We start from the raw sequence: 72,089 nt of genomic DNA on the forward strand, positions 1-72,089 counted from the left end.
GCTGTAACAGGCAAGGACATTGCATAGCCATAACTGTGTTCTCTCATGGTCTTAATTATCTCAAGGTAATGATGTGGAGACAGGGGATAACGTATTTCAAAAACGTATTTCAAAAATGCTGTTATAGGTATTTATTCTGAAATTTCTTTCAAACAAAAGCATCTTATTTGGTTTTAACTCCTTTGATTACTAAGGAATGTACTGCTCATGACAGATGCACAAGGTTGCAGATGAAGGTGTGCGTGCACCTAGGCCTGTGTACCATGGTGTAGGGTTACGGCGTTCCCTTGCCCAGGTCCAGGAAGAGCTGAGCATCTGAAATGCTGAAGTCCACACCTGCAGTCTGGCTCAGGGCCAGCTGACTCCAGCACACCAGACTAACCTCCTCCTTGGACCTTTGGCACCAAGGCTGACAGTGTCACTCATGCACTGGGCTGCACTGGGTTTATGCCTCTCACTCAAGGCAGTTTGGGTCCTTTCAGATCACTCTGGTACTTGTTTCCGGAGCACGGCTAACAAACTGACAAGCCTGAGTGGCTCAGGAATTGCAGCTATGGGAAGGAGGAGAGGACGGCATCTAGCTTTTATATAGAACTCTGGTTCGAGCACTCAGAGGTGGGTACTGGAAAATGGGATGGAGTGGCCTCCAGTGCCTTCTGTGATATCTCACTCCCATTTTCCACTGTCTGGGATGTGGCTGAGTGAAAGATGGACCCGTCTCGGTCTCCTCTCAAAGCCCCCCTCTCCGCGCTGCACCCCCAACACCCAAAATTCCCGGGAGCAGAGGGAATGCCACCCTGCATTGGGACCCCAGCGTCCCAAGGACAAATTCATCTGGGACGGCGTCCCACGGCGACCTTCCCCGGTTTCACCCCACGCGAAGAAATCGGGCACTTTCGCGCAAGAGCCAGCGCAGAGGCGCGGCGCGGGGGAAGCGGAGCCTCATAAGCGTCTTCCGCGAAGCCGCGCTTCCCTCCCCGGCCCGCCCCGCTGGGGCAGCCCGGCCCCTGCGGCCGCCCGCGGCCATGTGCGCGGGGGCGGAGCGGCGCCGCCGGCCAAAGGCAGCCGCAGTCCGCGCCAGCGCGGCGGCCGCGGAGATGCTGCGCTACAGCTCGGGGCTGACGGTCACCGCCACCACCTCTCGGAGGCCGCCCGGCGACGGCGGCCGTACCCGGCGGAAGGTGCGCGGGGGGGCGGCGGGGAGGGAGGTCCCGCGGGCGGTGTCGTGGGGCGAAGCGGCAGTTTGACACCCCCCCCTAGGTTACTTGTGGGGCTTTTTCTTGCATATTTTCGGTGCTTTCAGGTGAAACTTGCGGTGTGTGAGAACAGCTTCGTGCGCGTTCGTAGTAGGTGCTGCTGGGGTGTCCCGCAAGGCTTTTTGTAGTGCTAGTCCTTGGCCGTTCTTCTGGAAACCTGCGAGGAAGGGGTGCTTGTGCTGGAGACTTTGTCCCCCACCTTGAAATGTACTTTGATGTTTACAACTGAGAACTTTCTTGTCGAGGTGCGATCTATCATGAGGAAGCTTATTGTAATATTGTAATTACTTCGATGGCAATAGTAATTTATTTTTATAATCATTTCCTCAAATACAGAAATATGACTTACTGATGTATTTTTTGTAACTTTCATAAATGTGATAAATAATAATGATGTATTAATCTGTTAGGAAATGCTTCTAAAAAGTTATTAAAACACTGGCAGATACGACATGAGCATCTCTACAGCCACCCTTCTTTAAACAGCCCTTTTTTGCTACTGTAACCACACTGCTGCCATTCTGAGTGCGCATTCCACGTGTGAAGAATTAAATCAAAAGAAGTGATAAGCTAGTCCTTACAAAGAAAGACAATTATGTGTTACTTCTTGAATTACTTAGTGATTGTTTGCACACTCCAAAAACGTGAGTTTATAATTGAAACAATGAAGAATGTTATGTCGTCGTGTTTTGCATGATAAGGCGAGGGTCAGTTTCTTCCACAGAAAAAGTCCCTAGCCTTCATAAAAATGAAATTGCTCACGTACCTGGAAAAATTAAGATGGTTTGGAAATCATAGTTATATTCCCTACATGTCTTTTGCATTCTCATTGAGTTTTCCTGGTTTAATATTTCTTTAAGAAGTTAAAGCTGAGAGAGTTTGTGTTTAAGTGATAATTTCCTTATTTTCATGCCCGTGATATACTTGCTAGGGATGATGTAAAATGAACTGTATTTGATACATTCTCTTAAGGAAATCAGTAAAAACCTAACTTGCAAATAAAACCAACTGGGAAGCTGCTGGTTTTTTGTTGTTTTTTGGGGGGTGGTTGTTGTTTGTTTTTTGTTCTTGTTCTTTTTTGTTTTGTTTTGTGAAAAGTGGCTCTCTTACTATGAGTTGTCAGAAGAGGAGAGGAAGACAGTTAGAATGACCGCTGAATAAATGAAATATGTGTGTCACATTCCTGTGTGCCTGTGGTCACAGGAAAAGTGCCCTTTAATTGTGTGGGGAATCTCACAGCAGAGATTTCATAAATGGAGCAGACGAATCAACAGATAAATGACCAAAGTACTTTCTTCTTTGCTTTTTAGGACCAAATGAAATTAAACAGCAGTTCTTTTCTGTTTTCACCTTCAAACATCTAAAACTGGCATTGGGGCTTAGGCAATGAGTGTTATTTTTGGCCATTGAATTGGTAGGTTAGCAGATAGTTACTCAACAAATGTGTTATCCCCAAACCATTTTATTATCAGATATTAGAAAGACCAGCAATGTTAAATTCTGGTGACGTTAACTCTAAAGTTGATTTGAAACTAGATCAATATTGAACCACATCTTCCCTGTGGGGTACTGTAAAAATCTTGGAATGGGGCTGGTTGCTAGAACAGCTTGTATTTTTCTATTGCTGTACTAGTAGCTTTGATTGTTCTGTGGAATCATTGTTTGCTATTTTAATGCTAGCTCTGCAATTATTTCAGTACATAAATAACTGTGATCAATGCCTTTCGGAGTGCTTTGATATTTAGAAGAGAGGAAGAAGAGGCTGAAGAACATCACTCAAACCGAATCTATCGTCTGTATTTAAGTTGCACCCTAGTGATTTGAGTAGGATGGTAAACATGAATGTGGATTGTGGATCTGGGCCATGAATTCTTAACATTTTTAACTAACCTAGATTGTTTTTTTTTTTCTTAACTGCCATATTGCAGTAGCTCTCATCTATGCTGTCCCACTAACCTCTTAGAAATTCGATAATAGAGGATGTCTTCATCTGTTAATTTCCATTGCGGTCAGCAGACTTTTGCTGTCCACTGTTGTGCTGGCCTGAACTTGTCAGTCTTTGTTTTCCTGTCTGCATATGTGTTTCACAAATGATGTCAGATGAGCTTTGGAAATACTGCTCATGGGTTGTTGGTGTCAAAAAGCCAGGAGCAAATGTAAAATGTTGGCACTTAGATTGTTGGCTTATCAAAGCTACAGATACTGCAAATCAGACTGAAATCTGATAGTCAAGAAAACCTGATACCTGGTTCTTCTTCTACACAGTCTTTCTTTGTAAAAATTATGCTCACAAAGTTACAGTGTCAATGACATAAAAGTAGGGTGGAAGACATGTCCATCCCTGTTTTTCCTCACTTGTTCTTACTGTCAGTAAGCAGTTGAAGGAAATTGAATCACAGCATTTTCCCTGCAAAGAGAGCTCTCTTTCATTCTCCTTCTCGCTTTCTCTCTGCATAACCCTCTTTGTTTCTGGAAATTACTCCTTCATCCTCAATTGCACATTATTCTGCCACTGTTTGGCACTAAGTTGAGGCTTTTCCTGTCATGATTTCATTTCCATTTTAAGGCATCACTGCAGCAGTGTTTTGCCGCTGGGGGAGGGCTTGCTGCGACTCCCATGTGAGTCTGCCCATTCATTTGGTCAAGTAAACTTGCCGACAAATGTACAGTGTGTTGTTTTTTCAGGAAACATTGCACAGCAAGAACAGTACAGGTACAGCACCCATAATTGCTTCTGAAGGTTAGATGAAAAAGCAGTGCCTGTTATTTTTCCCTTCCAATCTCAACAGTTTATTGAATTTTAACAAATTGGTCTGTAGTCCTGTCCTTAAGCGGAGTGCATCATCTGTGGCCCAGGAGGAGCAGGAGTGAACGGCTACTTTATACATTTACTGTTGTTTCTCCAGAGTGCTGAGGAAGTCTTGTTGTTGTAAACAATAGCAAGAGTACAGCCTGTATAAGTTTGTCCTAGTGAGGAATTGGGTGGTGCCTTGCTGCTGCCATACAAGCCTCCATGGGCATGACTTCAAGGCTGGAATCCTTAGATGATTGCCAGTGCCACCCTCTGTTTGGCATTCACATGCAACAGGCTGCAAAGTAAAGCATTAAAACTTATTTTGTATCAGAAATACTGCCAAAAATATGATACTGATTTGAGGTGTTATTAAAGTAAGGAGCTAGTGTGGAAATAAGGAAGTGGGGAAAAAAAAGTGATTTGGGGAGTAATAGAGAAGGCAATATGAAAAGGGCAAGGAAAACAGCTTAAACTATAGTAGACCTTTGATTGTGCAGTGAGTTTAGGCTCAACGAATTCCTGTCATTGATTTATATTTCCAATCTAGTAATTAGGATTTGACTGCCATCTGTACTGGGCTTCTGTGACTTTCTTCATAGGAACCATGTAACATATCAGTTGCTGTAATGTGACAGGCAGTCACGAATCACTAACTGGGATACAGGTACAGGGATAAGTACTTGTTTACAATCACTGCACTGTAAATCTATAAGTATGTTGGCTATAATTAGTCCCATACTGACTAACAGGCAAGCCATTTGCCAGCTTCAGACAATCATACACAACTTCTTTTCCTCCTAACTTTGAGTTGCCAGTCATTTTCTGTTTCTGTTTATTTGAGCTATTTTTCATGTTGTCTCCTAACAATTCTTTCATTCCTTTTAGTCCGGTTTTCCTTCATTTGAAATCACTATAAGAAAAATTTGGCCTCACCTATCACTTCCCACATAGCACAAATTCAGTTTTATTTCCTATTTATGGGTCTGGTCTTTCTTTGTTTGCCTACATGGAGGAATGCCAGACTCCATTTCCCTTCTTGTTTAAAAAGGGCATGTTTTAAGAGGATAGAGCCTTGCTAAGTTAATAGGAAGAAAGAGCAGAGGGAAATGGAAATTAAATAGATGAGAAAAGGTGGTATTAATTACCTTAAAAATCAACAAGCTCCAAAGTTGAGGTTATTAGTAATATATCTTGATAACTAACTTGTAAGCAGGAGGTACCTCCAGCTTCTGCAGTGTGTGGGAAGGGTCTGGTGTTCTCAGAACAAACATAGCTGGCACGCAGTGTCAAAAGCCAATGTGCAAGGATTCATCATTTTTAAGTGCATTTAATTGTTTCAGAATACTTAGCAAATACTGCTTTTATACTAAGTTTTGGGTGTTTTGTGTCATGTTCTCTGTGGCTTGTTGTTCTAGATTTGCTAGTATATGGCTGAGTGAGGAATTAGCGGTGAGGAGCCCACTGCACAAAAAGTAGCCTTCACAGATGTATCTTAAGAGTAGGTTATATTTCACCTTGATCTTACTATAGATGTTGTTTGGTTGGTTGGTTGGTTTTTTTTAATTTCTTTATAATATAGACACAGCTCATGTATTTTATAGGAACTTTATCTCAGGAGGCGTTCCTTATTGGTAGAAGGCCTTACAGACCTTAAAGACCAAACTAAGAGAGGAAGATGTAAGGCAATACAAAGTAGCATTTTTTAATATAGTAAACAGCATACTAGTAGTCTAAACACTGTTGATTTGTTAGCTCAGCAGGTTTAAAGAAAGGCTGGAAGAAAAATAGAGAAGTTGCTGCAGCTATTTGCAGATAGTTCTTTCCATTGCTTTTGCTTGAGAAGAAGAGGGACTTAAGACCTATTTGAAAAGTTGAAAAAGGTCCATTGTTTGGAAACAAGGAAAATGAGAATCCTTGTTATGATGCTGAATAGTGGTGCTCTGAGGAGGCTTTACTGTAAAGACCCTTGAAAATGAAGTCAAGTTAGCTTAACTGGTATGAGAGGCAGTTGGAAGGAGTGAATTATAAAATGATAACGTTTGAGGTTATGAAAAAGACTTTGTTGCTGTGCTCTGAATGCCTGGGAGCAGAATGTGGTTGCCATTTTCAAGGCAAAAGGAAGTGCTGTAATGACCAAGACATGAACTGTGAACCTGGGCAGGTGTAATGGAAAGGTGGATTTCAGAGAGCATGGCTGGAGGCAAGTGTTATAGTTAAGAGAAACTAGAGAGATCTAGATCAGCTGAGATGCTGGGCTATAGAACAGTGGTGATGGCCCACAATAATCATGAAAGAAATATTTTAGACATTTTGAGTGAGAGCTTTAAGAGCCCTGTTTTTTGTAAATAGACAGCTGGGATTTCACGGGAAGGTATTGTGCAGCTTCAAATTTGGACACACAGGTTTCTCATTTCATTATTTGTGATGCTCTGTTTAGGACTTACAGCTGTTTCTCACAAAATTGTTGCTTTAAAAATATCATAAGGCCAAAGATCTCTCAGCCAAAACCAAGGCAAGCTGCAATTTTGAATAGAAAGGTATCCACCTTATTGGCCTGTTTCCTCAGAAAGAGAATGGTTATTCTGAAACCAGATAGGAAACAATATCTCTTAAATTGTCTCTGAAGCATTTTGAAGCTTACTTCTTAAGAACAACTGGTATGTATCGGATTTCAATAATATTTCTGTTCACATTCAGTGGAACTGCAGTACTTGGGCATCCTTGAATCAAATACTTGAATATATACTGAACAGAAAAGAGGCATTCACTCCAGAATACATTTTGTTTCTAAATAATCTCTTTTGAAGATTAAAAGTATGCCAAATCTGCAAACAAAACTGGGTTCTGTTCACTGTTCTGTTATCTTAGCTCTCAATGTCATTTATGAGTACATAAGAACATGTTGTTGATTGAAATGGATTTTTGCTATTTCAGGTATGTAATTATGGGGATGCCCTTGAATTATTTCATGCCAGTTAAAAACCCCTCCAACCTTTAAAAAATTATCTTCTGTCAGCTGAAGGCAGAAGAGGGTAAATTAAAACTTGAGTATAAGAACTAGTATAGTTCATTCCATAAAGCAAGTCATTAAAGTAATTTTTTGTAACAGTTAAATCTAAAAGCAAACCTTTGTTTTTCTTTCAGATGAATGTCTGTAGGTTACGCTTAACAGTACCACCTGATGAAGCCTCACAGCCAGAACAGGGAGCAAAGGAACTTGAAAGAAAGAAAAACGTAAGTTTTAAGAAACAAAACTAAATTCTGTATAAACATTGAGTAAATGTTGCTGTCCACAGAAGCTGATATTAGTTGTTTTGGGAGTCCAACGCCCAGTCATCTGGGAAGAACAAATTAGGAACCTGAGCAAATCAGCTGTGAGCTTTGAGCCTGAGCCTTGGAGTGGGGGATAGTAAAACTGCATGTAAAAAAGGGCAGTAGTAGAGGAACAGCACAGAGATTGTAGGTGATTTGTGATTAGAGTTACCTCTAAAACTTGATTATTTAATATTTATTTATTTAATATTTATGTGTTAAAGAGCAGGAAACTGCTATCAAGAGCAGAGTCTTGCATTAAACAGGATCTTGATCCTCACGTGAATGTGCCTTAATGTGTATGGGAGCTGGCTAACCTGAGACTTAGATGTTTCACTGCATTGGCTAATTTTCGGAAAGCAGGATGTACTAATAAGAAATAGAAAATAAAGAATTCAAGGTTGTTCTGGAGTGAAAGTGATTTGAAGGTCATGTGTGTGAAGGGTTCAGAAAGGAGATTTTTTTGTCGAACCAAGTAGTGCGTACACCAAAAAAATCTTACAGCTGCTCTGGTGGAGAACTTGTTCTTTAAGAGCTGTTTCAGAGCGATAGATGATGTTTAATTTGTCTTAAGGATGGAAACTAAAAAGGGAACCTGGACAACATTACCACATTTACACTTTGATAAACCAAAATCAAACAAGAAGTTGGCTCAGTTTACCAGACCAAATGGCTGAATAGCAATAGGACATACATACTCAGCTTTTCATACGTTTCTCTGGCAGAGTAATAGGTCCTTGAGGATCCATAAATATTGCTTACAGAATGGATTAAAGAGGCCTTAATGCAAACTAAATTTGGGCCACCATTCCGTAGTATTAATTCATTTTGTACAGAGGTGTTCAGCCATAGCACTTAGAGTAGCTTCCCCCACCACTGACTCAGTCTCTGTCAGTTTGTATTTGCCTGCAGAAACCCTCAGACTGGCCTAAGCATTGCCCTAAGAGTAATGTCAGTTTATTTTTGAGGAGGATAGATATTGACTCATGGCTTACTCACTTTGCTGAGTAGTGTAATAATAAGAACGAAGTGTGAATGATTAGGGCTTGGGAAATCTGTAGTGACTTTCTTATGTGACCAGTTTTTTTCTCTGAGAGACCTTGTATTTAATGAGAGCTATATTTCCCCCATAATGCAAGCAAAGGCATGTGGGTTTTATATCAGAGAACATTAAGTAGAGGATATGAAAGATAATAAATATATTATTGGGCTCACCCTCTATTACAGTATATTGCACAGTGATTTTTAAGAGATGGGTCCTGCTTAGTTGAGACAAAAAAAAACGTATGTAATCTAATTATTGTGTATTTTAAGTACTTTTCTAAAAGTTCAGTGCTTGTACATGATGTAAGGAGTTTTAGAAAGCATACAGGTGGCCTTCAGAGCTAGGTGGGATCTAATTAGTCAATTTTATAGCAATTAAAAACATTGAGTAATCATGCCATCTTCTTGTGTTTATGGTCATTGTGTAATTTAAAAAATATCCCTACAGATTGTATAGTCAGTGTACGGAAGCAGCTACAAAAAAATCACTGATTATAAACTTCTTTTTCCTCATGTCTCTAAAACAATGTATTACTTGTACATTTTTATTGTCTGTGTAACGTATTGCTTTCTGTATTTGATTTAGTTACATAGTAACTTACAGTGAACACAGGGCTTTTGACTCTTCATGTTCTGATACTTGCATCTAACTGCAAATTTAATTAAAAAAAAAAAAAGGGCATCTCCTAAAAGCAGCGATCAGATATCTCTGCTGATCCACACATGTTCAACTGACTTAATGAAATTGCTTAAAGCAAATATTAGATAATCCACACACAGTCCTATGAGAACTGTGCCCTCTTCTTGGAAATAGGGAGGACAGAAATTAGGGAGCTGCTCGGTTTTCTGCCTTGCACGTTATAATTTAAGGTCAAAAAACACAGCTTCACCAAGAACCAAATTTGACAGCAGGTCTCTTGTTAGAATCCGGAGTTCTGTGTTGTTTTTAAATGCTGAGAAAATGGGAACATGGAAAATGTTTTTGGTATTTAATATATATTAGTGTGACTTACAGAAACTAGCTGCAGGGGCGATGTGTGCGACTGTCCATTTCTTGCCGGCGTGCAGATGGGCAGTGTGAGCCTGGCTGCCAGGCACTCTCCTGTTGGGGCAGCACAAGTGCTGAAGAGAGACAGACGTCCCTGCGCTGCCTGCTGCTGCTGAGGGACAAGAGCCGAGACCTTGCTGTGTCACAGGCAATGCCAGAAAACTAAAAATACACCATGGCGTGACATTTGGTTGTAATCTCCTCTCTCGAATCTTTCATTAGAAGGAGCTGCTTTTGAGCTGCCCCAATGTGACACAGTGATGGCTTACTGACTATTTGTTACATTTCTGTGTCTTTCTGGGGCTCAGTACCATTAAGAAATGTTTCAGTTGTAAAATCAGCCAGGGAACTGCACAGAAGCTCTTGCTAATACCGATCCTCCCAACAACTTCTTTTGGAGCATGATGCCTGATCAGAACTGATTCTTTGTTGGTTATGTTAGTAGCTGCTAGCTTAGCCTTTTCCATTGTAGTCCAAGTTCATCAGAAAATATACGCTGTATTTTATTAAGTATGTATCAGTGCACTAAATTTCTAGATTGACTTTTTTATTGGTATACATCCATGAAAGAAAAATGAGGCAGTGTAAGAGATTAAAACAAAGTGATGGGTCTGGGCAGTTTTGTTGCAACAAAATTGCTGCAGGCATTACTGTACTAGGATGGCCTCTCCCCATTTTTTTGTGAAAGGCTGGCAGATGGTCCACAGTTAGAAGTTGATCTCAGAACTGAAGAGGGATTGAGCTTGTGTTCTAGTGCATTAGGCTAGATTTTTATATTCATATATAGGCTATGATACCTTGAAAGAAGTAACTGAGACCTGAAGTCAAAAGCAGAGGCTAGCTGATTTGATTGTTCGCTTTTTACAGGCTAAAAGCCTACTGCTAAATGTCTCTGAATTGTAAGCACGTGAGGTAGAGAGAATCTGAAACTACCCGGTTTTTGTTCCATTACTTCTGTTAATGATAGACAATGGATGACAGTAGTGTGAGGCTGTTTACTTCACCATGAAGTACAAAGGAATATTGTGCTTGTCAGATTGTATGCAAAATCTGCATGTCCTGAAGCCTGCCTTGTCTTGCATAATAAAGGGCTACCAGACAATTGTATTGTCCCTATTTGGGACTGGGCTTATTTTTATCTATTGGTCTCTTTCTTCACTGTCATGGCTAAATTTGGAAGTGTCATTGGAAGCTGCAGCTAGGCATTTGAGGCAGAATATGGAGATATGTATAGGCAGATTTTTGATTTTCATTTAGACACATGGACAAGAGAATGAAAATGAGATAACACTGTAGAAATTTGTGTTACGTTCTTGTCTTTGTGGCTTTCAACAGATTTTAAGCAGTGTTTGGTCTTAAACTCCAGTTGGTACTTTGGTGGTGCATATCCTCAAACTCTTTAATTTTGTTGTGTTTTGAAAGCAACACAGCCAAGAGGTTAAATGCGTTTTTGCTTCCTAAGCAGGAATACAGAAGGAAACTTTTTTCCTCAGCAAAGAAGTAGGCTGTAAAGAAGCCAGAAGGGGAATTTACTCCTGTATGTGATGGAGAGAATCAAGCAGAAACTTGCGTCAGGGCTGGATCAAAGAATAGGAGTGCAAGGATCATGGGGCTGTTGTGCACACTGAATCTAGGACAGTGCCTGTTTTCTCTGCTGACCTGCTGCTGCCAGCCCACTCCCATCAGCATAGCAGAAGTCGTGTCATTACGAATGTGGTTCACCTGCTACAGGTGGCTGATGTTACTGTTTCTCAGCCTCTCCAGCACTGATTACTTGATTTTTTGATGTGTACGAATTAAGCAACATCTTCATTTAAAACAGCACTGCATCAAAACCACAGAAAGGATCCCACTGACTTCTGTGGTTACTGCTGGTTTTGTTATGTCTTATTCTCTTAGTGTATAAATATTGGTATTCTGGGTATGGATTTCATTGATTAGATAGGACTTCGTATAATGCCTGTCACTTCTGTTTTTTGAGGTAAGCACCTAAATTCTACAGTTCAAGGAGCTTAAAAGATGGAATGTGTTAAATGATGCTTCTTATTTAGCTTCATGAATTTAAGAGCACTCATGTCTATGTTTTGGGATATTTTCCCTATTTTAATACTATTTGTATGTGAAGCATCCCTAAATGTAACATGAGTTTAATGGGCTGTAGAAGAATATGAAAAAACATAAAACCACAGATACCTGTTGTCAGAGCACGGTAACTGTCCTTGGTGAGATCAATATTATAAATTTGTCATTTTACTGAACAGAAAATAGGTAACCTAAGTAGCAATATGAATGTTCTTGTTCTTTGTATAACTAGCGAACAAGCAAAAGATAACTGGATATTTCAGAAACCTCTGGAATGTGGCAGTTGAGGAACAGATAAAGCCTTGCTTAACTTATATAGTTTTGGTTAAAGGAAGAGTTTATAGATGGTGTAGGTAAATACAAGATCACGATTTAGCAAAATTTTATGGCCATATGAGTACTAAACACAGAATTGTGCTAATTGTTACATTTATTTATTTTTTTTCCTCAAAATAAGATACCTCTTTTGTTCTTCTGCTTCCAGTTTTGGGGCAGGGAGAAAGTATAAAGTGTGGGGTATCTGGCTTTCAAAAACTGATGGAGATAGACTAGGAAGCAAATAATCCCACATAATGCCAATGGGCAATGCAAAAAGAAGCCAACAACTCATATTTAGGTGTTGTTTTCATAGTGTCTTTGCTTCACCTGTTTCATACTACTTGTGCTACTTCCTTGGACAGAGACATAAACAGGATGCATGGCAATTATCAAGGCTTTTGCAACCTTGGGGTATAGGCTTCTGTTTTAAATGTTTATTAATTAAGTAAACACAGTCTGTGTTTCTTTAGTACATGCTGTGTGATCACACCAAGTGCAACATGACTGTTGCTGCAATTTAGACAAAGCATGTTCCTGGAGGCTGATGTTGTATTTGTGTGCATCACCATGATACTTTCTTGCTGTTAACATTGGGCTGTCATATAACTGGCTGTAGATAAAAAGAAACATTCACAAATTGCTTAAGCTAGGTTTACTTTTTCAAATCAGCAGCTCACATTAGAAAGGATTTTGAGGTCAATTTGGGCAACAACTGTACTGGTTCCAGCAAGTGCATAGGCAGGTAGGGAGCTCGCTGATATTTTGACCTTAAACAGCAATGCTTAACTAATCTAACGAAACCTTCATCTTCAAGTGCTTTTCTGGTTAGTTTTAAAGTATTTACTTGCTCCTAAATACTTGCATGTATTTACTTATTCTGTTATCGTCACTGACTTACCTCACTGCGGATCAGAGTGGAGACAGGCAAGGACCTTCTCAGAAATCTGAGTTCTGAGAATGGATACATATGAGACATTGAAGAAAACAGTGAGAAGTATGTGACTTTATAATCATTCTGTAGTCCTTGGGGATGTGGAAAATCCAGAATTTGTGGAAGAGGAAACATGGGAGAGAGGGGATGTGATAGAGGAAGAACAGAGGACAAGGCCGAAGGATTAAAAAAAACGCTGAAGGGAGAAAAATAAACAAGGGTGGGTGGAAGTAGTTTAAGAGAGGAGACGAACTGGCAGAAAGTCTACTCAATGCATGCTTAGCAATGCAATTCTGTGGAGCAGTTTGAGAACTGAGTAAGTTCAGCAAGGCCTCCTTTGGAGGCAAAAGTGTATTAAGAAAAGTCAATAACCCATCCACCTCTCAGCCCTGCACTGAACAAATTTTTGCTTATTGTAACCCTTCCCTTAAAAGGAGACCACATCAGGTTTAGCCCTTTTTTGTCAGAGCATATGCTGCACCCTGAAACACGTGGTCATTGAGTAGAAATTAAGATTTACCAACCAGAGAAAAGGGAGAGTATAAGATAAGCATAACTGGAACAGAAAGCAAGGTAAAAGACTAAAGAAATGTGAGAGTAGTTGTTTGTATAGCTGTTGTTCACACACGTTTAAATAAAGCAAGAACCATAGTGAAATTTTAACAGGTGCTTGCCTGGGGATTGTGATACGAAGGAGGAATAAGAAAGGGGTAAAAGCAATATCGTGCATTTTAAGTAGAACATAGTAGAACTGGAGCACTCAACAGATGATGGAGATTCTTTTAATCTTCTGAAAGAGAAGTGGCAAAGGCATCTTGGGAGGCTTCTGCAAATGTAGACAACAAGCAAGTTTGGCATTGTTGCAGGAGACATGTATCCAGTCTAGCAGTGTGCGTACTTAATCTTGCATGTACTCCCCATTATAATGTGAATTTGAGTCTGTTCACCTGTGAAATATGTAAGTGCTGTGGGTGATTCTCCAGCTGCAAACCCATTGGTCTGAATTTACAGGCCTTTCTTAGAGGGGAAAAATAAATCCTTCAAAACATTACTTAGGAATGTGTTTATAATATTGTAAAAATCATAATTTTCATACAGAACTCTGAAAACAGCACTTTAAACAATTCAGCTAATGTTGTGGAGGCACAAAGGATCTTGGTAGTTGCTGGTATTCAGCTGTTTGTCTCATAGAGAATGAGTGATCATGGGTAAAGGGTTTGGATTTATGAATTCAGTGTCTGGTGCCTTAGTAATCTTTAGACAATCAAAATGATGATTCATTTGGTTGTCAGGAAGATGGAAACTTGTATGTAATCCCTTTATCCAGATGCAGGGGAGGAGCTGCAATGAAACTGTCAAAGAAACTGTACAACCCTGGAAGCAAACAAACACGAAAAAGCTTTGAGTGCTGTCCCCATCTAGTTTCTGTATTTGCTCTTCAGTAAATCATGTGGGGGGGTTTTTGTTTGTATACATCCAAACAGCAAAACAAACAACCCAATAATATATAATTATGAAACTTCTTATTATCAGGATATGAAGCTTTGCTTATAGTGTTTTCAAAGTGCAAAATTATTTCATTGGTTGCCCAATGTTTTTCCATTAGGGGGTTTTAAGGCTTTCTTTTGAATGACTGCCTATAGCTTTGTTGTTTGTTGCCTCAAATATTGCTTATCAGATGTCTGCTCTGCGACGTTTCCCTTCCAACCTTGCACACCCAGAGTTTCAGCAAAATGGTTAAGCCGTTATTGATACGGCAAAGGAAAATGTGTAGGATTTACAACGTTGAGAAAGTTTGTCAGTGCCGTGAGGGAGGGACACAATATAAAACAAATGTCTATCTTTATCTATTCTTCTTAATGCAAGTAGATTATCCAGTTCTTTTTTCCCTTACCCGAAGAAGTATTTATTCTTACATTGCCACCACAGTTAAGTTAGTTTGGCTGCTGAAAGTGCTACTGGAAGTGCTACCGCTCTAGAGTGCAGATGCTATTGTCACTGTCTGTCATGGTGAGGACTGGAGGCTCTCTAGGGTGCAGCTGCAGATGGATATAAGATGCTGAGCATCTCTTCAAGCCTCTGTTTGGTGTTAAAGAGAGTATTTAGACACTGCTTAGACTCTTAATTTAGTAAAGAATCTCCAAGTTTGTCAGTTTTCATACAGCGTCAGTACTGAAGAACAAGACAAAACCAGACAAGGTCTAAGGTCAGTGCAGTAAAAATTCTCAAATTTACCCATAGCCTGGTATATTTAACATGAGAAAGTTCAGTAAAATTATCTATAACTGATTTGTCCCCAGGACTGACCTTTCAAAGACACAGTGCAAAGCTAAGCAATAACAGCTGTGTTTCCAAGGTTGTGTTTAACTTTCTATTCAGAAATAATCACTAACTTTAGGTTCCTAGTCTGCAAATATTCAAAGTTAGGTAAGAATATTCTCCCCTTCTTTTTAAAAGCCATATTGTGGATATCTTAATCTAAGCTAGTTGTTTAGATTCTTTGTAATCAAGAAGATGCTAAATTATTAATGATACTTCTGGGGAGTGACTCATTTCAGGTGATTGCTGTGGAGGGCTGTTTCTCTGGGTTGGTGAGAAGGGAAGCTAGGTGACTAGTCAGGTCAAATGGTTACATCTGACCTTGCAGATATTTATTTACATGCTAAGGGAAATGATTTCTACTGTTTGCATTAGTATTTTTATTAATGAGATGAATAAGAGGAATCTTGCAAATAGTGCCTTAAAGTAAGACATACAATTATTACTTTATAAAATCTTTTATTAAGCTTGTGAATTTTTATATTTCCCGCAGCAGGGAGTTTGAGGAAGCAAAGGTGATTCTGTGGTTGCAAGAGTTTAAAGGGAACTGTGAGAACTGACATGCTCTGGAAGAATGCAGAAAAGTAGCGGATGTTGGTGAATGAAAATAAGGCAGGATAACTTTTTCCTCTCACGTGCCTCTACCTCTCCTTGCACAAATCCCATCTATTGTGTCTAGTTGCACCTATATCACTTCCATTAAAGTCAGTGGAAATTAGACATCTCTGTCATCTCTATCAATTATAAATCAGTCGCTGATCTTCCCAAAAACATGAAGGATGACAGTTTGACCCCAAAACATTTGGGAACTAGTGTTCTTATCTACTGTTGTGCTTTCCCTGTGGTTGGCTTTTTCTCCTGAGAGAGTTACTATATTTTTGTTTGTTATTTTTTTAAATTCTAGTACTGATTTTAAAATAACATTTACCTTTTTACTTTTAAGGACCTCTGCCACGTACCAAATGGCATGCCTCCAGGGAAGCTCTCTCATGGGATGGTATATGGCGTCGTACACCGAACTGACAACAACCATAAGAGAGAAATGGTGGTTTATGGCTGGTCAGCTGACCAGCTGAAAGAGGAGATGAATTACATTAAAGAAGTGAGTTACGCTTTCAGCTTCAAAATTTGTCAAATATCCTTTCTATATATTCGTGTAGAGCTGTTGGTTTATGTGGGATGGCTGATGTCTAACCCAGAACCTTAATTTGAAGTGAGAACCTACTCTGAAGCTAAGGGCTTGTCTTGTTAGTATTCAAGCTGGACAAAAAAGCATGCTGTGTACCTGGGAACTGTGCAGTCCAGACTCAAGGCCTCTGTGCCAGTTGATGCTTGTTAATACTTGCTAACTGAGCTATGGCTGGGCAAGCAAACTACTACAGATCTTGGGGTTTCTGTCCTGAAGCCTTCATAACTTCAAATGTGATACAGAAGAAACTATGTAAGCAAACACCTGAAAGGATAAACTCTCCTCTCTTCCTCTGCTTCCCTGTCCCCAAACCCCCAGTTTTTGAAAAGGCTCCTAAATTAGGTGACATAGTAAAATCACTTGGGTATATTCCGGGGCAGCCTTTAAATAGTCACCCTAATAAGAATGACTTTGTACTACTTTCTCTGTGCATGTTCATTTATCATAATTGGCAGAAGCTGTCCTAAAAGAAAAAAAAATGCATTTCTGCTGCTGCTGCTTGAAACTCAGCATCTCTTTGCCTGTCAGCCCTTGGCTCTCTGGCTTTGGCAATAACCACCTAAATAGCCCAGGGCAAATAATTTGACCTTCTCTTCCTATCCACCTTCACCACCCAGGGAGCTATTGGTCAACGGTTATCATGTTATGCTGATTCAAGTGCAAACTGAGTTGATATAAAAGGGAGGAACACTGAGTCAAGCCAGCAGTGCAAAAGACTGTAATTATATGTGGTTTGAGCATCTGCCTGGTCTCTAGCTATCAGCACTTGCTTCTCTCCTGTATTACTCCCAGTTAGTTAGCTCCCAGCATTCACCACCGTCACCTGTGCTCACAGTCAGGGTTTGTCACTGCTGCAGCAGGAGAGGCACAGGAGCTGCCCTGGCTGCTGATTTCCTGCCTGGGTGGTGTACCTGCCCTCCTGAGGGGTGTCTGGGGATGAGTGAGCTGCCACACTGCAGGTCCAGCTCCCCCGGCTGCACTGTTCTGGTGCCTGGTGCAGATTGCTGGGACTGGGACCATTTCCCTGCTCTTTCCAGCTCACAGCTGGCTTGTGGCTTGGAAGGATGTGTCAGTTGAACTGCATATCTTGCGTGTGTGTGTGTGTGTGTGTGTGTGTTCAGGATAATTAACCTTTCAGCAAAAAGTGGAAAGGACACGGGAAAAGACATGCTGGCCCTTGCTCTCCTGTCTTCTGGAAGCTGTGTTCAGCTATGCAAATTTGTGAACTTTGGTCTGCCAGATAAGTTCTGTCTTTAACAGTAGAGTCCCAAAGGGAGCACGTAGTTTGGAGTAGGCTTGTACCTACTCCTTGCATGGATTTGATGGCCAATGCCCCTCTTTCTGGGAGGGAGTGGGCCTACTGCAGAGCTGCTGGAAACATCCCCTCTTGTGTAAGGTCTTACTAAAGTTTTCCTCTTGCTCCTGCCCCAAGCCTATGCGGAGAGGAGGTAAGCTCACTGCCCTAGATTATCTGCAGTCAGTCGGTCTTTGATAGAGGTGAAGGGGAGAGGCAGGAAAGGAGGTCGAATCAAGTAGCTGGAAGGTAGACTGTAGGCAAACATTTAACTAGTGTTTACAATATGTGCTCTTGGTTCTGTGCATGATCGCAATGGCATTTGAAGCCAAGCTGACTTCCAGCATGCTTTCTTTTTCTTTGCAAGGTATAATTCACATCCATAGTTCTTAAATAAAATCAAATTGACTACTCTGTTCTTCAGATTTGAAATTACATTAGTAAATTTATGCTAGTATATTGTTTAGCTCGCCTAAAAGTCTGAAATTAAAGGGTTTATCTTCAAAGGATACTTAGGGAAAACTAATTAACCACTTTAAAAAGTATGCAAGTGTATTAAATCCATGTGGGGATGCTTTTTTCAGAAAGAAAACATTATATGCTCAAATTAGTTTTAATTCCTTCAGTAATCAGGTTAGAAGGAGTTATGGATAATTAAACTGAAATAATGATCTAAATTATTAATTTACAAGTGTTAAGTGTGTACAGAGAAGTTTAGAATTACTTGGAGACATTTATTCCTATTATCCTTACGTAGACAAGTCTTGAGATGTAAGTTTTTGTCTTATTCTTAAGAGTAAATTGTTGTTGATGGAAAGTAACGATGAAGGATGTAGGGAAAAAAACAATTAAGTCCTACTATAAACAGTATCATCAATAAGTTTGAAAAAGGCATTTGATTTTTCTGACACCAGGTGAGAGCAACTCTGGAAAAAGTAAGAAAGAAGATGTATGGTGAATATGATGAAATGAAACGAAAAATACAGCAGCTTACAAATGAACTGAAAGTAAGTATACGTTCATTTGTAGGGAAAGCATATGAAAATAACTGCCCCAGTGTTATCCAGAAACGTTTTTTTTTTTCCTTCAGTAGAACAGAAATAATTTCTCAAACCACTCCATTGTTTTATGTGATATCTGTACTTCTCTTTATTCATTTATTTTTCCCTCCAGGAAGGTAAAGTAAAACAGTAATGCTTTTGTGTATGGAATTACTAATTGCCTGATTCTTGGAAATAAAAGAATAGCATTGTCTGTGTATATTGTTATTTAGTGGAGATGTTGGTACCAGTAAGCTGCCAGGTGAATTGCATAAATAACTTACATAATTAGGAGTAACATGCGACTTGGTGTCATTTCAACAGACTTCGCTCTGTTTTACTGACTGTATTGTTTAAACACTGTAGTCAAAGAAGCAGAAGTATTCTTTAGTATTAAAGTACATGACAGTTCTAAAAGGTACTTACTTTTTGGTTCTTTACTGAACCTTTCGGTGGTCATTTGATGACCTCTTTCTTCTGACATGCTGCTTTAGCAATAAAAGTTGCTGCAGTCTGTAGAAGTATCCTTCATACTAAACTGCTGAGGTCTTTGGTCCACAAAATCTCCCTGAAAACTTGCTGTGGATTTTATATTCAACATTGATTTTTACAGCCCTAGTTCAAATGAATCTTTGGCAATTAAACATATGCTGACTTGAAGGGACTGGGACCCTGGTTTGTGCCCTTCTGCCATCCTCATTTGGAGACTGTCAGTTCTCTGCGTGCTATGTTATGTATAAAGATCAGAACTTGCTGTTAAACTGCTATTTTTATTCTCCAGCAATTAGTCCCTCTCTCTGAAAAAAAAATCACCCTGACTTGAGAGGAGGAGGGAGAGGAAACTGAATTTCTGTAAACTGTGTTAAATAGTCTTAATGATGCCAACGAGGTGAGTTCTCCACCCAGTATGCATGCAGGCAAATGCTGATTCAGATGCAGTTTTGCTGTCTTTGCTGCTGATACTGAGTAGCAGTGGTGATACTCCGCACTTCCAGACCTTCAGTGGAAATCCTGCATGAGTCTGAACATCTCAATTAAGGATTTCTGACTGGCTCTGACAGAATCTCTAGTTCTGAAGCAAATTAACACTCCTTCTGACATAAATGGCACGTTATGAGACACCGTCCCCTCTTTTTCAGTAGGTAGCCTGAAGGAAAGCACAAATGTTGTTCTACCTAATAATATATGCTTGGTTGGTTGGTTTTGGTTTTACATGACTGCATCTTTCATGCTATTTGGGGATTCCATTTTAAATCCTTTATATGCTCTTTGCTTCAGCTTTGAATCACTATGCTTTTTCCCCATCAGTTTCCAGGACTACTTTTTGTTTATGAAGTTTGTACTTCCAGTATCCTGCCCTGGGCAGTGTGCTTCTTCACACGAGTTCTTATCTTGTAACTTAATCTTTCCAAAGCATTTCTGCTTTTGTTCTTTTCTTTCTTTGTTTTCACATGAGCACACCTTTATATAGGGTTCACAATAACTACTTGGCTCCTGCACCCTATGCTGACCTAATCTGTGTCTGATTCTGTTACTAAATACTAACTGTTCACCATATCAGTCCCTAGTGTTGTCATGTTTTTATAAAGAAACAAATCTGGTCAATGTAAGAATGTGAGTTGGGCTGGCCTCCCTTTGTAACATTTTTTTTTCCTTTTATTATTGGATGGCTCATCATAATTTACACTGTTTGGGTTTTGGTCTCTTCTTAACCGATGCCATTTTGTGCCTTTTCATTTTTTTTCCCCATCCAGTTTTTAAGCATGTGTGTGTCCATAACAGAAGATGACAAATTTTTGCACTAGAAGGCTCTCTACTGACTTTGCCTACTTGCTTTGTATTGTTTCATCCTTAAATCTTCTTGATGCTGCTTCTTTACATACCTGAGTAGTCAGTTCCTTTCTAAGTAAGGCTATTCCAGAGTTCACCCAGACCTTTCTCGATTTCCTCATTTCTTGCATTCTTCTGCTTTTCGCTCTGACTTTTTACAGTCTGCCTGCTCTGTGTATATAAACTTTATGAACAGACATCTGCCAAAGGTCCTCTTGTCCTTTCAGAAAGAACAGCTTTTACAGTGATTACAGACTAGCAATAAATGTAGATACTTGTGCCTTATTTCTCTTAGCATATTTGGATTCTAAGTTCTGTTTGTTTGTCTCTGAGGTGCAAGAAATGATTTGAGGCCTATGTATTTTAAGCATCCTAGCACCGTGAAAGTTAAACATGGGGTCTTTTTCTTCTGTAGCTCCCATTGAAAGAATAGCTGAACTTGATCATTATTCTATATAAAACTTCTTTTTTTTTGTTTTTTTTTTTCTGCTCAGGTGACAAATGCTCATCAGGAATCCTTAGAGAATCATGTGCGAGTGCAGGCTGCAGCCTTAGATAGCTTTAGTGAAATGAACAGCTCCTTGACATCAGCATCAATAGACTTGCAGGTACATTTTAATAGCTGTTTAACAGCTGACAGTTGCCTTTCTGACATGGATTTGAAAGCATACATAAGACATGGATAACAAATATAGATTCTAACACTAAACAAGCCCATAAAATACTGTCTTGGATATCTAAGGCAGCTAATTTAGGAAACTAATTTTAAAAAAATCTCCTACACCTCTGTTTTCTAAAAACCTGTTAAAAATAGTGTACAATAAAGAGGAACTGATGTGCAGCAAACTAATGCCACTAGTCATGTCTCTATGAAATATCTAAGCTGAAATGTGATTTGTTCTGTATTGTGCAAAACAGTACATCTCCTGGCTTATTCCTGCCTTTGCTGGTCAACGGAAGTGGAAGTGGCATGTTTGGATGCTAAACACTTGTGGGAATTTACATACCTGTGAAATGTGGGGGGAAGGAGAAGGTGGGAATTAATTTTGTTTTAACGACTTCCCACATATCTGATGTGAACAACTTACCTTCCCTGCTTTATCGTATGTCACAATTTAATATGTATAGCATGACCCTTGGAGAGAAGCAAGGAGGATTGTTGGGAGTAGCATTCATATTGAAATGTATCCATGTTCCTTTCTTTTTTTTGTAGTGTTCCAGGACTTGATTTCACTGAGCAAGTTCCTCATGGAAATACTGGGTAGCAAACTAAGTACATCAAAAGCGATAATTTAAAGTGTTACATCTTGCAAAACTGTTCACGCTGCATTGACACTTCAGGAAACTCTTAAATTTTGTGTCTGTTCCATAATCTGTTGATCATATTCGTTCACCAAATTATTTGTGCTTTTAAAATGTGGTTTGCCTCTTTCTTCTAGAAAACTCTAGTGGACGTTACATTGGAGAACACTGATATAAGGGAACAGATAAGGAATTTAAAACATACACATGAGCAGTCTATGGAAAAGCTGAGAGAGAAGCAAAAGCAACTGGAAACAGCACAAATTGAAAATCAGTTACTGAAATTAAAGGTGCAGTATATAAACTCTCCTAACAATATAGCCCAGTAAGAGCATTACGAGTATGTTAAATGAGTTCTTTGGTCTTATTTGTGAAGGGTTCTTCATTATTCATGCATTCATCATTCCCTAGAACTGACATATTTTTGTGAATCAATACTGTTTTAATAACAAAGAATCTCAGCTGGCAGCGGTCAGTCTTTCTGTAACATGGGATTACCATTCAGGAATGCTGGCAAGTGTAAATTCAAACCATAAAATGGTGTCCATTGCTGTAAGTAAAGGAATATTATAGCTCTACACTGTGCTGTAAGGATTTCTTTATGTTGAATTTGTTTATTTGATATTGCACAATTTTTTAATAGGTAATCTATTAAGTCTTATAAGGATATGGTCAGCAGATACATACTGTAACAGCAGGTATCTTGGAAAGAGAATTATGCTATTTCTTACAGAAAAATGCAAGGGAATAAAATGTGGACTGGAAGGTTTTATAAACCAGAAAGCTTGACTGTTTTCTTCCTTCATCTGCCAAATATATTCCTTTAATTTAAAACCAAAGAACACCACCATCTTCTGGAAACCTTTGTCTTTCTTAAAATTGCTCAAAACAGAAAAATTTGTGTAGAGTACTGTATTAGAATTTATGAAATTAAGGTGTCTGCTGGTTTATTAATGTTGATTTTTGTCAGACGATGTTTCTTTTTGGCTCTCTCGTGATTTGCATTCATGCTTAATGATGAATAGTTACAAAAGAACAGTAGCATAAGTGCATTTTACTTGGAACTCACGTTGTAGTTTCCTCTCATAGTGAAGATTTACAGGCTGTAAAAGTATCTGTATTTTGTACCTGCTATTGTCAGCAGGAAATAAAAAAAGGGAAAAAACAGTTAAGAAAGCAAAGCTGATGCAATTAAGATTTCAAAACAGAAATTTGGACTTTACTGTAATCTTAAGGACATACACCAAGAAGCCCAGGAAAGGTGCAGAGAATCCCAGGTTAAGTCTCAGTTCAACAGGACGCTTAAGGATTTGTTTATCTTCAGCCTTCTCAAGGTCTGCAGAATACATGCTCTGATTTAACTAGGAAAAAAATATAAATCTTGCCCTCAAAGCTGCAGCTTTGTTACAAAGCTAATGGATAAAATACCTCATTGCTCTCTTCGATAGTTAAACATAAAATTGTGTATCAAAGAAGCAAAGCCATCTGGGATTTAATTCCAGGGGGGAATGTAAGAGCATGGTGTGGAATCTGCGAGGTAATTGATTGAAAAGCAGTAACTGCAGCATGCCATGGTTATTTTCTGGGTAGGGGAACACACCCATGTAGTTTATTAGGTAGGTTTGGTTTATTTATATAGTCATAACAATAACTGAGGTTGGAAACCTTGCTTAAGAGTACTCTAACAGATACCCTGATGAGTCCACCTTTTTATGCTTGTTTTTACTTCCCTCATTGCTCAAGCCATAAGCAAAGGAATGATGGAGAGACAGTGCCAGAGATCATATTCCTGTTTGGTGTATCTTAAGGACTCTGGGGTTTGAATATTGTTCTTTTCTGAATGATATGATTCTTTCAGGCTTCCTGAAATGTGCAAGGTTTTCTGTTGCACTGAAACTGAATTTAACTCCAGTGCATCTCTCAAAGTGCAGGTTACTGCTCCTGCCTCAGTGTTGGTCTAGCTGAGATGCCAAAGGGGGAAATTGCAGTACAAGTGAAGTCCTTCAGAGCTCAGTCCCTTTTCAGAGGAGGAAATACTTTGTTATCCTATAGGGTAGTGAAACAGCTTGTTCCCACCATGCAAGATAAACATAAGGTTTTAATAAATCCTTCAGCCCTTGGGGGGCGGAGGGGGAAACAACAACAACAATAAAAGCAACCAAACCCACACACAAACACCCTAATAATCTGAACCGGGGATTTTGTAGCTGTGTGAACTGTAGTGATCAGCAGGGAACACTCTATTCTTCTCCCAGATGACAGTATGTTCCTCTTCTTCCTGACATTTTTGTAGCACCCACAGTATTTCATTATAACTTTATAGCATCTCTAGTAAGAGAACCAAGTCCTGGACTACGTATTTTGCTTTGCTTGTATTGTGGTTTTTTACAGCGTAGATGGCTTTAAGCTGTGTATATCCTATCTGGTGTGTAATCACTAAGGGTGTGGTTCAGTCAGTGTTTTTAGCCAACATAAGGGGGAAATCCTGTCTTTGAATTACCATTCCTGCCCTTTTCCCTGTAGCAATAGCAAAGTTTCTGGTCCTGTGGTTAAAAATTAACCCTTCCATGCCCTGAGCATATTAATTTGAAGTCTGATTGTTCTGTGATCTGCTTTGCTTCATGGTCACTCCAGTTCTTGTGCCTACACAAAGAGCAAGAGTGAGGAAGGAGGGTATAGCTGTGTCTTCTAGTTAATAACACAGAAGTCCAGCTTAAAGTAATTATTGCTTTCAGTGCTCATGGTCATTTAGGAGCAGGAGATCAATCTAGACCATCTCTATGCTTCCGTAAAATGGGGGGAGACAATATATTTTCAATAGAGAAACAAACCAAGTGACTCAGAGGCTGTTATGGAAGGGTTCATTGAAGATGCGTAGCTTGGCCTTGGATACGCGATGACTAGTAAAATTCAGACAACATAAAACTTGCTGAAGTGGTAGCTTCTACAAGTTGAATGACTTGTACACTGGCAGAGTGTTGTAACTGGTCTTGATACAAATGACAATCTGCTTCAGCACTGTCAAATTTATAACAAGGTGGAGATGAAGTTCAAAGTAAACTCCATTTCTCTTGCTGCCAGCAGTGTTGTACTGACTGATGGGTCAACTTTCCCCTCTCACAGGTGGAATCGTCGCAGGAAGCCAATGCTGAAGTCATGAGGGAAATGACAAGAAAACTCTATAGTCAATATGAGGAAAAAATGCGAGAAGAGGAGCAGAAACATAAAGCTGAGAAAGAAATCCTCCTAGTATGTATAGTCAGTCTGTAAGCGCGTTGCTTAACTTTGGAGTCATTTCTCAATCACTTAATACCCCAGAGTTGACACAGGTTCCTTCAGTCCTGCCTCTGTGACTAATCGTGCCACAGTTACTAAGCTTTCCAAGCTTTTGGGGCTGTACGGCTTCCTCAGAAGGGAAAATAAGTATCTAAGAAATGGGTAAAAGGTTTTCTCAGATTTTCATAATGATGCTTTACAAATACCTATGCAGTCCAAAGTGCCTCAAATCTTTTGTTCTGTATAATTCATGTTTAGACTCACAAGTCTTCCTGACTTCTGGGTTGGTATAGTGAAAAGCTTTGAGCTCTGCTTAAAAGCAATTAGCCTGGCTCCATGGCCTAAACAAACAAACGAAAAATCCTCATTAATATATTGTATATTAATGCAACTGTAAATGTTTTTTGAAGGAGGAAACGAATCGGCTTCTGAAGGCTATTGAGGAGGCAAATAAGAAGATGCAGATTACAGAAACAAGTATACAGGAAAAAGACCAGAGAATTGGTGAGCTGGACCGGCTGATTGAGCGCATGGAAGAGGTATGAGAGTGAGTTGACTACCGTTTTTAAAGGAAATGCAGAAGTGCATGGAGGAAACTTGATTTTCTTTTTTATCTTTCTGTCTGCTGCTCAGCACCTGCTCAATGACAGGACATTGCTGCTTTGCTGTTCACATCTTACTTAGCTATTGTATCCACATAAGGTAATGGACCTGCACTACCGTAGAGACACTGTAATTAAGTGGTTCTCCTATCTTTCTAGTGGTCTTCACAGTCAGAGTTGCCTAAGGTGTCAACATTTATTTAGTGGATTAACCATTATTTTAAAGAAGGAGTTTTAAAAGACCAATCAGTCTTCCTTCAGCGTGCAAGATCTCCTAAGCCTAAGGAAGCAGTAATCACAAATGATCGAAAGTAATCACCAATGCTGTTAGTAGGTCCATTAAAATGTGTTTTAGCTAGAAACTTAATATTAGCTGTCATTACTATTTAGCTATTTATAGTCCTGATTGGAATTGTATCTCCAAATTTTTACGTGTGTGGATGAAATGCTGAACTGAAAGCTTCAGACTAAAATGTTTTGAGGGTTTTTGTGGGTGTGTAGCAGCCACTTAATCTTCTGTACAGATACCTATCTTATTTAGATTATGGCTCAAAATACTTTGTGAGAGGAAAAAAATCACTTTTACTGCGTTTTAATCCAAAACTTAGGTTCTTCCTTCTGTGCTAGCATTAAAAAACTTTTAATTGTTCCTCTCCTGGCTAAATGTTCCCTACCAAACTGTAATTGAGAGCAGGTTTTTGACAATTTACTTTTAAAGCTCTGAAAGCAGAAATGCTTTGAAACATTTACCTCTTGTGACACTGGCACCACTACTGTAAAACTAATTGTAGCAGGTTTTGCATTACTTTATTTCCTGCTTTTCCTTCTCTTTTATGGACTTTGCTCCAGGGCAAAACTCAGATTAGTAGTCAGATTATGATTGTTTTAATGTGTTATTGCATCTAAGAGTATCATCATAGTACCTCTCCTTGCATATTACACTTCATCTGAATCTCGTTTGTTGGACCTTTTCAGGTATCTGAAAAAGCTTTGTATCTTCTGTCCTGAACAGTTACAGTGAAATTTCCTCTTCATTTTCTGGTATCATTCACCTTAGAATGGATGTTATTGTTAAGTCTTGAGACTGAATAGAGTCACTCTAAATGGTACAAGAGCAGCCCTTCCAAAAGACTCCAGTGCTCTTGGATGTGCTTTGGCATTTCTCATTTCATTCAATAGCAGGCATCTCATTATCTTTAAAAATCTGTGCCTTGCTATCCAAAATACAGAAGAAAGCATTCCAGTAAGTAGAGGGAATACGATCTTCTGTTCTTACAAATGAAGTGTTTTTTCATCAACTTTAGTATAGTATATATTTGTTACTGAAAAAGAGACTTTTATAAGCCGGTCTTGTTGGCTTGACTGGTTAGTCTAATGTGCATTTGTATTGAGCCCCTTTTGTCTGATGCTTGCAAGCCTATTAGTAAAATTAGTGATTACACTGACAACTCATTCACCTTTATATGCCCCTTTAGTAGCTCAATTAACTTCATCTGGGCTTCAGCCTACAACTTGTAAGAAAAATGCAGTAAATAAAGGATTGAAATGTAGTTCTTAAGTACGGATGAGTTTCTTCATATCACTTATTTAGTTTGCTTTTGTTTGGCTGATACTTGCAGGGTAAACTGAATGCCTCTGTTAAATTCCCATTAAAGTGGATAGCAGACTTGCATGTTAATTTGTGTTTACTCAGTCCCCAAGTCCTCATAGATCTTCATGAGCACTGTGCTGGAGGACACCTGAAAAACAAACAGGAATATTTTGGGGAAGAAAATAGAGCAATACCTTTTATCTCAGTCTTGGATTGAGAGATTGTTTTGGAAGGATAACATGGAAAACTTGACATTTATGTAGTTAAAGATCATGATGACTCATCTTTTTATTAAAATATCAGTTTCAAGTATAACTGTACATCTTTGAATAGGAAATTGAAAACTCTGAACTTACTTCCATGCATAGCTGGGAATTTGGTTTTGTTATTATGCATTCTGTGCTCTTTGGCTATAGGAAGTCTTGAATTTTGTTTAATCAGTTTCTATTTTAATTTCACAAATGGTCTTTTGAATTGCAATGAAATATTCTTTTTGAAGCCTTTACATTTTCACACATGGAGAACTGAAGGATAACATTTCTTCTTTAGGAACGTCACCAGCTGCAAAAACAACTTGAACTAAATGAAATACAAATATCTGGAGCAAAATCCGAAAACAATTCTGACAGTGAAAGGTGAGATATTCTTGTCTGTGGAACTTCTTGTATTGCTAGGAAACTTTAGGGGTGAGTTTGTTTGTTTCTGAAGATACCTAAATTTTACTTTTTGTGACTTTAAAACTGAAGTCTGGTAGAGATTGTCCATCTGAATGTAAGTTAATTACATAAAAATGTCAAGAGGATTAATTTTTGTAACAAAAACCACTTACATGCGCCTTTCTTGAAAAGTTGTATGCAAACATGCAGAGCATGTCTTAGATGGAACAAGTTGTGACCTATTTGTGGATTGCATTTTTCTTAAGTCTGTATTCCCAAATTCAGCACAGCATGATCCTGACTATGAATACTTTCATTATCTCCATCTAGATTGCTCAAGACAGTTTTAAAAGAAAAGAGATTCTGTATCCTGTATGAAGCTGTAGGACATCCCCTTTGAAAAGATGAACTCTTGAGGGAATATATTTGGGGCTTGGAGGGGCAGGTCTACACATGCAGTGGACATTAACATATGAACATGAAGAAAATGAAGATGTGGAAGAAATTGGTCATGTAGTATCACAGTGCGGAAATAAGCTATGAAGTTATTTGGGGAGAGTGAGGGTGTTTTTGGCAGTGAGACCTCTGTGAATGCTTGTTCTTGAAAGCATGAGGCTTATTAATAGAAGAAAGATCTAGTGGTGTGGTGGCACCTAGATGTGCTGTTTCTGCCCACAGGTGGCATGTGCATCCATTACTACTAGTTTGACAGAGCATCATGACCATGCAAAAGAAAGCTTTGAGCAAAGCCAAAGGCAAAGTGTCATGAGAAATCTATTCAGCACTGAAACAGCATAACTGCCATTGGAGTGAAATTGCATCTGCCACTCAAAGTTTATATGAGACTACTTGAGTGGGTAAAGATGAATTGTTAGCAGAGACTGAATAATTGTACTTGATTATTAGTTATATTTCTATGGCATGCAGAAACTCAGTTTTAAGGTTTTGGCATCCTGTTGTTCTGTAGGAAGCATAAACATAAAAGGAAGTCCCTGCCAAGAGCATCTCACTGCTTAGTTGTATTGGTCTGTGACCAGCTTATCTGGTTTCAGGGTTATAAAAGCTTTTCACGGCAGCCTGTTAAAATAGTAATTTAAAGTGAACAGATGTCAAATACAACATAGAATATGGAGATGAAATATAATGTTTTTATTCCTTTACCTCTGGATAACAGATACTCTTCTCACCTCAGTGAATCCTGCTCTGTCCACTGAGCATGAAGTTATGCTGCAGTAAAAGGGTAAAGGCAACGTTCAGACAGGAATTTGAGCAATGCAAGCAAGTGCGCAGTTGCAATCTATGCAGTGCAAGCAATTAATCTGTGTTCAGAGGCTGAAGTCTGTTCTTAAGCTCCTTTTACCTGTCTGTACTGGACCAGACACTTGAGCTCCACCTGAGGAAGGACCTCTGTTCCATTGCTCTGCTTCTGTCAGTGCTTAAAATTGTGAATCTTTCAATGAGAGACCAAGTATGTGCTACAATTGCAATCAAAATGTAAATTGTGGTTCCTGTGAGACCTTAATATGCAGGATTGAAAAACCTGCGCAATGCCTTGCTTTTTTTGAGTCATTGTCAAAGTGCCGCAGTTACAGTTCTGTAGAGTACTTCAGTTAATGGAGACTTTCTGGGAGGAAACAGCATACAATTCAGTCATTGATTGGAGTCATGGCATACAGTTTGCCATCTGCTGCTTTGCCTTAGAATGGTTATTCTATTTGCAGCTTTAACAGTTTCTTCTGCTGTTCACAGACAGAAAAAGTCAGAAAAGACTTTTTGTTTTTGATTCCCCTCCTCCACTTCTCAAATTCACCACACTCCTGAATCTAGGAGTACAGAAGTTTATTTTGTAAACAAGCTATTGCATTCTTTGAAGAATTTAAAGAATTATACATTCAGATAAAAATGGAGGCTTCCACGGCCAACATGCTGCAAACTTTTTAAAAAGTTTCCCCCATTTCTTTGCATATTCTAAAACTACTTTTCTGGCAAGCTGTCAAACCAAATTGTAGCAGGAGTTCTGTGACCATTCAATTTCTGTGTTAAACATATTTGAAGAAATGCAGAATGTATCCAAAGTCATAACTACAAACTTAAAACATCTACAACAATTTCTGCTGTTGATGAGTCAACACTACTGTAGTGTACATTCTGCTGCTGTTGGAAACCATGTCAAATCCTTGACTCAAGGCTTCCCTGTAGTAGGAGAGCTTTTAAAAGGATGCCAGCAGATGTGCTTCCTGACTTTTATTTAGTATATATTTCTGAAAAGTTCGCAGGTGGTAATAAGTCAGGATAAATGTGTCTTTCTGATGATAAAGATCTAGTTTTCCAAGTGCCTTTCACTTCAAGGTAAAACAGACATCTTAGGGAGATAAGCTTTGTCACGTTGTTTAATTGTCAGCACTTCAGGCTCTGAGTAAGCACACCAGTATGCAAGACAAAGGTGAGTTAAGTTGGGTGGAGACAGCCCTTTTGACTAAAAGACTACCACGAAAATGTACTTCGTACAAATTGGTATCTGTCAGTGGAATTTGACTTGCCTACCTCTTGACTCAGTCTTCCCGATTTATGGTGTGATTGTGAGGGTTGTTCTTGTTTTGTTTATACTGCATAGGTCCCCACTGATATGCCTAATTCTTCTGTGTTCTGCTAGGTCACAGCATTTGGAGGAGGTAGCAGCTAACCTAAGAGAGCGAATCAAACATCTGGATGATATGGTCCACTGCCAACAGAAGAAAGTCAAGCACATGGTTGAGGAGGTGAGATCTAGTAAAACACCTCAGAGTCTTTGGGGAACACTGATTCTTCTAGTACATAATCCACAGAGAGCTCTGGTCTGTGTGCAATTTCCTTATGCCTCTTTGGTGACAATCACAGTGGAAGATGAGTTAAGCATCTGGAGCTAGTGGAGCAGGAAGACCAGGTGAAAGCAGTTTAATCCAGTGGCTGTGGTTTATATACTGTGATCTTTAGGCTGACCCTAGTTCTGGAACTCTTTGTGGTAGTCCAGGAAATACAACATAAGTTGAAGCATTCAGGGGGTAATTGCAGAAACAGTGCAGACTAGTCATTGAGCGTCTCCCTCCTGTACAGAAGGGGAAGGCAATAACTGCCTTTTTTTTTTATGTGATTCCTCACAGAAACAGAGAGGCAAATACAGCTTTTCACCACTCATCTTTTTTACCCTGGTCTTGGGACATCATCTTGGCTGAAATAATTTCCTGTAAGATTTTAAGTGGCTTTCTGCTGGACAGCTGCTTTAAGTTACAGGCCACATACGTACCAAGAAACTGTTTTGCAGCCAGAAGGCTGTGATTGCAAACATTTCTGTTTCTCTAAGTGGGTGAATGACATGGGAAATAGGTAAATTAAGTTTAAATTGGAGCTTTACAAAGCAGGCTGACAGCACAATTACACTAAGCCCTGCTATTGCACAGAGGATAGACATTCAAGAAATACCTTTTATTTGTATTTGGACATCACACATTCAGAAAACCGAATGTTTGGAAACCATTCTAACCAAAAGCATTCTTCCTGCATTCACAATGTGCTATTAAGAGGATTTCTGATTAGACATGGAGTTTTTCCATTTTATCAAAGTGGTATCTATTTTATTTATTTATTTATTTATTTACCTGTATCTGTTTTGTTTTGTAAGATTCTGAGGCAGTCCTGCTGTATAATCAGATGTGTGATACTAAGTGTCTTTTACACAGAAGGATGCAAAAATATCTATCTCTGCATTAAAATTCTTCTGTCATATCATCACTATAGAAGACTGGTATAAAGTCTTGAGGTTTTATTTCTAATGCAGCTTTCCATTTTTACTATTTTCAAGCATTACAGCAGGTAGTCTAAAACTGAGATAACAATCTTTATACCATGGTATTCTATTAAGGAAAACCTCTCCAATCTAATAAGCTGATCCATGGAATTAATGGATTATGGGAACAATTTTTTAATCTGTTTTTTTATCTCTGTAAGCCCACCGTCATATTATGAGCTTTTTTTGCTCTAACCAAAAGTTCTAAAGGACTTGTCACTTTGTTATACATGTGGCAACCCAGACAATTCTAGTAATATAAGAGAGGAAGATGGCCTAAACTTTGCCCTTTATTACTAAATGTATTTTAAACTGCTTGATGTAACTTGACCTCTAGTGGGCTGCATTGGTGTAACAAATACTTTTGGTTCCATTAGGTGTTTTGGCAAAAACATGTATAAAGCTTGAGACAGTGATTATTATTTCATAAATATTAGGTTTAATAGGTGAGTTTATCTTGGTGATTCCTTATAATGTATCTGCTGGTGTCTTATATACACAGAAAGCCCTTGTAGACTTTCTGGTTACTGTATTTAACAAATAGAATGTCAGATAACCAAGTTACTACTTAGCAGTCAAATATGCCTGCTTTTAATTGATGTCTGAATATCTGCATTTCAAAATCAATTAAATCTCTGTACAAATCCTTGACTGCCATGCAGCCACAGGGAGTGTATTTTTGTCCTCTCCTTTAGTCCTTTTGTGATTCGGTTTTTCTTTTAATTCACTTTCTTTGAGTGAACTAAAGACTCCTGTAACAGAGGTTTAATAGGTCACATGGTACCAAATACATTAGGCACTTAAAATTTTTTAAATTTTGTGCTGTCCATGGTTTGTGTTTGTACTGTGTTTGAGGAAATACCTACAATGTAGTTGGCATGCACTGTTTTAAACTGGACTCTTTTAATTAAAAGATAGTTTTAATTAAAAGCAGTTTTAATAGTAGAGAGAAGAGTAGCTGTCCACCGTGGAGGCAGATAAAAAGCATTTCAGATGTGTATGCCCTGAGCTATCCACAGATGTCGTATTTTTCATGATTTTGTGCTCTTCTCTACATAAATATTAGAAAAGCAATAGTATTAGGAAAGTATTTTTAGGCTCATTTTAAGCAACGCTTACTAACAGTGCTGTAGAAGCTGAGAAAGCAGCAACAAAAATACTTAAAAGGTAGGCTGTGGAAAAGGAATGCTATCTGAAAAGCCTGTTCTGGAGTTAAAGACAGTGAGCAGCAGCACTAACCACACTTTCTAGAGTAAGCAGGGAACATGTTCTAATTGTGCTACTATTTAAGTCCCAGAAAAAGTGTTCATCAGGATATCTACGAATGCATGTCCTCTCTATATTAGATTTGACCGAATGCAGAGTGTAATGGCTAGGAATATCTCTGAAAGTGTCATGAAAACCCGCCATGTTATGTGTTACTGCAATACTTTCATGGCTGGTATCTGTAAATTAACATTCCATCTTAGAGTTTATGAGGGTATTATAATAATCAATACCTTGCATTTAAATAATACAATTGAGAAAGAAAGAAAGATCAAAGCAGCTAGAAAGCCTGCTTTCTGAAAAGCTTACCTTCTCTGTCGCCTGAGAATAAATGAGAACAGGCTAACATGGGAAACTCAGAAGAGAAGTGGAAAGTAAATATTCAAAATTATCACCAGTTCTTTTGTTAGAAGCTGAAACAAAGCTACTGCATGAACTAGGTGAGAATGATGGCTAAGCCTATGGTAGCTTGACTACAGGATGACCTTTATTTATTATTAGTTTTGGAATATTTGAACATAGATCTGAAGTATAAATGAGGAGCTTATTCTTTCAGTGTAAACCACAACGGGTTTATGCTGTTATCAACTCCAATTAAGACAAAGTGCAACTACAGAAATGAACATCATTTCAAAGGGATGCTGAACAAACAAGAGATGCCGCTTCAAACTCAAATGGAGAACTTTCAAAATTGGATGAGTACTGAGATGAATCTACTGGATGAAAAATCACAAAACAGTTTGCTCTTCAGGCCTTTTTAGGGAAAGATGATGACCCATCAAGTGACAGATGCAAGACATTTACAAAGAACAGCAAGCAGTCAGGAGGACATGAAAGAGAAGCTTTATGGTTGAGTTTTGTGATGCAGTAGGCAGCTCCAACACCTCCAGTGCTGGTTTGGTGGTATTCACAAATTTGTTAGGAGGCTGTGGTCAATCCTAATCCAGGCATGCGTGAAAAGAGGTGCTGGCAGAGAAGCACCAAATGTAGGAGGCCATGGATGAAAAGAGTATTAAAGCCTTCCTTTTCACAGGACCCATCCTGTTGGTACTGAATGCAATAGATATGTGACCTGTGGAACTGAACCCAGGCAGAGAAGGAAAATCACAGTTCGGTGTGCTTATATCCTTAGCAAAGGAATAATTTGCTCCTATTTTTTTCTCAGAAAATAAATCCTTCTATCACAGGCATCAATAGAAACTTTTCCAACCTGACCTAGTCAGACCAGTCATAAATTAAATAGGAGCATTGAAAGTAACTTTCAGAAGAAAACAAATGGAAGAAATAAAATGAAGTTTCCTGGAGTCGGATCTTCAACATCTCTGAGTGTTAGATCCCACACATGCCCGTTTTTCAGCCCCATAGGGCTTCTCTGCTGTGAGAACCAAGATTGCAGCCCACTAGAGCACCAGCTGAGCAGAAAGTTATCCTGCATACTCCTAAAGTCTCATGTTCTTGTTAGAAAGAGATTGCAGATGATTTAAGGCTGACAGATTTATCCCCGTATTGAACTTGTTTGTTAAATGAATCTATTTGTTCCCATCTTATTGCAGTACATATTACATGTAGTGCTGGCTGTTGAAAGTGCAGGACCTGCATTTGGCAGGTGTGTAGAAACCCAGCCCTTTTGTCACACTATTCTTACACAGCAAGCTTTCAAAAAAGGAGTAAGAGACAGATGGGCGGAGTGGGGCACCCAGAGCTCAGTGCTGAAATCAGTGAACATTGATATTGGTAGACTCGATTGGCTTGTGTGTGTGGTTTGGCTTGTGTGTGGTGGTTTTTATGTGCGTTTGTTTGTTGTTTGTTTTGGTCATTTTTTTGTTGTTCTTTGTTTGTTTTAATCCTTACCTTTGTAGCCATCTTAAAGTATGGCTGGGCAGAGAGAGACTTTAAAAGACAAGCCAGGAAAAAGCCAGTTCGATGAGAGGAAGAATTTGCAGAGAGACTCACAATGTGAAAGGTTGAAGCATGCAAACTTCAGGCCCTTTCACTAAGCAGTTTCCAATGCAGAGATGGAACTGAGCAGGCAGATGCAGGCACAGAGGTGCTATGGGAGGGCATGGGAAGCTGCTACCACATTGTTTCTTTCGGTGTTGAAATTACTGTTGTTCTGCGAGAGGGGTGAAAGCTTGTTTTTTAAGTTAGCCATTTAGTATGGTCAGCTTATCCTGTCTGTGCCAGTGTACAAGATAGGAGAGAGTTTAGTGTAAGATACAGCTAAAAGTCTTCAAATGAAATACAAAACATTGATTTTTAAATCAGTGACAAAAGTATTTCCTGGCTTGATTTCAATTTCAAATGTGGAGAGATTTAAGAGAGCTTTAGTTTTGAGATTTGTGCAACTGAAATGGTTTGCAGTTTCATGGTACAATAGGCTTATTTTATATGTAATATTGTTTCATTGTTGAGAAGAAGGAGAAGGAAAGAAATAAGCATGGCAAGTGAGTTGATGCAGATTTAGGGAGCTGTTCTGAAGGGGACTGAGAAAAGGCTATGTGATTCCATGCCAATAAATTATCTACAGAACTCAGATTTCACATGAAATTCCCCTAACTACTGAATTGAACTGTCTCTAGGTCATGGCCCATGAGCTGTTCTCCAGCTTTAGTCTCAGATTCGTTGGATAATAAATGGTGACCAGACACGAGGGAGAAGCTGTGTCCTGTTCTGTTGTGGAAGATACTTGCATGAAAGGACAAAGTGCAAATGAGCAAATGACATCCCAAATACAGAAGATGCTTTGTATTGCACGAATGGGGAATAAAGAAGAAATTTTCCCACCAAAGACTTACTAACCATCTGAAAAGTTCTGTGTCAAGATACTCTGACTCCAGATACATAGCCAAATATCTCAGTTGTAGTGTGCAAGTACAGTTTCAATTTTAGGTCAAGTTAAAGAAGCCACACAGAAGCATAGAGGATGAGAAGATGGAATTGCCAGCCACAGACAGAAGCTGAATTTTTACTTACCAAAATCTGCATTGCCTAGTACCTACTGTAAAAACAAAGCAACAACAACAAAACAGCAGATGTAGAAAGAGAAAGCCGCTTTGGGAGCTTGTAGGAGGAAGATAAATGGCAGCACATAAATAACTCACCACCCCCCCATTGGAGCATTTGGCGTGCCTCAGTGGACTTGAGCAATGCCATACATTGCTTATCTATTGGCACAAGTAGAATTGCTGCTGCTGTTTGGTATGAGTGTTTGTATGTGCATAGCATCAGCTCTTTCAGCTGGGAATTGCCTGGCCAAGTCATTAATTAGCAAACTCACACATTACTAAGGTAGCTTTTAATAAGGTAGGTTGAACTGCTAGACAATATGACAAGTTTTATAACTCATTAGGACATCTAGGTCTTGTGAGTCTGCATTAGCAATACACGTACATCAAAGAGTGGTGTCATGTGGTCATACAACTTGTTAGTTTAGGAAGGTCTCTAAGTTGCTGTATTAACTTAATCAGTTCTTACTTTTTCTTTAAATACAAGTTTTAAAATACAAAAAGTATTGAGGGGTTGCTCAAGTGATTTAAGGAGGACTAAAAGGCAAAGGTACTCACTCCTACTTACTGTATTATGTTCCCTGAAAAAATGTCAGCACTCTTGTCTAGCCTCTGATAAATACCACTTAAGGTCCAGTGAAATATTGGACTGAGCAAAATCTTGTTCTCCTTGTATAGCAAGTACCTCTGAGAGTTCAGGCTGCTGTTGCAACGTCTTGTCTGTCTTGTTTTGTATCATATAGGATGTGTTTGTCCTGTGTTTAGTCATATTAATGACCAGTTTGTTCATGTCTCTGTATCAGTGTTACAGATGCCCAATCTATTACTGGTAGATGAATAAGAAAAATACATGATACTTGAATAATATATAATACTTAAATATATTAACACCGTCATGTTCTGATAAATATTTTAAACTAATGGATTATAATATCAAGTAGTAAATGTTGACTGAGTTTACCTAACAGCTGGTTCTGTTCCAATCCAATAGATCACTGTATTTTTCAAGCTTTCAGAACTGTGTACACAGTACACAGAATAAAGTTTGCTGATTCAGACTTTCTTTATAAAGGCTCTACATTTGAAAACAACGTTAATTCTCTCTTAAGATGCTTTTTCCTTCTGCTTTAATTGCTTTGCAATTCTGTTGACTTTTGTTCAAACATCACTACTCGCATCTCTTTGTTTAGAGACTCATTCTTTTAGATCTCACAGTTCTCCTCTTGGCTGTTCCTGGGTGTTCTATCCATGAGATCAATTTAATGCTGTTGACTCAAAGGTCTAGCTTTCTGTCTTACTGAAGCGAAGTTTAGTTGTGTGGTGGAGCAAGAGAAATTCAGAAGTGCAGCTCTTCCTAGAAAGTATTTACATGGTCCATTCAAGTATAATAGCATGACAATTTTGTTTGGTATTTAAGGAGATGTATTGGAGACTCTGTGCAAGTGCAATAGTGAGAAACAGATCTTCATTGATGGGATGGACAAGAAGAACTGAATTTTCTGGGGGTTGCTACAAGATAAGGTGACAATCTGGAAGCTGAGGGAGTTTGAGAGAAATGACCTCGAGGTTTTGGAAGGAGGCAAAAGCGTAGAGGTGGTAACAGCAAGAGGGCTGACTCAAGTAGGAGAGAGCTTGAAAAGAAGTGCTGTGGCCATATTCATGCTGAGCCACTGGAGAAATTCAGGATGATTTACTTTGCATGTGCTGATGCAGATCATTAGAAATTGCAATGTGCCTGTGAAACGCAAGCTGCACACCCAACACAATCTGCAGGGAACTTCAGGGATCCTGCCATGATGGGGAGAGATCAGGTGCCCTTGCTGTGCCCAACAGCCAAATTCCAGGGATTGCAGTGGGGTGGCTGTCCCTGTCCTGTGACAGTGCTGCGGGGAACATGCTCTGCTCCCCAGCCCCTGGGGTGGCCTAAGAGCATATGATGCCCCCTCAGTTGCTGGCAGACCACATAAATTACAAACTGTAGCTTGGGCCTTGTAGCTCTTCCCTTCCCAGTTTTGTAATAGTCAGATGTCTTCCAGTAGGAGAAGGGAAAGCAGGAACAACTAATACACTGGGATGGGGGACGTAAGAGAGAATGAAATTATAGGAAAAAGGATGATGATGTGGCCCAGGGTTGCTAAGTTCACATTTTTACTATTAGCAGAGCTGTTTTGAAAGGAATGAGTGGGTCATTACTAAGTAGGTTGCCAGTTTTGTTTGACTGCTTAACATGGATGTGAAGGTTGTAGAAATACTGGTAGAAACATGGAGGGAAAAGAACAGCTAGTCAGTCTAACAGTGTAAGTCAGGTCAAGAGGTAAGTGCTAGGGAAATTCTATCTAGGCACCTCAGAGGAGAGGCTGAAGGATGTACCTGAATAGTGCTTGTTGACAATGATGGAGAAATCTGAGAGTAGTGGTGCGAAAGCCAGATTTGGGAGCAAGTTGCTGAGTTTGCAGTGAGCTGAAATGCTGGCGTCTGCAGACACAGCAAGGATGAGGTGGATTACAGGCCTTGTGCACTGAGCAAAGAAAACATAGGAACATGTTGGTGATAATTTTGTCCTGGAGTCAGTCCAGAAGTTACTCAGATCCAAGAACCGCTCCATGGAAGCTGAGAGTCTTTGGCTTGCACTGATTCCTTCTTGACCCTAAATGCTTCTAGCCATGACTTAGGCCCTCAGTTCAGTATTGTGTTTGACCTACCTTGCTTCTCCTTTCCTTCTTCATACCTTATATTCAACCAAAAGTCAAAATCTATTGCCCTGTCACCTGCTAGTTTTCTTGTTGCTTTACGCAGCTCCTTGAAACAAAGACACTGTCAAGACTTGGGTTTGTGCAATACGTGTTTGTGGTGCTGTGTTATGATCTTATTTTAGTTTGTCATAACTAAAATTTTATGGAAAAATCAAAGTGACGTTAAGTAGTAAGGCATTAATTGTATTTTTAAGGGCTTTCACCCAAGTATAAGCAGTATGATCCAGTGTTCTTGTTACATTCCTCTCTCAAAGGAAACTGTCACTTTTGCTTTATGCAATTGGACTTTTATAAATGTGTTGAATTAAGGTTGCATTTTATTTAATATAGTAATATATTAATATAATCCCCTAAAGTTGTCCCTGTTTTTCCTGGTTTCCTGAGACATATCCCCTCGAGGGTTAATCAAATCAGGTTTGCTGACTGCTAATGGCATAAAGTGGTGTGTACTCAAGTCTTTACTCAGTAAATAAACTTTTTTTATAGTAAACTACTGTGGTGGGATGTGTCATTCATGTCAGGCCTGTGGGGAGGTTTAAAGGTGTGTCACAACTTTGGAGGTTGTTTCAGCCCTTAGACTGCAGTAGCTGCTGAGACAACTAGTTGGCCACGTGTCTGGGGTGCAGCATGTGGAGTCACACAGGTACTCTGCTATGTTCTGGCCCTGCTGCCCTTCTGCAGCAGCCTCAAAAGATCACTGCTGCACCTGGGGAGCACGGACCACAGGACTCCTTTCCTGGAGCTGAAACAGCCTCTCGCTTTAGCCACTGCTGAATTTATTTCTCCTGAAATGTATTTGGTCTGTGTGGCTGTGTCTTTGAGTTCACGATGTTCTGAAGATCCACCAAAAGGTTTTATATGTTACCCAGTTCACAGCCTTACTGTATCTGTAATCTGCATGGTCTAATTATTCCATCCTGTCATTCTGTTTTACTGCTAGAGTAAGTCTTTATGTGTGTGGTGATATAGTACCACATTTTCTCTTTCCCATACTGTAGAAGAGAAGGTGTATTTTAAAATTCTGGCATAATTTTTCAGAGGGACAAAGTAGATCGGTTTAATGGGTTCTGAATGATACTATGTAAACATGTTAGAAGGAGTAATGTTGTGTACCACTCAGTCCTGTCAGTCCCCAGAAGATTCTCAGAAAAAAACCCCAACCCAAACCAAACCAAAACCCACACCAAAAAAAAACCCACCAAACACAAAAAACCCCAACCAACCAAACCAACCAAACAACAAAAAAACCCCAACCAAATCAAAAGCAGTAACATTCCTGCCAAATTACAGATTGTCTTTTTGGAGTTCAGGTTTGTGTTTGGGAAGGGGAGGAAGCTGTTTGTCAAGGTCTTTCTTATTGTATTCTCTGTTAGATTTCAAGGTGTCCATGATGTTATTTTTGCCTTCAGCTATTCTAGTTAAAATAACTCAAAAACATGCTGAATGAGCTTGTGTCTCTTCTGTAGCAAATGTGAAGAATAAGCAAATATAAGTTTAATTTTTAACTTACACTAAATCTACTTGTATATGATACTGGTAACCATAATGGCTACCATCACAGTTTATTTCACATCTTAAAACATTTATATCATAGAGTGAATGTAATTTAAGGTAAATGACTTTGAAATACAAGAGTTTGGTCTTGCTTTTGGATAATAGCTAATTCGGTCACTTATTTAGAAACAGAAATATTTTGTGTTTGATATAAAAACCAGAATAGGCAGCTGATGAGGCATATTATCTTCAATAACAAGAATGGGTATTTGTCAGGGCAAAACCCTCCCCTGATCAGATATCTGTTCTTGGCTTCAGTTATCTTGTGTCATACTGATTACTGGTGTTAAAGTTATTTCCTTGTATGCATAGTAGGAGAACAGAATCTTAATAGAGAGGACCCACTTGGAAATCCTAACAGAAGAGTTTATCTTTTCTGAAGCTTAATTTATTGGCAGGACTGAAACTATTGAACCAGTGGAGATAGACCTGACTTAATTTAGTTGTCCTATTAAACAAAATTGTAATTAAATATGAAGATCAAAATATGTTCTACGATTTTCTGAAAATGCTACAACCTTTGTGTTTCTGTGATTTGAAAACTGAAATTATAATAGTTTTATATGTCATGAGTAGTCTTTACACGCACTTTAAAGTAAAAGAAACAAGGAAAAAAGAAATAACCTTATTTTAAGAAAGATAGATGATGGTAGCACTCACATTCTGTAACTGCTCAGCTGAAAATGCTGTATAGAGTTTACATTTTAGCTTTTCCAAGTACTAACTGATCGTTCTGTCAATGTGATGTAATAACTGAAGATCATGGAGGCTAAATTAAAATTGAGTTGGTTTTATAACTTTTCATTGTTTTGTTTAAATGGTGTATTTGTTTTCCTTCATTTTTTTCATAGTTCTGTATGTTTTGGCTGAAATGTTTCCTAATACCAAGTAGTAAATTTTTGGGAGAGTGATTGTACTACTGTTGTTTTGATTATTGTACCTCTGAGTATTTTATCATTCTCTTTTAGCAGGTTGTGAATATTTGTAATAATCATTGTTTCCAGACATGCTGAATAGTTTTACACTGGTGATTTTGAGTTTTTATTTTTCACAAAATTAATTTTAAGATAAAGAGTTAAAAAGTGACAGGTGAGAGGGCATGGGAAATGTGACCCAAGTATTTAGAATTGGTCTTTCTTGCATATCAACATAACATAATGACTGCCAGGAAAATTAATGTATCCGAGTTTTCCTCGATTTCAGTTTGGCTGTTCTACACAATTATTTCACTTTAGTAGAAGTCCTCTGAATTTTTTACTAATAAATAGTTTTTACTTTTTTCCCTAAAATTGTATCAGTGAGGCCCACAGCCAATCAATAACCTGGCAAAATAAAGCTACCTCACTTAACATGCAGTTTTATAGAAAATACGTATTTTTTATTATACCTAGGTATTTTTATAGTTTTCTTGTGATAAAAAAAAGCTATAGGCATAAATCTGAGGGTTTTTTTCACTATTGGCATATTGCCCAAGAATGTGAAGGAATGTGCGGGATACACACTTTTCTAGTGCTGTAATGGCAGTTTGAATATCTTTCTTGCCTCATCTACCATAGCTGGAAGGGGTGCGCTTTTTTATATATAAAGTAATGAAGACTTTACTAGAAGCAGGGCATGGCAGATTCTGGCGTTTCATTTGTGACGTGGCCTATCCATTTACTAGCTTGGTTTACTTCTGATTCTGCTTTCATGCTTAAGATCAGAAACTTTTTAGATCTTTAATGAATTGTGGAGACAATTGCCTTAGAGAACGGACTGCTTGGTTTTTTACTTTCTTGTTGTCTGACCTAAAACGGCTTGTTGAAGAAAGGTGGATTGAAATTAAATTGGAAAAATTACTGACCTGACACCATTCAGAGCAAAAAGATTATCTGCTATCAGCTTTCATTGCTGTTGCTGGAGGACAAGAATCAGCAGAGGACACAATGGGAAATCCTTCCTCTCCTAGTTCCTACACACAAACATGATGCAGAATCCCTTTTCTCCCTCAAACTGGTCCCTCGAAGTACTTCTGATTATTCTCCTTAGAAATATTTGTAACGCTGCTTTCTGCATCTGAAGTAGACTGTAACTAGGAAGCACCTTGTCTTCTGTGCCTGTGACGTGGTGTGTGTCTGCAGCCGTCTGTGAGTAATGACCTGGACTGGCTCCGAGGGAATCAGGAACAATTATATTTGTTATTAAGCTGTTGTTTTGTTATGCTCTTTTTATTAGCCGCTATTTTAGTAGGTGTGGTCAGCAGGGGTTGAGAGAGAATAACAAGTGACTTTTCCTTTGGTTCAAGGAGAAAATTTGTTTTGTTTGCACAAGATGCTATTGTGTCCTAAACACAGTCAGCCGAAAGGAACTCACCTCTGTGCCAAGCAATGAGTCTCTTAGACTATTGCTGATAACACTGTGAGCCTCACACAGTAAATCTTGCTATGAGCAAAGGGTTCAAAAGAATGGAAGAGGAAAACTGTAGCTTTAGGAGGTTTAGAAAGACGTTTCCACACAATCAGAAGAGCTTTGGGCCAGCAGCAAGGGATTGGTATACAATCGCATTTTCTCTGGTCGTACCTACTGGTAGGAGGGAAGGATTTAATGCAAAAGTTCCTGTGTGGCTCTATGAGCAGCAGAAATCCCAGAATATAACGAAGATGGTCTTCTGTCCCATGTACAACAGTATGAAGATGCAATGCTTCTGGTGCAGCTAACTTTATTTTAATTTTCATGAATGTTTGTAAATAACTTCTTTCCATTCCCTAAGTATAAAATGAAAATGCACTTTTTTTTCCAAGAGTCTGGTATGCCAGGAAATAACTGAACAAATCAGACCTTCAAGAAACTAGCAAATGTGCAACATATTTTTAGGTGTAGTTAAAACTGACTAGAACAAATGGCCTTCAAATCAAAGATGGAGTTTTCCGTAGGTTGCTTTGTTACGTGACAATGTCTGAATTTCAGTTCTCTTTCAAGAAGGATACAGATTCTTAAAAGCCATGTTAGTATATGTGTATCGTCTTTATATAGAAGATCCTAATTGTATGGGATGGTAGCTAATCCATGGATTAAAGCATCTTACAAATATGTACACATATTCAGTTGTTGCTGGACAATAAAATTAAACATGTGGTATCTAGGTCTTTTTCCTCCTCTTCCCATTCCCATTAGACTAAATGTCTTTATTTTTCTTCACAGATTGAAATGCTAAAGAAGAAAGTGAAAGAAAAGGAATTATTTATAATACAGCTTCTAGAAAAAATTTCCTTCTTAGAATGTGAGGTAAGGTACTACCTTTTGAGTTTATATCGTTGTGATTATTTTATGAAACCAAATAAAATTTGAACCAGTGTCACCTGATGTTATCTGGATGCATATTTACTACATGTATTGGCTGTTCTTCAGTATGGTAATCAAAGTTATGACACCAGTCACATGAGGAATGTATGTAATACAAAGTCTCAATATTCATGCTAAGTGTCTTAACATACAATTTTATAACAGTCCTATAACTACCTAAAACAGAAGCCTCGGAATAAAACTTGGTTTATTTTTTTTTTTTTCCCCCGAAACTAAGGATTCCTTTATTTTCTCAATAAACACTTTTACATTATTTCTTGTGGGGATAAGCCAATGTGCACTTTTATTTCCTTGTTTAATTGGCATAACTTAAATAAAGTAAGCTTGTGATGAAAACTACTGTTTTCCAGAATAAAGAATTACAAGATAAATTGGACTACTTAATGGAAAACCAACCAAAGACAAATGTAGAAACCAGAGATACTGGTGTAGGATGTGATCTTCCATACAGGTATTTACTTTTTATGCTTGTTCATAGGAAGCTTTTTCATAATGTCCCTTCCTGGTGCTGTATTAGTAAACCATTGTGCTGATAAGCTGTTGGAGTGGATTGTGGAGTTTTGCTAAGTTTTGCCAGGTTTAAAAGAGCACATCTGCTAGGTGGAGTGTACTTCAATTACTTATAGAGTAGTTTGCTTGCTTGTTTGGTTTTTTTTGAAGATGCAAATGTATCGCAAACCCTTGGCAAGTACTTATTTACAGCAAGATGATTTAAGCAGGGAGTAAAGAAGTCAAGAGATCTGACTTTGTAAAATATGGGAAAATATTGATGAAAGGTGCCTGCTGGCAGTGCAGCAGAAGACAAGGGACAGCTCTGCCCTAAGGCTGGGGCATCATGCGGGCTTTGTGTCCTGGGCGTGCGTCCTGGACCGTTTTAAAGGGCAGGTAACACCAGCAGTAACAGTTCAGGGCTGCAGCAATTTGCAGAGATATCCTAGCCCCAGGTGGAAGATTGCCAAGAAAACAGTGCAGTATCATTACCACATCTGCAGTGGAGTGGTTGTCTCTGATCTGTGGTGGCCAGCAGCTCTGTAGTCTGGTGTTGTAAACATCCAGACGTCGGGCCTTCCCTCCTGCCTGTTCTGTGCCCTGAACGCTGCGACAGGCTTGCACTGGGCCCTGGGAGGAGGCTGTGGACTTGCACTTCAGTCTTCCCCCTAAGTCACAAGAGCAAAGGACAAAACAGAAAGCAAAGTAGTAAGGTAAGGAGGACCATTGCACATTTCTTCTGTTACCAACAAGTAAACATGTTCATCTTAACTGTGCAAATTGAATAATTTAGTTTGAGGAATGTAAATTAGCATATGAAATCACCAAGCTGCAAATGCAAACTAAAATTTCCTTCCCAATTTAAAAATAAAAATACACTCATTTCAGTGTTCAGCCTAGAGCATATTTTAATGGCGTGAGTTTTGAAATCTCAAGACCAGTGTTCCTCACCCAGGGTGCCAACAGAAAGCTATCTTTGTTGTCTCGGGGGACCCTCTGTATGTTACCACAGCCCCTACTTATCTGACTTTTTCCCTATTTTTGAGATTTATCTCCCTGCAGAAAATCACTCCTATACAGTTTGGATTTTATGGAATTACTCTTCGCAATTGATTGTGTCCTTAAATGTAGTACTGCAGTCTTTATTGTTGCAGGATCCTTAGTCCTAGCAGCCGTATTGCTGGACATTCCAATATGAGCTCCAGCAGATGCCTGCCTGTAAACTTGTCAGTATCTGTCACAGTTTTTATGCAATATTATTTGCAGCGTTAGAAAAGAAATATGGAACATATTAAATACACTAAATAGTTTAATTTTAGCCTGTCAATATAACTAACAAGGCACAAGTTCATTGCTGTGGCATTTCCAGGCCAGCTGTCTGATACTCTGACATTAACTCTGTAAGCTCTTTCTTGTCTCCTTAACAGTACAAGTACTGAGAACAGAAGATCTCCTGAAAGTGCACGGCCGGTGAGGACATACACCCCATTCAAGAGAGTGTTGGAATTTAACACAAAGAACAGTACATCTTGAGCTTTCAAGTCAATGTGCTTTCTAAATGCGAGCAAATATCTTGCGCCTTTGCAGCTTGATTAGATAAACTTTTATCAAGTCATAGAGAAGAACAGCAGCATGGAGTCTTGCTAAATTTATCCTGAAAGCAGCTTTTCAGTAACTTCATATCTGAAGTTACTACTGACATTAACTGTGAGGGGGATATGGAAGAAGCGGGATGAGTGAAACAGCAGTCAATATTGCTTCTTTCGAAGTTCTCCAGTGCAATGTGTCATTTCAAATGCCTGTAAGGAAGGACTTGTATAGCTGTACAGTTGTTTTCTTCAATTGTGTTGTAATTCTGCTTGTGTAATGAAGCTCTAATATATTTCCTTTTCAATACTACTAGCAGCAGCATCTGAAACAACACTGGTAAAGGGCATTAGTCTGAAAGCTCTCCCTATATCTGGGTACAAAGTGTGAGTGCTGTTCACACCTGTTGTAGAGACCTGGTACAGTTGTGGGCTCTATTCACCTGGAAGAAGTTCACTTGTAAACAGCATTCTTTGCTGGGAGGGAGAGATGCAACTGGGCTGTTTCAAACAATTCCCTCAACACATGCAGATGAATGTTGTGTTTGTTGCTGAAGACAGTAAGCGATAGAGCAGATTATAATGGATTTTGCTTTGTTGGACTGAGGCACTGGTTTGCACTTCCTCAGTCATGGGATAGAGTGACTATTGGTGATACATTCAATAGTAATTGTGTAGAGAAATCCCTGTCACTTTTAAAAATTTACTTTTCCATTAGAGGAAGGAATTTCCATTAAACAGAATTTTCTCTCTAGCAACCTAAACCCGTTCCTGCAATTCCTACAGCAATAGCAATCCTGAATCAGGATTTTAATTTTTGAATACTCTTCCCTACCACCCCTTTGCCCCCCCACATTCCCCAAAGCACTTAAAATCTTGACGTCAGAGTACCAGCAGGTATGAATTACGAGTAGTTTCTTGTAGTTCTATTAACATGAATGAAGGGCATTGTTTTCTTTCAATTACAGTAACTGCTATAGAAAACAAACAACTTACGTTTTGTATGCTTAATATTGTTCTTATATTGAATGTCAATCCCAGGAGGTACTCACCTCGCCACAGGGCTTCACAAAGTGATTGCTTTTATCTTCAGTCTAATGCAAGTTCTGAAGTTCAGTACTGTCTGCTCAAATTAAGTATACACAGTAGAGTTGTATTTAAAATTATAATATTGACCTCATAATCCAAATCTTGTTCCTGCATTATTTCATGGGTTTCTGAATTTGTTAGAGAACTTTGGTTACTCTGCAGCTCTGCTGTTTAACTACTATGTATGTATATATATACTATATATGTGTTGGAGGATGGATTGAAGGATATTTTGATGTGGTATCAGTATCTTGCAGGAGCCTGAATTGCTTTATATAATCAAAGCAAATACAAAATCAAATGGGAAAGCTCAAGCTTCTCCAGCTTTTGTGCTCAGATCATCCTCTTTTTGTGCATAAGCTATTTTCTTCCTCGCAACATGTTCAACTCCTAAGAACTTAAAGTGGTCATTCTTTCTAAAAAGTCAAACACAATATTGTGTATTGTATTATGCATAAAAATCAAGAAATAATTGCAGTCAAAGCCTTTAACAAAAAGGTAAAGTATCTATTGTGTGAAGGAAGTGTGTAATCTTCACTGGTATAGAAGTCACAAACATTAACAGCTGCTCAATGTTTGTTTTAAAAATAATAAAAACATTTGCTTAAGTAGCTTTCCCCAGAGAAGAGGTGCAAAACCTCTGGAGCGGGAAAGGGCTTGAAGAGAAGGTCCCTGAGGATAAAGTCTGCTCGCTATAAAAACAGCCCTCAGACAAAGCTCCCTCTCATTATGCAAAGCAGAGGAATTGTCATGGAAGCAGCTGACAGAGCGAGAAGCTGTAGCCTTAACTGAGCAGGGGGAATTTGTGATTGAATGAAGTTTTGATGCTTGAGTGAATTTGGGAGAATGAGTTTGCTGAACAAAGTTCCCAAATAACAATTAATTCGATCAATAACTAGATGAATTGTGGTTATGAACAACTAAGATCATGAAGTGAAACTCTAAGTGAGAAGACATTTAAATTGGAAGTGTATGTTGATGAGCACGAAAGAGGACTCAGATTTCCGAGATGAGCTTTGTATTTGTGTAATCCCGTCTCCCTCTAGTGGTTGATAATGGCAAATGTTTGGACAGTATCTGTTTTTGACGAGAAAGACACTAAAAACTAATCCCTATGTCCATATTAATAATGACCATTAGGGATGCAGCTTTAGTTCATTTCATTATTTTTAGCATTTTTTTAATGCCCAAGTACTCCCTCTGTATTTCAGGAATTTAATTCTGAACCTGGTTTGTGAAAGTTACCTTCAAACTTAAGATGATTGGGTGAAGGTGTTATTTATATATAAAAAGAAATGCATGTTGTTGTTAAAGATATAAACTGACAAATTTAAATAAGTAAAAATACTTAATTCCTCTGGTTTTGGCCAGAATTCAGAAAGCAGAACCTGATGACTGTGAGGTGCTCAGTGAATGATAGGAGAGGGACAGATGTTGATTTGACACAGACTTCAAAAGAAAATTCATTCTATTTCTTATACCCTCCTGAGGATCTGCTCTGAAAATACTGCAAGCTGTTTAACCCTGAGACTTGCAAAATGGTGATCAAGACTTTACCAAGACTGCAGGCAGGTGTTGAATTTTTCTGTGTAAATTCTGTCTTGACTATTTGATGAGGTTTTTTTCCAAAGCAAATAAGGATTGACATCTGCACTATATTTTAAGAGCTTTTTGACATGTAATAGGACGGCTGACCATCATTTGATTGGACTACTGGTCTAAATTTGGTAAGTGTGAAGAACAGGAGAGGAACAGTATTTATATAGTTGTGTTACACGAAAATGTAGAACTTTCCAGTCAAATCAGCAGCAACATAAATTAGCATAGATAGTAACAAATCTGACTGAAAAGACTGTAAAACTTTATATAAATTTTGTCAATTTGAGTTAATTAATTAGTACTATGACATTAGAAACTAGCAAAATTTCTGTAAACATCAATAAAAGCCATATAGATAGGTCCCAGAAAGTGCATTAAATATAAGTCAATTGTATGACTACATTTGTACCATGATAAGTATTCTTTTGTGATTTATTCCAGATACTCTGGAAAGTATTTTGGGATACAGTTTTCATATATACTGTATAAACAATGCAGTTACATTGTATGCTTTTCATACATTCTGTATGTAGGACTTGATAAATGGCAACAAATATTGTATTTAAACTTTCTATTCTGTTATGTCAACATTCATTTAGAAATAAACTTACCTTAAAACCTTGTAAACTCTTACTCTACAGAATCTTGTTTGTTCAAAAGATGTGTGAATGCACAAGCAGTTCCTCTGGAGCCTTGATGTTCTTGTCAGTGTTTCCTTTGGCAGACGGGCTCTTGAGAACAGGAAGACACTCCCTTGCTAAAGACTCTTCTCAAAGCCAAGTAACAGAAGTAGATGAACTCTTGTATGAAATAAAGAACTATTGACTTGCACAGGACAAACAAGAACTAGGAAGTGCAGCTCTTGAAAAACCCAGCAGCTTCAGATCCCACAGATAACATCTGAATACATCTGGGCTGATGCTTTCCAGGCTTCAGCATGATGAGATTGGGATGACCGTGACCCATCTATTTTTTTTACAGTTTATATCCACTCACGGTTGACAGAAATTTATCTTCAAGACTGTCACAATGAAGCAATTGACATGTCAACTAAATAAGAAGAGGTCACGCAAACATGACAATCACAGTGTTACTGGTTTGCAATGCTCAGCTGAAGAATGTGAAGTTTTTTACTTTAGTAACACTTCAGTATGTATATTCAGTACAGATTGCCAAAGGGACCTCATAAAATCTTGTCGAGATCAGCAGTGCTCAGTGCTGAACCTACAACATAGGATTCTGGGAGTTGGATACTAATGCTTTTTGGAGGGGCTTTAAATCCTTGTTTTGACATCTGAAGAATTTCAGACATGGACAGATGAGCAAATAGGTAAGAAGTGAGATCTCTCCACATTGTTCAGTCTGTAATTCTGTGCAGGAAGGCCTTACTCCACAGAATGGAGATGTCTATGCTGAGAGTTTCATTTCACTTGTATTTTATTCCATTTTATTTCATTCCCATTCAGCACCTGGGGCTATTTGCATGTGTGAAAGAAGAAATGTTCTTAAGAGTCCTAATGAGTTAAGGCCTTTCCAGCCCTCCATGAAGCACTAGAACATGGAAGAAACACAAAAAAGCAAGGTGAAAGCATCCATCTACAACTAAAAGGTATGTGAAAATTTTCAAAAGAAAAAGGGGCTTAGTGGATTAAAAAGAAAATATGTAGAAGTGACCATCTATGAGATTACAATATTCTGTACAGGTGTGCGTGGTGTGTAGGCATACTGCCATAATCTGACAGTTGCTTTTCATATATAAACCAGTATGCTGATTGATACAAGCATATATAGCATTGCTTTTTAAGTGTTTGGGGCTTTTTTTAGATAAATAAGGTTAAAGGAGGAGTTATTTTCTTTGAATTAAAGAAAATAAAGTTAATTATTACAAAGATGCATCATGCCACGTTGATACCATTTTTTCTGTTATTTTGGGGATGGTTTATTTTGTGCATATGGCTTGATTTTTCTCCTGCCCCATAATATTTCCACCTAGAAGCAGAGAAACTGTAAAAGTAGAGGTTTTCCCCCTCAAAACCTACTTTCTAAAGTCTCTTTCGCACCTTTTCCAAATAAAAAGAAGTACGAGGAAATGGGAAAAGTGCAACAGAAATGATACCTGTAACAGAAAAGAAGCAAGGGTGTTAGTTTTAATGCAAATTTGGGGCAGACTCAGATATTTCTGACAGGAAATTTTTCCCCTTGAAAAAAATGTAGCCAGTTGTCCTTCATGGCCGTCTCCCCTGAAATGTCATATGACTAGAATACATCAGTTGAATTGTAACTGATAAAACAGAAAACACTAAAAAATCAGGCATAAATGTCGTTGCAATGTTCCTTGTAATGGGTGTCATCTATTTAAAGAATACGTATTAGAATAGGTTACTTAGTTATTTGAATACCTTTCTTTTTTGCTACACTATATATGAAGGTGAATTATTCCAGTGTCACATCTTTGTGTTGTTTGTTTGCTTTTTTAATGTGGTTTATTCTTTTTTGTTAGAATACCTGATTTTTTTCTTCATTGTCATTCTAATAATTTAATTGTCTTTTAGAAATTATACTGAATTGCTTAGTAATTCCAGCCATGCTATTGCAGAATAAATTAATATTTAACTCTAGACATCTAGTGACAGAAAACAGACTGACTGAAAACTGTATCTAATAATAGCCCTTGAGATAATGTCCTAAGTGAGGAAGTTATTTAAGAAATCATTAAAAAACCCCAAACCAACTAGCCAACACCACAAACCAAACCACAGTTTTGTGTCGTCTAACAGTGGGTGATCTCCTGGTGAGAACGCCCTGACGATCTCCCACAGGAGGTGATCGGGGTTGTGTGTAACAGACATTGAAGTGGTCTCTTCAGCTAGTCCCTTAACTTGTTTTTTTTCACCCTGGTCATGGTATTTATTCCATGGGTAGCTGCCTGTTTGATTAATCTAATTTCCCCCGGCCCTCAGCCTTTCCAGCCACCTTCCAGCTGAGCAAACAAGGGGCGGGCAGCCAGCTTAAAATGCTTCCCCCTCCGGGGTACCCCTCTGTTCATAAAACAATCTCTGAGAAATGGGCCTCTTCACTCTTCCTTAGATCAAGAAACCTCCCCCGAGATCAGCTTTAAAAGGTGAACATCTGCCACCTGGGAACTGTCTTATTCCTTTGAGATGGACTTACTAGAGCTCATGGCACTTAGAGTGTGGAGTAAGCAGGCCAGTGTTATATTACAGCCTGAATTTTTATCTTCAGTCTCTGTGTGACATGTAAACACGTTAAAAATAAACACCATGTAAAGAAAACTTTAACATCTTTAAAAATTAAACCCCGAGTCCTAAATAGAGAGTGATACTCTGCTAAAAGCTACTAAAACACAAGGAAATGGCATGGTGTTCATCTCTGAAAATGCAAAATAGTTAACGTCAGCAACATGTAAGCTTTTGCTGCTTTTTGAACAGCATAGAGTTGGACAACAATGAGCCTCTGCCCCGCACAGCTTCTCATGCCCAGCCCAGTGTGAGGATGTTTCTTGAATCAAACTCAATTTCTATAGGCAGGATTTTGTGATGTGGGGATTACCCTGAGCTTAACGCACCCACTGCCCTGCGCAACAGCTGCCTGAGCCCACGGAAAACAAATGCCTGACGTTATTTCAGACGTGCGTGGCGGTACCGACTCCCTACGCTTGGGTGACTCCCCGTCCCGCCCCCTCCCGTCACTCGGAGGTTCCTCCCGATCCCCCCGCTCAAGAGCGGCCGTGTCGGCTTCGCGTTCCGACCAAGTCGGGCCCTGCCGGCTGCCGTCGCTTCCGGTAAGATGGCGGCCTCCGCGTTGCTGCGGAAGCGGCGCCGCGGGGCCCGGGCGGCTGCCCCGCTGACAGGCGGCGCGGGGCGCCATGGCCGCGGCGGGCGGCGGCGGGCGGGGCCGGAGCCTCCCCGAGCTGCGGGAGCTGCTGAGGCGGCAGCAGCGGCTGCTGGCGGACCGGTAAGGAGAGGCGGGCGCCGAGGAGCGGGGCGGGCCTCCCGCCCGTTTCGCCGTCCCCGCGGCGGTGGCAGCGGCCGAAACGCTTCCCCTCGTTTGGCGGCTTTGGGGGCTCATGGAGCCGCACGGGCCGCGCGGGGCCTCCCGGCTTCTGCCGCAGCAGCGGGGGGTGCGGGGCTGCTGGCCCTGGCGCGGCCCCCGGGCCCTTTGTCACACGCCCGGCGGGTGACATGGAAAACCCGCCTGGCCGCCTTCCTGTGTCACCTCACCTGGGTGTTCCTGCTCCATGGGGGGTCGGGCTGGACCAGCTTTCCAGGGCCCTTCCCGGCACTGACATCCTGTGATCCTGTGACGGGGCACAGCCGGGGGGCAGCGCTCAGATGATGCGCCTGTGTGGGTTGTCATCCCTGGGCGGCTGTTTCTGGGAATGCAGACAGAAAAAACGGTGTGCACCACTTGGGTGAAATATTTACTACTAAATATTTACACATTGCACTTTTCAGACTAGCACTTATATCTTTGAGCAGTAAGAACGTAATAGTTGCTCTATCACAATATACATTTGAGGTTGCAGGCCCTTTGCGTCTTAATGCTTTTCAGAAATCTAGTATGTAAATCAGAAACAACATTAGAATGAGAATCCTGCCACATTAGCTATTCTCATAAAATAGTTCTGTACGTCAGATTGAAATGGGATTGTTTATACCCTGTTTTGTTTTGATTTTTTGTTTTAGGAAATTCATTGCTAGGCTTCCAGATAAGGGTAAGAAGATCTCCGATTTTGCTGAAAAGCTGATGCTTGCCATTTTACAAGAGGAAGAATTAGCAAGGACGGCTGAGCTGTTATCTGCTGTCAGGTTGGAGTTTCAGGGGAAACAGGAGGAAATTAATACAAGCAAACATCAAGTTATTCTAAATAAGGACACACAAACCCATGAAAATTCCTCAGTCTTTAATGAAAACTCTAATATTAAAGAAGATTCTTCGATTGCGTCCCAAGGGCAGGAGACAGAATGTATTGAGCAAGATGCTACAAGTACAAGTCTGAAAAATCAAAGGACTCAGGGGAAAAATGGTAAAGACAAGACTGTTACAAAAGATCAGAATCTTTTCTGTGAAGTTGTCTCCAATTCAGCCACAAGCAGGTGTCTGGAAAACGATCAGCAGGTATCTCCGAGCCATCCTGAGGATGGTACAGAAAGTACAGCTGCTTCAGACAACAGTAAAGATGCACTGGTTGATGCCTTTCAAAAAGTTAAAATTGTAGATGGGAATAACGGTGAAAAAGTATTGGAACAAGAGCAGAATGTGGCTAAACAACACAAGGGCCATATCTTTGGAAGCCTGCACCCCAAGACACCACATTATATTGAAGTTCTAGAGTCTAGAGCCAAGAACCCCGTCATTAAAAAAAGCAAATTTAAACCAAATATGTAAGTATTATGGGATAGAAAAACCTTTTGTGAACTAATGGACTCGTATAAAATTGGAAGTTGGTACAGAACAAGCACGATGGGTTTGTTTTCTTGTGGTAATTAAAGACATTTAAAGTCATATGATACTCGAGGTTAATGTATCGGCTCTTTAGCATTAATTGTCAGAGTATCTCAATATTGAACGGTGAAACAACTGCCATGAATCTTCATAGAGTTTTGTAGCTTAGGCTACAAATACTATATTTGTAGCTTAGGCTACAAAACTGTTAAGCAATTAGCAAAACTTTCGTGAGGATTTATTCTAGAGCTTGTAGAACTTTAATAGCAGGTAATGTTTTGCTTTTCCCACATCTCTAGAGAAGTTACGATTCACTGTACTGGTAGCTGTAGCAGTTTATGCTTTGTGTGACTCCAAAAGCATTGCTGTTTCATACTTGCTAATTAATGGGCATACCTTTTTTGTTTACTATCACGAGTAACTTGCGATACTGTCTCTCTGCAGAGAAATATTTTTAGTTTTTCTGAGTGCTGCTTATTTCTTATTTGTTTATAGTGTCATAATACTTCAGATTTCTTTTCAACTCTTACATGTTGAAAACAGCAAGTTTTGGAACTGAAGTTGTTCAACCTTGTGCTGCAAATTTAGGTCACAACTTCTATGTTTTATCTCTTCCAGGTTATCAGGAGAGCAAAGTGGATCATCGCATGGTTCCTCATCCAGTCAATCGCCTGGGGGATTTGGCTCTCCAATTACTGCTGAAGAAAGACGACTTAGGGATAAGAAACATTTGAATGACATCACAGCAGCTCGGCTGCCACCACTTCACCATTCCCCTGCTAAGCTGTTATCCTTAGAGGAATCCATAGCAATTCAAATACAGCAAAAAGAAGCTTATGAGGTATGAATTCAAGGTTTGGTCTGAGAAGTAATTACGTATTTGGGATCACTCCTAAAAAAAAGAAAGCATAAAGGGATCTTTTCATACTGATGAATTTGAGGATGAAATTGAGATGGGCAGGCTTTGAGGAGAGGTACATTTCCTTGTATGTGATTCTTCTAATGATATAATTAAAGAATGGATTAATCCCTTTTGAAAGTGTTATTCCTGCATGAAATAAAATGCAGTGTTACACTTTGTGTGGTGTTACACTAACCTCATTGCTTTCTCTTCACCTCTGACTAGAAATGTAAATGTAAACCTTGCCTATTAGTCTTTAAAGACTTTTTGGCCCTTGCGTAAGTGAAGGCCTAGCAGTATTTGTTATTCTTAAAATATGCAAATATCAGCATTTGCCTTTATTTATGCTGTGCCTGAAGAATCTTAGTCCTGATGTTCTTCAAATTCTGTTGTAATGGATTCTGATTTTGACTTTCCAGGTAGTGCCAAGCTAGTGTTTCAATTAGACACTATTGTAAAAGTGGTTTTAAAGGCACTTGCTACTTTAGTCATCTTGGCACTTTAAAGGATGTCATTTGTTTGGAAAATGGAGACAGATTTTTTGCGGAGGCTGCTGAATGACAAGCGTTGTTATTGCTGCACGGTTACTGTGCACAGCTGCTCTCCAGTGTGGACTGATTTTTTCTGTTAAAGCTGACTGTAGTGTATCACAGGTGAGGACTGCCATGTGGGGAATTTCAGCTCTTATAAAAAGGTCTTGAAGTATTAACAGTGCAGTTATGTATAAGCGTGAAAGAAACCTGAAATTCCTTCGATAGTTACTAAAATTTTTAATTAAGTCTACTCTGGAATTGCTGATGTTACTACGTCAAGTTTATACTTTAGTATAGCAGGACAAAAATGATGAATGAACACGTTTTCTAAGATGTGTCTCTCTTTATTTTTCTTTTCTATAGGAAATGCAAGCCAAGCTTGCAGCACAGAAGCTTGCAGAGAGATTGAATATAAAAATGCTCAGGTTTGAACCAGAGGGGAAAGCCTCAATGCAATACAGAGAAGCGCGAGATGAAGATTATTCTTCAGCAGAGGACTGAATTCAATAAGCGATATCTGAGGATGAGCCACGTGACTGATCTTTATGCAGTACTTCTCAAAACCCAAACCTGGATATTGAGAATGCTTGATCTAGTCAGTTATTTCTTAAAATTTCCACATCACAGCTATAGGAAGAGTTCAATATAAACCTCATTAATGTAAGTGTTATTAAGTGATAACCCCAGTGTTATTTGGGGACTGCTTTTGGAGCACTTGGGGCAGTTAATCTTTGTGGAATGCTCCGTAGTTTTCATCTACAGCAAAGTGAGCTCTTTAATACACTTTTGCGGGCTATGAGGAGTCATCTGCAAGAGACGATTTCTGTGCAGAAATGTGATTGCAAAGGGTGTCAGCACATGTGTCCATAAAGAAAGCTGAGGTGTCTATGAGCTGCCTGCATGTATGAAAGCTCGTCTTGTATAAATGTGAGATACTTCGTTTATCTTTTTAAGGTTATCTTGCTTTTACCTTATGGTGAAAATACATGCCTGGACAGGTACAATAAATAAGTGACAGGCTGTAAGAGAGCTTCTTATCACATGAGAACTTGTTTCTGTGCCTGCACCTTAAAATAACACTTTCTGCCCTTGTAAGTAGGTTAAGAATTTCAAGTTGTTTTGTAACTCAGATTCTGTTTGGGCCTTAAGGAACTCTGCTGTTTCATTTTTGGTGATTACTGGAAAGCACATCAAGAGATCAAGTGAATCTGAAGACTAATATTTTTATTAAAAGTCTTGGTGTTTTTCCATATTTTTGTACACTGCTTTCACACTTTGGAATACTATTTTCTCATAGCCTGATACTGTAAATTAAAAGATCCACCCTCTGGTTTTCTTGGTGAAAATGTTCTGTGTATTTTGCAGTTTCAGCTGTACTTTGAAGATAAATCTTCCTTACAATTTTATTTTCTGCCTTCTAATATTAATTTTGAAAGATAACACACCTGAGAAGTGTTTCACAATGTTATTCCACTGTTGACTAGGATATTCCAGCCCTAGTATGAGTTCAGTTCTAAAAACCAAACCTCAGAGATTCCTCATATAGCCTGGAAGCATCTGTTTTCCGAGTCACTGCAGCAACCGTATGTGCAGAGCTCTCCCTGGATGTGGACTTACTCCTGGAGGAACGGTGCCTCTGGAAACCAAGGGCACTCCACATGCAAGTCGTTCAAAAAGCTGCATTATGTCAGCTAGAAAAGGGGGATGAAAGTCTCTGCCACTTCTGAGGGCATACAGCACTTCACTGGCAGGCAGTAACTCTCTCGCAGGCAGTCCCTGTGGCACACAGTTTGTCCCTGTGGCAATGCAATTTGACAGGTGGAACTGTTGCTAAGCTAATATGTGGTATTTTTTGACCAGGTCATTTGTTGCTCATCTGTGATGCCTCTTTCAGGTACCCTTTCCTCTCACAGGTTTCTTGTTCCCATTGTTCATTGCCGTCTCATCAGCTGTCTGCTCTTCCCTTTTCCTCATGAGACTTATCTCCTTTCACTGATGCAAATTGACATTCTGCATCCCTACACCCCCCATTGCCTTCCATATGATATATTGCTCCCCATTACTTGCATTTAACTTTACCGTGTGTTACACATCCTCCTGCCATTGCTATCTTCTCTTGCTTTCCGTAACTCCATATACTGAGCACCTTCGACATACCTCAGTCACTTAAATAGCTTGCAGAGACCTGAATGTGTTTTTGCTGCAGCTGGCCGCCTACTGAGTCTTTCTTATTTATTATTTTGGTTTCAGACTGCAAGTGTTTGCCACTTCCAGGCCTTAAAGCCTCTTTTTTACCACTTTATCTTGTTTTGTTGGTTGTTCGATTGGTTTGTTGTTGGTTGTTTGTTGCTGTTGCTAGTGGTTTTGGATTTTTGTTTTGTGCTCCTGCTTCATCCTCCCAGCTTCCCGCCATCACTTGTCTTTGTCAGCACTATCTTTGGCACATTTTCAGTCATTCATATTCATCCCTCAGTGTCCATGTTGATGACCCATCTGCTCCTTCAGTTGTAGGTATTTCTGCCCTCAGTGTCTTCCTTCCGCGTGTGGCTCTGACTCCACAGGCCAGTGAAGTGCTCTTCTCTTCTGCATGCAGTTCATTTCTCAGATCACCATTGTCCGTGCTACCACCTGCTTGTCCAGCTGCCTTTGGTCATCAGCCCTTCCATTATTTCAGTCTGTTGTGCTGCTTAAGGACAAGAGGCCTCAGCAGTGTATTGGCTTTCCCTTTGCTGTCGCATGAAGTACAAGTTATGACTTCCAGGCCTGTTTGCATCTCTCCTCCTTGTTATGATCATCGCCCTTGTCCCTGTGCTGACTGTGCTGTCACACCTTTTAAAGTTTTTAAGCTTTTCTGGGCTAAATGAATTTATACAAAGCTACACAGTTAAGAATTCGCTTTTTAGATTACTGAAATGTAGCTCAATGTGGGCTTCTGCTGACCACTGTCTTAGGCTAACTAAACTTATGCTTTTTCTTAGTGCTTTTAAGGCTTAGTTTTGCTTTCTTAACTTTGTGAAGCAGAGGCAGGGTTATTTGATCTGTATTTTGATAGCATTCAACATGTTGGCACTTGGCTGAAGTGGATCCCCTGAATGGGCTGACTTCCCCCTTAAGAGGAAAAAAAAAAGAGTCGATGCAGTAACAGGTGCAGTGCATCATGTAATTGTTACAGGATTAGCAGCTGCTCAGCACGGTGCTGGAGGAGTCCTTGTGGAGGAGAGTGCTGTGTGAATGCAAAACCAAGCTTAAGGTATGAATTTGAAAAATTTGCAAAAAATCTGAATTTGCAAAACCTGGAAGCTTTCATGGGGGGTTGTTGGTCCTAGGTTCTGAGCGCAGGTACGTACTTTGAATTAAGGTTTTGTGAGTGATAAGAAAGCAAAGAGTCAGGTATAAAGAGAGTCCTGTGTTGAGGAGCATGTGCAATCCAGAAGCTTGTGGAAGGTTGGAGAATAAGAGGATGAATCCTGGAATGGTTTAGTGATATTGAATTAAAATTCTGATGAAATATGGCTTTGCTGTTGTGTATGTCACCATTTTTCAGTTCCGGAACATTTCAAAACATATACTGAGAACTGAGGAGCTTGCTCTCTGTTTTTGGGAGTGTTTTATTGGAGTGGGCTGTTAACCCAGTAGCAAATAAAGAATTGAAAATGTGTTTCTGAAGCTCCTTGTGTGAATAAAGTTTTGTTTTGATCATGTGAAGTTTGCAGTTAAATTTTGGGGAAAACCAGAACCTTTTGCTTTGGTGATCCACAAGGAAAACATTAGAGATGGGCTTAGGAAACAATTGTTATACAGAGAAAGAAAACTTTTGGGAAAGCTAATGGATGAGAAAAGATCTGTAAGATTTGAAGCTAGGCAATTTTGCAGGTCTGAAAGATGGCACACAGCTTAAAGGGTGTGCTGGGAGTCTGAGAGCTATACCATGTGAGGCAGGTGTTTGTGCAGCAGCAGGTGTAATCCATTGATTGTGTGTGTGTGTCGTTAGGAGCACCTGAACCTCAGACTGCCCAGAGGAAAAGGCCTGTGACAGAGTTTCTGTTCACAGCTGTAACTGTTCCTGAGGGAGAGAACATGCAATCTGGTTTGCCAGCTGTGGTGAAAACGTGATTTGGAGGATTTAGCAGCTTCAAAATTTATGTTAAGTATTTGGGAAATAACAGTTCAGAGAAGAAAGACCTAAATGCTGTTGTACTTAATTATTTTGGGGGACTGTAAGAGTAAGGGCAGAAAAGATGCAGAAGTTTTTCCTGTGTTTTAGTGTTAGACCTAACTGACAGGTCTGCAGTTCCGTTAGTGATTTTCTGTCTGATGGCATGTGGACTGCTTCTAAGGGCCATGTGATTTAAAAAAACACCAAAACACCACCAAACCAAAGCCCACCTCTGTGGTAGTAAGCTGCAAGTTCCTGTGTGGAGGAAACGCGGCCTGGAAGTTGAGAGAATTTGGAAACCATGCTCTGTGCTGTGGAATTTCTGAACCTGCTGCAGAGATGCAGTATCAGGGAAAACAATATCCAGACACTACACTACAGACTGATGAATTGAAACGTGAGTGGGAAGCCATGGTGAAAGCTGGTCATGCTCCACCAACAGCCCTTGAGCAGTAGTTTGGGGTTTTTTTGTATGGAACTCACAGACAATTCCTGTGTCGCAGACACACCACAAGCTGGCAGCCTTTAGCAGCCTCGCAGAGGAGGTAGGACCTGACTAGCCTGAGTTGTAGGTAGAGATCTGTCTGTCCGTCTTTTGCGCAGCTCCATTGCAGAGCCAGTTCCCTGGGTCTCAGAGTCTGACTGGAATCTCAGTTGTGTTCCATGCTGGCTTTTGCCGGTGAAAACGATTGGTAGTGGGACCGTGTTCAGAACATTTGTGACCTAATATTAGCAGCATTTGGCTCACCGTCTGCCTTTAGCAAATGAGTGTCTGCAAGGAGTATCCTTGGGCCAGGGGAAGTGCAAGGAATGCTTGGCCTTTTATATCAAATGAATGGCATAAAGCGGACAGGGAATGGGAATCCTGTGTTGGAAGAGGCTGTGCTACCTTGTGTGCTCTGCTGCAGGAAAAGGTGGCTTTTCTCTGCTTTGCCAGCCTTGCTCCTTTTTGAAAGCAGTATGAGAGGGAGGCAAAATTCTCCAAAGTGTCTTGTAAGGACAAATTTTTCAGGGAGTTGGTCTTGCATGGTGTGGTCTTGTTCCAGAGAGCTGCTAACTGAATTGTATTTTTCCTGAGTTTGTGGTCCATATTTTGTTGCAGGTCCACTGCTCTTTGGGTGGCAAGTGTGGAGATCACCACCGAGATTTCCTGGTTTCCTAATGTTTGTTTTTAGGTTGCGAACTCCCACGTTCAGGGAGAGAAAAAGAAATAGAAAAGGCAGCTGTGTGAAAACAACATTTATTTTGCTGTGATATATTTTTTTTCTTTTTCAGTAAGCTAATAATTGTGTTTTGTTCTCGCAATTCTGCAGTGCTGTGTCACTGCGGACACTGTGGCAGGCAAATGTTAGCTGACTGTAGTCCAAACATTTTACACTCGCATTGACTGTGGGATATGAGTGTTTAACTCCATTTGACTTCTTTGTAAATACTGTAATTATTATTCCATACGTATGCAAAGCTTTAGAGGTATTTAGTCATCTCTTGTTTAAAGCAACTGTTTTGATCATTTGGTTATTAAGATTTTATTGAATTGACCCTTGCTTTGGGGGAGCATGAAAGCATGTACTGAAGTCAAAGCTTCCTTCCTTTAGGAACAATTATGTGCAAGAGCTCTGTTGAAACGGGATATTGGCTCTGCAATTTGTTTAATCTCTATGTGCAAGGGATGTGTGAATAAGAGTTGTGAACCAATTACCGAATGTGAGGAGATGACACAAATGAGCACGGTGAAATGTGTGTGGGAAGCAAATTGATTTTCAACTTGCTAGAATCATTGAACTAAGTATTTCACTTTTAATCATCCAAATATGAGTGAATGTGTCCTCCAGCAGTAAGTATAAGACAGATTTCTTGACAGGGAAATATGTAAGAATTTGTACTAAGCGACACCCTCATTGCTTTTCTTTCAGGTTTGATATTGGGGACTCTAATTGCATCATGCACGAACTGGCACATCTCCACTGAAATCATGAGGGAGATAAGTGGGGCCATAATGCTTAATGAACATATTCATATTTCCTTCCTCTATCCACACAGCTGGTATTAATGTACTTGCTTATTAGATCAAGGCAGTGATATAATGTGGCAAGTAGCTGCAGTCCAAGCTTTTGCTAAGTTTCTGAAGCTGAGCGCTTGATAGGAGATACTCTTTGTACACTTCTTCTGAAGAGAAATTTCAGTTGCAAAATTTCTGTCCATGTTTCTTTCTGTTGCTTCTTTAGAAAAAAAAAGTTTTCTCAATTGTTATTAGATGGCTAGTAACATATACATTTAGTTTACTTAGATATTAGTCAGATGGTGGGGGCACAATAGCTCTGGTCATAACAGCTCGTGATCTGCAGCCACCTCTGAACTGAGGCTTCTGCGCTGCCCTCCCAGTGCATGCAGGGCGCGTGCAACCTGGGCTGCCATGAGCACAAATTGTCTGCCAAAACTTGGCATTCTGCAAGAAGTTATGGGGTTTTTTTACTGCACACACACAATCACAACTTGATTTGGAGGTGCAATGACACCATTTGTAGAAGATATCAGTGAGGGAGAATGACTCTCAGCAAGACGCAATGTTTAGCTGCTAGGGCTTTGTCTGGTAGTGGATATACCTTCCCAAACTGACAGTGGAGGGAGAGAAGTAAATTACATAATCCATGGGATTTACATTTCCAAGTCATTTAGACCATTATCCATTGGAGCTGCAAGGTCTGTCTTGCTTATGGATCAATTAGAACTAAAATGGCTGATGCTTCTCACCGAGAGAGGAAACTGGTGTATTTGGGTACCAACATGAAGACATGAAGTGGCATTGGCACTACTTTCTCCAGGCATCTTATATCTCTACTTCCATTATATTGAATTAGCATTGATTTTTCTTCTGTTTTCATCCTGATCTTTAAAAATTAATCTTCCAGTGCTTGCCTACAAACCAAATGAACCAGCTGGTTTGGGGCAACAGATATATAGATAGAAAAAAATGAGCTGTGTTAGCCAGCTATTTGCACTCAAACGGAGGAAGTCTTCAGAGACTGTGTGATAAGCTCTTTCTGTTTAAGGCACTGTTATGAGTGGCCTGTGTTGTCTCCTGGTTACTATAAAAGTCTCAATGTAATTGTGGTTTCCAGAGTTACAGATCCATCAATTCCATTTGTAATTATGTGTGAAATTACTTTGTCATTGGCTTTCCCCCTGCTTTTTCCTGAAGGGGAAAAAAAGAAACAACACAGATTCACAAAAATCTTCATTGTGTACAGTAATATTTCCTTTACTGACCCAAGTTACTTCATATTGGTTAGAAGTTTGTATTCCCTGGTTTCACATGTATTTCTCTAGGTGCTTTAAATTGGTATTGTACTGATTATAGTACTGCTTAAATGGTAGCTGATGATAAATATTATCCTTGCATAGACATTGGGCATCATCATATGTCATGTCTGCAGACCACTTTTTTGCCTGCACGGCAGATTTTTGTGGCTGTGAGCCAGGAATTTTAATGAAAGAAAACATCAAAGATACAGAAGAAATGAGAATATTAGTCAAGGAAGATACACAGTGATGCTCTCTGATAACCCCGGGTAATTGACATTAGAACTATGTGGGAGCAACTTAAATAAACATCTGGACACTGAGTTTAGACATTTCCAGTGACAAAACCCAGACAGATCTTCTGGACTTGCAATAATAAATATTTCAGCGCAGTCCACATGAATCAACTTAGAATTCTGTTTTCAATTATTCTAGTTTTATAAATATATCATAGTTAATTATTCAGGGATAGAATTTCTTTTGAAGATTGAGGAATTTGATGTTTGCTTCATTCACATAAAGTTCCATTTTTTATTTATATCAAATTTACTTCTGTTTGTACAAAAACAACAGTGCAAGCTTGCCAAGAGCCATTAAAGCAGAATGCAACTGAACTTCTCCTGGGGTGGAGGGGCATTTTCTGAAAATCCTGGCAGCGCACCGTAATTCATTCCAGCTATGGCAGCCACTTAAATTATGCTGAAAAGAAAATTATAATCATTTTTTAAAGTTATTCTCAATATTTTAAAAGATTCTTTCCTTTTTTACTTCAGGTAACATGGCAGCGCTAAGAATGTGATATCCCTTACAGACAGCGAGGAGATGTTTATGTGTACCAGAATGTTTAAAAGGGGTAGCAATGAAGCTACAAGACCGAATGAAGCGCTGGTTGCAGCCCAGATTTGCTCCTGATATCACAGCTGTGCTGAGGCTGGTAGAAGCATGCCTAGGTTTTGTGCAAATTTTGTATTCCTTTGAAAAGTTTCCCCACAGCCCAGGCCGCCAACATCAGCACTTGTCTACGGTTTCCTACCTTGCCTGTCACTGCTGTGAGCTGGCCGACAATGTTGTTGAGCCACAGGCTGAGCTATGCTGTACCAACAGGTTAAGAAAGTTGTAGGGGACTGCTGTGTTAGCCTGACCTACTGGTCATCATCCTTTTCAGAGGTGGAAGAGGCAGAATTGAGTTTAAGTACAATGCAGAAAGTCCCTTCTGTGCTAGCTGTCTTTTGGCGACCTCCCCGTAGGTACAGGAGGGCTGCTCCTCAGTCCCCTCGACGTGTCCCCTTCTCCGGACCGAACAGGCACAGTGCTGCCTTCTGCAGCGTCCTCTCCACCCACAGCCCTTTCAGCAGGGCTGCTCCCCGTTCTGTTGCCATTGCTGGGCAAATCATAGGTGAGCATATTAGGAAGCTGCAGGCTGACAAGGGTATTGTATTTTTCAGTTCTGTCACAGCTCTCTCAGATGAATAAAAGGTTTTCTGCTTCTATGTGGTTTTTTTTTTGGGGAGGGGGAAGGAACCTAGGCTGATTATCCTGATCTGGGTGTATTTTAAGCTTCTATGTTAATTAAAAAAGGCAATTTGTGCTTTGTAACCCTTTCTACGCACGATAAAAATGATAGATAAGAAGCACAGTGAAAGCTATAAATCAGCTTTGAGTCCGATAATCTAATAAGAGAATCTCTTCAGCAGTTCACCTCTTGCTCATTGATCTATAGCTTGGTAATTAATTTCCCCTACTTTTAACCTTATATTTATTAGAATACTTAATTCCTGAATGCTAAAACTATGCACCGGAAATTTGTAGTGTTATAGTTCAGACAGTGTAATCTATTTATTGTTACAGGAGCACGGAGGATGAAGACAAATTATTTAGAGGTTTATTACTCAGGGAGATGCATTTGAAGAAAGACATGGGATGAAGCTAAGAGGAAAACGTAGATTGTGGCTATGAAGCAGAAGCTCTTTTAATAGAGGAATTATCTGTTGAATGATTCCCTATGGGAAAGTGTTCAGTTCTCATCTGCAGGTGCTTAAAAGTCCACTGGACAAAGTGCTGCGCTGACCAGGTAAATGGGTACTCGGGATGTGTTGCTGCTGTTCTGTGTGCTGCCCCATGCGCTGGCTGCGGCTTCCCCCGCTCTCACAGGGGAGCTGCTCTTTTCAGTTTTGTTTGTGATGAAAACCTGAGGGTCTGGTTTGGCTACCTTAACTCCCATGGATTTTAATGGAATTGCTCATCAGATCTTGAATCTGAAATACATTGTCTGTTCTGGTTATCTCTTCCAGTTTTGTTTTCTGATCTTGCTGAAAGGATGGGGCCATCTGGGTAACTGCCTGGCTTATCAGCTGTGCCCTGTTCCAACATGGATGACTTTTTCCCAAGAATGAAAAATGCTGATAGGAAACAGTAACCTCAAATTATTTGTATCAGGTGTAAATTCTCCTTATGCTTTTTGTGTTTTCTTTGTGTAAAGGCAAAAGAGCTCAAGCTAAGCACCACTTCCAGTTTCACTCGTTATGACTGTCTTATGAGGTGTCACACTCTTCTTCCACAGAAAAGGGGCTCTGCCTCTTGTTTTGTGAGATCAGACTGTGCTATTAGTGGTGGACCGAGGATCTGTGGGAGACTGTCACCCGAACTGCACGTTTCCTACCTTTTAAAAACAGTGAGATGAGAGATAAAGTTTCATAGGTCTAGAGGGAGCAGCAGCTTGTGTTTCAGCCTGTGTCACATCTGTCTAACCTCTGTATGTGGTCCGTAATTCTCTGCCACAGCTTAGGAGGCAAGTGCTGCAGAGAACTCTGAGTGTTGATGCATAAGAAAGGATAGCTCAAAAATATTTGGAAGCTCTAAGATTCAATGATGTGGAGATCAGTATGAAAGCCTGCACTATCTTTTTCAGCCGTGTGTCAGGAAGGGGAGCATGACAGTCACGCTTAAGCCTAGACTATACTTAATTTTATGTTCCCTGCTACACTGAAGTCTAAGTAAATAGCTTCACTGGTAGGAGTAGAGGAGACATGAGAGTTAGGTTACACTTTATCTTGGAACCCGATATGAAATCCATACTTTGTTGCCTGGACACTGTAGTGAGATGGATGGTTGTGGTAGTAATATAACAGGATGTTTGTAGGAGTGGTGTGTGTCACAGGCCTGCCCTGAATCAGGTCATGTTTAAATACATTGCACATGGGCTTTGATCAAGGACCACGAAGCTGTGTCTAGCCAGTGGAGACCAGGAGACTTACTGAAGGACAAACTCTCCACTTTCCCGCTGCAGTGGCAGGCTGTAATATTCTTCTAGGTTATGGTTTTACCATTAGTAATGTTGGTGCTGCATAATACAGAATCACTCAACAGTACTGATTCACCCAGGATAGCACATGGATACACAAATTATTCCCATCTATTTAGCCAAAGCAGCCAGTGTACTGGTTATACTGCATTTATGGTTTTACACCAGCTGTGTAAGGACAGGCACTACCTGACCCAGCACACGGCCTGGCAGGAGAAAGGTGTTTTTCAGAGGAACTGGAACACACATGAAACTTGTGGAGTTGATCTGAACCAGTGTAGCCATTTGTTTCACCTGCCATAGTGTTTTATTTGTGGTCAGAACTAAGTGCTTAAAACCAAGCTTGCCATCTGATGGAGCCATGACCTTGATAAAAATCCCAATTTGCGCTTCTGCCTGGAGAATCGATGCCCCGCCGTGATCCCCTTGTTCTCCACTGCAGAGCTGAGCTGTGCCATACACAAGGCGTTTTGTGGTTTTTGTTGTTGTGCCAATCATTCAGGGCTGCCATAGGAATTTCAAACCCTAAGGTAGAGAGAAAGCAATTTTTATTTATTTTTTTTCATAAACGTGGTCCTGTTTGGAACTTGCTTCAGGGTTTGAACATTGTAACTACTTTTTTATATATACCGCTAGCGCATTCCTGGTGTAACACAATTAGAGATATGGCAGCAGGCAGCACTCCAGAAAGCTGCCTGGTTTCTCAGGGCACTGGAGGCGATGTAGCCTCATTAGTGCCGAGCTCTGCCTGGGTTAATGAAGCCCTGCTAATGAATGACATTATGCTAGGTAGTGCATCGTTGTGTCAGTGGAGTAACCAACCAAGATAAATTTTTAATATTACGAGAATTTTCAGATGTCTTTTGATATTTTTTCTGAAAAAACACAGGTGTATGTGACCCTGCCTGATACTATTAATACTTCTGTTTCCATTCCTCAAAGAATATAGCTGGCCTGTTTCAATTTCTGGATAACAGCTTAACACTAACATTAAAACCTTTTTCTGTGGGTTTATGATGTTCTTTTAAGCTGGGCTATCTGACATAATAATGTAATTAAATATGTAGCTCTTTTGTGATGCTTTAATTAAATATCAGACCTCCACAGGGAGCTGAAGGAGAAGGGAAATGCAGAAAGCAGGAATACCTCCCTGCAAATCACCCCCCAAGCCAGGGGACAGTCCTGGCCTCAAGTACTGGCTTGGGGATTTGGTTTGTGAGGGGGTGGAAAAACGCACAGTGACAGAAATCGGGATGGCGGCAGAGCTGCCCCGCATCTGCTGGGTGCTGGGGGCTCAGGGAGTGACCCCCGGGCCCTGTGGGTGCGCGGGGGACAGGCTGGGGAGCACTGGCCCTATGGGGACACCCAGGGGACAGGCTGGGGAGCCCGGGGCTGTGGGGACACCCAGGAGACAGGCCCATGGTGCCAGCTGACCGTGGTGGCTGCACGGCAAGGTGAGCTGGCATGGCCTCCTTTGGGCTGCAGGAAAAGCCCAGCGAGAGCTGAGGGAGAACTTTAAATGGGCCGTAGCCTGAAGATATTATCCTCTCCCTGGCTGACAGCCTTAGTCTGGAGACCAGCCAGGGAGAAAGAGAATGGGGCCCTTGGGGTCCAAAGATATTAACAAAATAAATAACTCCAACCGCAGCGCCCACTTGCACTCCCCTCAGCGCATTCCGCGGAGGAGCCGGCAGCACCTTCCTCTGCTGCTGCCTCCTGAGGTAAATCAGACGTGCCGCGTCTGCTTCGTATTATTAAAAGAGGGAAATGAAAGAAAACAATGTAAGCACTCTTAGAATTGCTGCGGAAACTGGATATAACCAGGTTATTCAAAGGGAAAAAATTAAGCCATCTGTATATGCCGAGGCTGCCTTCACATCTGTTAATGTAAGGGGGTGATTTTAAAATAAGAGAAGTCATGGTTTAGGGCCTGGTTCAGCAAAGCCTGTAAATGTGTACTTCGCAAAGCCAGGCTTAAATCTATCCCTTTCCAATGAAGCCCTCACACATGTTGGTGCTGACGGAAATCAAACATGTTTTTCAGATCTGTGCTGTGGGAGGAGAGCCGGTCTCCATGGCGGGCTGGAGCTCGGCACCCCGGCCTGCCCCGGGCCGAGGAATTGACGTTGTACTTATCAGCATTGTGTCGCTGTTGTCCTGCCAGCATTACATGGTAAGAAGAGATGAGCACTGTTTTAAAAACTTTAACAAACAGAAAATGTCACTGTTGTCGCTATTATTACATTATGGTTGTGTTGTTCCGTTATTTCGTTATGATTGTCTTGTTTCGTTATTATGTTATTACATTACTTGTACATCATCCATAACATCACGTTTCTGAGTTCAGCACATTTTAACATCAAATAGTCTTTTACCTCAGAAAATGTGTTTTAGTTTAGCATGCACACAGATTTTAACTTAGAAAGTCTTGTTTGGCACTGCGTGCTCAAGTGAATGCAAGTTCATGGCATATTTTATAGAGCTGTGATCCACTTCTTACTGAAATACTGATTTCAGTAAGAAAATTAAAAATCAAGATCGCTACCTCAAACTGCTTTGTTCAGGTTTCTCAGTGGTTGTTTTAAAAATATAATCCCATAAGAAACACAGCATTGTCATTGCCCATTATTTTATTGTGAGGCTCAAAATACTCAATAGGGTTTGTTTTGTTTGTTTTTAACGCTCCACCACCTGAATCTGTCCTATGACAATTTTGGCTTCATTTGTGTAAGGTGATTTTCGGTGCCCCAAATCTGGAAACATTAGCTTTAGAGGTGAGGTATTTTTTTAATCATGCAAATTAAAAAGAATCTGATGCTTCCTATGTTTATGAATAAGTAAGTAAACTGGCCAATCCCTGACATTTTTCTGTTTGGAAACTGGCTTAAGTTTTACTGTTTGGAATTGTCAATGCTGAAAATAACTAGAGCAGAGGATGAAAGCATGTTCTGTGGCTGCTCAAACTCTCAAGATACTTAGGTTTACTAAGTGGTCTTTTTATTTTAGACAAGCTATTTTATGTAAAGATTACTTGCATTAAGTTGAGTAAATGTTTTCTAATAGGAGGTTTTTGGTAAAATTCCTTTGTCAGTAGAATAATTAAAATGTAAATAAATGAATACTCAATAACTGGAAAATCTTGCACACTTTTGCTGAAACAGAACAAAGTGGTTTAAATAAAAGACTATAAAAAGTAGTCTTTAATATGTTATTGAACTGTTAAAGCTCTAAATTTTAAGATACAAGGCCGTTATCAAATTATGACACAATCCTCCGTTCCAACATCTTTAAATGTACATATTTTATAAGTAAGTTTACATACACATATGGCATTTGGAAGCATTTGGACAAAATACATTAATCTCATCTTTCATGAGCTTTTGTCCATCTTGCCTTACAGAGTACTTAGGGAGCATGAGTATTTTCAAAGATATCCGTGACATCTGTTCTTAATATTCTAACATCTTTCTTCCATGTACATTTGATAGACAACATACTTTTGGCAGTCTTTGTTATTAGAATTGCCAAAATGTTGATATTAATTTGAGTGCCTTGGTTTTCAATGAGTACAAGCCAGAGTGAACCTTTTCAGAGACTCATATTTGGAACAGAGTTATTTCTAGAAACCTAAACGTTTCAGCATTCTATTTAGGTAATCAGAAATAGATTTATAATAGAATAAGGAAACAATTCCATTCAGGAACAGTTGTTCAAATATACCTGCTCCCTCATTTTTATTTCTGCTCTGTGTATTTTTAAATATAACACTGTGTTAGAACTCCATCCAAGTACCAGGCCATGCGATTTTTCTTTGCTAGATATGTAAGCCTCCTAAATGCCCATTTAAAGTGAATTGATATGGGTGTATAAATGGCACTTCATTAGGAGATTTTCTGAGATTTAGATGTTACAGCATTGACCACTATGCTGTGCAGTTTTCAGAAGTCTGAGCACAGAGTGAAAGGCACAGCTGTGAGTCAAGTGCCAGGGCTTCTTATACAGCACGGGAGAAGTCCCCTCTGAAAGAGCTGTGCCAAGTCCAAATCGCACCAGAAAGCAAAAAGAGAGCTGGTAAGGAAGTGCCTCCAGGTACTCTGGATTTGCAGTCTGACAGGAGAAAAGGTTCCTAGGTATTTATTTTCAGATGTTAGGTGAGTATCATTTCTCTGAGATCACACCATCCAATGATTATGGCGACTCTAGTATTCAGCTGGAGTTAAATCCCTTTACTGCAGAAAGCCTATTCCCTTCAAGTCCGTTTCTTGTATTTCTGAAGAACAGTTTGCACAGGCCTGCAAACTATTCTGTACTGGTACAAGCTTATCTCCTCTGAGGAAGCTGTTACCCAGTTTAGCAAGCCTGGGTTTCTAACCTGTCTGACATGTGGAAGGGAAAGATTAGGTTCCAGTTGCTCTTTGAAAGATTATTGTGGTGGAAAAGCTATATAACCCACTTTTTCCTGCTCCAGAAAGGCAAGACTGCAACCACTTTTGCTGAGGAGGCCAGTATGGGCAATGAGACCATATGCTGGATCAGACAGTCATGACTGCATGAGTTCTGATAGACCCTGGTGTGAGAAGTGCTGAGTTGCATAACCCTCCCAAGACTGTGGCACATAAAAATGTACATAGATCCCAAGCTTTAGGTACCAAAGAAAAGTCAAGGTGAGAACTGTAGCATAGATGGAAATGAGGTACCTTCAGCTGGAGAACAGCTGGGAGAGTGTTTTCAACACTGTGCTGCAGTTTTTAACCTATGTGTGGTACTCAGAGCAGAACTTATGTGGGAGCTGAGTGTATATCAGTTTTATTCATTGGACCTACTTACATAAAAAACTGGAGGTTTAGCCCTGTGTGACCAAGAATGACTAGTGGGGATATTTTATACATCAGACACTTTACACAAAGAGCTCATTTTATGTTTATATCCATTTCAGAATCTGCAAAAACAAACATGAAAAGCCCTTGCAGACACTGAAATCCTGCCCCTGTCAAGGTAAGAGGGGCATTTCATAACAACTGCATCACAGATCAAATCTTCAAATGTGATATTTGTGACTGTGGATGTTTCTCTTATTACAAAAACGAAATTAATTAAGCTGCATTATTGATAGTGTTGCCCTATGTTACCAATATTGATGGAACAAATTAATTTTTATTTATAAACCTATAAATTCCATGTAATTTCAGTGATGAGAAATTCACCCAGAAGTGGAGAAACACAAATCTGCTCACAATCATTATCCTTACTCATTTGAACTGTTAGAATTTTGTTGTTTCTTCTTCTTTCTCCTCCCCCCGCCCGCTGCCCCAGTGAATTACTTTTGCTGTTACCCAAACTGAGATGCACAGAACTTTCCTGTTAACTTTGTAGGATGAAATCCCTAGACATGAGGTCTGTAGTAACGGTTATTGTTCTGTTGCTGTAAGGATGCCTGTCCATTCTTTTGTTTGACATGGGGAAAGAATATGCTTTATAATACAAGAGATGCCAGCAAATTTTTTTCTTGAGCTGCCTTGAATGGCATAACTGCCATATGTCATCATGACAACAGACACACAGATCAGAAAGCATCTCTGAATTGTTATTTTGAGTACCATTCTGTTAGTGGTGATATTTTTATTCCTGCCACAGTTTAGCTGAATTATCCATTTCCTATAGGAAACAAATGATACATAAATTTTCAATATCACTTGTGCAGCATTGTTTCCTGAATCCAGTATTTTGTGCTATATGGATTTTGGCTTCAGCTGCCACAATTTGAGGGCTTATGTGCAGTCAGTATGAAGTAGATGTGCATCCCGATATACCTGATGCTGTGTCTCAATCTGGGAGTCCACACTTCTGCAATTACAAAAACAAGTCTGCAGCATTTACAAAAGGGATACAGCTGTCTCCTGAATGTCCCTTGTATTGCCTCTTACGTGTTCCCTATGGCTTCCCTGTTGACTCAGTGATGTTAAATGAAGCACGTTAATACTGATACAAAATAAAGAATAAATATGCAAGCATGCATAAAATGCATCTGAAAACTAAAATGAC

General features: G+C 39.6%; 2 protein-coding genes across 2 annotated transcripts; both read left to right on the forward strand.

Moving 5' to 3' along the window:
- Positions 1-1,001: 1,001 nt before the first annotated feature.
- MYZAP (myocardial zonula adherens protein) lies at positions 1,002-45,649 on the forward strand (the record flags this gene model as incomplete). The annotated part of the gene is made up of 13 exons (XM_080351128.1): positions 1,002-1,181; positions 7,195-7,284; positions 16,048-16,206; positions 18,502-18,594; positions 20,952-21,065; positions 21,897-22,049; positions 24,883-25,008; positions 25,446-25,574; positions 27,778-27,863; positions 30,538-30,643; positions 43,466-43,549; positions 43,978-44,078; positions 45,544-45,649. The coding sequence occupies exons 1-13, from the start codon at positions 1,026-1,028 to the stop codon at positions 45,647-45,649; spliced, it is 1,503 nt and encodes a 500-aa protein (XP_080207254.1). The 5' UTR covers positions 1,002-1,025.
- A 6,533-nt stretch (positions 45,650-52,182) lies between these two features.
- On the forward strand, positions 52,183-58,905 carry POLR2M (RNA polymerase II subunit M). Its single transcript, XM_080351127.1, has 4 exons — positions 52,183-52,365; positions 53,097-53,795; positions 54,475-54,697; positions 55,654-58,905. Exons 1-4 carry the CDS (start codon positions 52,277-52,279, stop codon positions 55,789-55,791), a joined length of 1,149 nt encoding a protein of 382 aa, XP_080207253.1. The 5' UTR covers positions 52,183-52,276; the 3' UTR covers positions 55,792-58,905.
- Positions 58,906-72,089: the final 13,184 nt, after the last annotated feature.

The sequence above is a fragment of the Nesoenas mayeri genome, assembly GCF_963082525.1.
Source record: "Nesoenas mayeri genome assembly, chromosome: 11".
Classification (NCBI taxonomy): domain Eukaryota; kingdom Metazoa; phylum Chordata; class Aves; order Columbiformes; family Columbidae; genus Nesoenas; species Nesoenas mayeri.

What these genes read in the sequence shown, in the direction of transcription:
- POLR2M (XM_080351127.1), top strand. Translation starts at nt 52,277, where the DNA reads ATGGCCGCGGCGGGCGGCGGCGGGCGGGGCCGGAGCCTCCCCGAGCTG. An exon ending in CAGCGGCTGCTGGCGGACCG is followed by an intron (nt 52,366 to 53,096) that starts GTAAGGAGAGGC and finishes TTTTTGTTTTAG; the next exon opens with GAAATTCATTGCTAGGCTTC. An exon ending in AGCAAAAAGAAGCTTATGAG is followed by an intron (nt 54,698 to 55,653) that starts GTATGAATTCAA and finishes TCTTTTCTATAG; the next exon opens with GAAATGCAAGCCAAGCTTGC.